This window comes from Tiliqua scincoides, chromosome 8 (genome assembly GCF_035046505.1).
Source record: "Tiliqua scincoides isolate rTilSci1 chromosome 8, rTilSci1.hap2, whole genome shotgun sequence".
Taxonomy (NCBI): Eukaryota; Metazoa; Chordata; class Lepidosauria; order Squamata; family Scincidae; genus Tiliqua; species Tiliqua scincoides.
This window is the reverse complement of record NC_089828.1, coordinates 29,358,686-29,419,633: the sequence shown is the minus strand read 5'-3', so window position 1 is coordinate 29,419,633 and position 60,948 is coordinate 29,358,686. Positions and strand designations below refer to the sequence as shown.

General features: G+C 47.7%; 1 protein-coding gene and 1 pseudogene across 1 annotated transcript; both read right to left on the bottom strand.

The window, feature by feature from the left end:
- Positions 1 to 1,971: 1,971 nt before the first annotated feature.
- LOC136659497 (5S ribosomal RNA) lies at positions 1,972 to 2,090 on the bottom strand (annotated as a pseudogene).
- A 1,860-nt stretch (positions 2,091 to 3,950) lies between these two features.
- On the bottom strand, positions 3,951 to 38,548 carry ONECUT1 (one cut homeobox 1). The gene is made up of 2 exons (XM_066636304.1): positions 37,513 to 38,548; positions 3,951 to 4,249 (listed from the first exon to the last, which is right to left on the bottom strand). The coding sequence occupies exons 1-2, from the start codon at positions 38,546 to 38,548 to the stop codon at positions 3,951 to 3,953; spliced, it is 1,335 nt and encodes a 444-aa protein (XP_066492401.1).
- Positions 38,549 to 60,948: the final 22,400 nt, after the last annotated feature.

Here is a 60,948-nt window from a genome sequence, read left to right as displayed (position 1 = left end):
GTCCACATGAGTGCTGCCTGAAGACAGTCACAATGGCTTGTGTGTTGAGTGACAGCCCAATCCTATTCACACTTTACTGGGAGTAAGCCCCATTGGCACTTATGAGACTTACTTCTGAGTAGATGTGCACAGGATTGGGCTGTAAAGCATTTTGCATGGGCCAAACCGCTGCTTGTGTGATGGAAGATATTTAAATATATATCTAGCAAGACATACTGAAATTGCATATTGGGTAAAAATTCTATGCTGGTATTAAAATCCTCTTTGGTTTTAGCATATTGTCTCAAAAGACATTACAATGAAAATATGAGCTTGTGGTATGGCTGAGTTCTCAAGTTTGAAAAATATCTGTTTGGTTTGGCTGTTTGAAAAATTGCATCATTATAAACTGACCATCAGATAATAGACACAAAAGATATTCAAAAGGAAAAGTGACCTGTTCATTTTTTAAAATGACCCCCAACAGAGGGACAATAGAAAAACTTGGAACTAAATTGGTCTACAAGCTGGTTAAGGTAAACTTAAGTTTATTTATTCTATGCCCTGAATTATGACAAATTGAGGTTAGCTCTGAGGTGATTGCCTCAGGCAGCAAATTCATGGAGAGCGCCTGCTGCCCACCTTCACCTGCCCATCTCTCCTTTGGCTCCAGCTCCTTGGATTTGAAAAGGAAGAGGGGAATAGAGCAGAAGATTAGGTGTGGAGGAGAGGAAGGTTGTGGGCTAGAGCATGGCTCTGACTCTCTAGCTCATCATTCTCTTCTCCACATTTCTTCTCTGTTCCCATCTTCTTTTGAGACTCCATGGAGGAGGAGGAGGATCAATGGAGGCAGCTGGTTCATTGCCAGGCAAAGAAGTAGCATTTGGCATAGCCAGGGGCCACACAAGGTGGGTGGCATCACCTAAGGCACCAGGAGATCTTGTGCCAGCCCTGTCCATAGCTTCTTTGGGCTCTAATAGACATGTGCACCTTCCTTCACAATCGCCTTCACAGTTGATTTGTTCTAGAATCAGCCTAAGCATGCCTGCGCAAGTCTAGCTGTTTATAATGCTGCAATGCCATCACAGCATAACCATCAAAATCATGTGGTATTATACTGTTCATCTCATCCTTCTCACGTGTGTGATGGTGGTTTGGAGTGCTTGTCTCATTCAGAAGAATCAAGGGTTAAATATTCTCATGCTTTCTCAAAACTGGGTAGCAATCGAAGTGACCACTAACCCTGCCATGCTAAAATGACTCTCAACGAGACTGGCTTCCAACAGCAAATGATAGGGTTCCCTCTGGGCTGGCCCATCCAGGAGGCCACTGAAATGGTGGCCTCAGGCAGGTGAGGGGGGGCGCCCATCTCTGCCTGCCTTCTCTTGCCTCCACTGCTCCTCCTTGTCCTTCTAATCCCTGGACTGGAAGAGGAAGATGGGGAAAGAGAGGAAGAGGAAATGTGGAGGGAAGAGAGTGCTGAGCTAGAACACCGAAGACTGGGAGGAGCAGAGGCTGGCACATTATCGGATAAAGGGGGTACTGCCCAGTAGCACAGCTACAGGGAGCACAGCACTAAGTTTTGCAGGGTGCATTAACATGCCCTGTAAGCTGCCCCGCCCCCTTGGAGGCATTGGGGATTGGACAAGTTTCTGGAGGAAAAATCCATTACGGGGTACAAGCCATGATGTGTATGTGCAACCTCCTGATTTTAGAAATGGGTTACGTCAGAATGCCAGATGCAAGGGAGGGCACCAGGATGAGGTCTCTTGTTATCTGGTGTGCTCCCTGGGGCATTTGGTGGGCTGCTGAGAGATACAGGAAGCTGGACTAGATGGGCCTATGGCCTGATCTAGTGGGGCTGTTCTTATGAGCTATTCCAGGTGGCAAGAACAAAGTGGAGATTTGCTCTCACCTGGAATGGCTCTGATGGTGAGGGGCTGCTTACATGTTGATGGTTGGCAACCTTCAGTCTTGAAAGACTATGGTATAAACCTACAGCACCCGGTATTCCCAGGTGGTCTCCCATCCAAGTACTAACCAGGCCTGACCCTGCTTAGCTTCCAAGATCAGACGAGATTGGGCACGTGCAGGGTAACAGCACCCTGCAAAACTTAGTGCTGTTGTGCTCCCCCTGTAGCTGTGCTATTGGGGCTACCTCAGTTGTCAGGAGGTCTTGGGCCAGTCCTGGGTTTCCTCATTTACTGTCAGTAAAACAGAATTGGGTCAGAAACGGCCAATCATCCCCACTTCTACATTTACATCCATGGACCACTGTCCAAATGCAGTGGCAAATGCAAATCATTTCATTTAATGGGAGCACTTAATGTGCACCTTGAAGCACATTTTGGAGGAAGGACTGCGGCTCATGCAGAAGATCCCAGGTTCAATCCCTGGCTGCATAAGCTAGGTAGGACTGGGATTGGGAAAGAGCCCTTTTTGCCTGGAACCTTAGAGCTGCTTGTCAATCAGACCAGGCAATCCTGAGCTCCATGGACCAAAGGATAAAGCAGCTTCCTCTCTTCAACTCTGGGTTGGATTGTGATTCACAGTTAAAAACACCTTCCCCAGTGAAGCATGTTCAAAGTCCATTGAGTTCTGAAGAGCAGGATCAGACCATTTGCTGTTTGACTTTTAAGCAGTTAAGGCTGCAATCCTATACACACTTACCTGGGAGTCGGCCCCACTGTGGGGCTTACTTCTAAGTAGACATGTATAAGATTGCACAGTAAGTTAAATGCCATGAGCACAAATTATTTCTACAAATAAAACACATACCTGGTTTATGTTTGGGCACTTATAAAATGGTTCCTGTGTTGGAAGATAGAATGAGGCAAAATTTCTCCAAAATATAGAGTCAGAGAGAGAAATGAATTACTGGGATGCCATAAGCCATCCTGAATTTCAATGGGATATGCATCTAGTTAAAACAATGGGGCACTATCTAGGATTTATCTTAAAGTTGGGGACTTTCATTTCAACAAATGTAAGATCCTGTTCCAAGAGTCTTAGGCTTATATACGCTTATTAGGAAGCCAGTCTCATGAGTTCAGGTAGCCTGACATCTGAATAAACATGCTCAGGATTGCAATGTGTGGTCATTATAACCGCATGCTATTGTTTCTTATCAGGAATGGGAAAAATAGTATTGTTCACCATTAGAATAACAGTCTTGTTTACAGTTTGTTCTTTTCTATCATAAGATCAGTTTATCCCTCTAGATCTATATAGAACTTTGTGTAAAAATAGCTTTGGAGTATTAAAAACATTGCAACAAAATACCTGCAATAGAAGATTAAATGTGTTCTTTGGTACCGAGATTTTTGCAAAGCAATGGGGTTTGTGTCCTTTAAAAAAAGAAAAGGTGGATAGATTCCTTAACAAACAAAGAGAATGCAACTGGTTCAGGGAACATTCAACCTTTCTTTGCCTTATTCGAACTTGGATCCAGGTATTGCACTGGCAAAGTTCAGACAATTAAAGAGCAAAATCACACTACTGTTAACATGAACTCAGGTGACTCAATGCTATTTATGGTCATACTCTCTGAAGACCAGCCCTGGATCAATTTCTTGTCATAGGTGTACACCAGAATAATATTTACACCATCCACCTCCATGGCATTGCTGGGGGAGTGAAGAGCCAACTCGGAAAACCATGTTCCTTGGTAACAAGTAATTGCAGTGCTCCAAACCACTAACCAGCCAAGTATGGTGGAACAGATCATGGATGAAGGTGTAAAACCAGTGGCCGGTCTCTTTGTTTTGCAAGCCATCATCCTACTAAAGTGTGTTTCGTACAGCAGAGTCACAGTCAGGTGAAAGAAGGTCTTTGGTTTCTTTAGACTTATAAATAACATTTTTTTTAAAAGAGTTTTTTTTTAAAGTATAAACCTGCTTTCTTGAGGCCCTGTTCATTGGTTCATCTATTTTAAAGCTTTTCCACCGAGGTTTCGTTTGTGGCCAGTCCTTTTATGCTTTGGTACAAGTGCTTGATGAAGAGGATGACGATGAGTTGCCTGAATTGGAGCTGCCCTCGTCCTGCCACTTATCCAGACTCCTCCGCCGTGCGTTCATGAAAAAGTTGCTGACCGTGCTGAGCTCCAGACCCAGCTGCTGTGAAATTGTGATTTGCAATTCTTTAGATGGGCGCTTATTTTCCTTGAATATGGCATGTAGAGTTCGACGCTGGACATCCGTAAAGACCAGCCTGGGCTTTTTGGGGGTGTTCCCTCTGTCCTTCCCATGTTCTTGCTCTTTCCTTTTGCAAGCTGCAATAAAACAGAATATGTTACGGGCTTTACTTCTGGACAAAAGAATGGTAGCGTTCTCTCTCTCTCTCTCTCTCTCTCTCTCAGTACATTTGCTATAGGAAAGAACAGACAGAGTATTCTTGATACTTTAGGAGGCCAGTAGTAATTGCTAAAACAAGGGGAAAAAACACTAATGTAGATCTGGCCCAACCATGAGGCCAACTGAGGCAGTGCCCTCAGGTGGCAGATTTGCAGGGAGCAGTCACCTCTGCCTGCCCATCTCCACTGCTTCTTCTCTCCAGGCTGCCACAATGAGAAAAGCCAAAGAGCTGGCTGAACTCTGATGCTGCCCACATGAATTACAAAGAACCTATAACAACTCTTTCTAGTCAGGCTGAGAGTAACACTGATGTCCATTAATTTACTTGGCATTTTGCAGATACGTTTGCTCTGATTTTCTCTGGCTTAGACATGGCTTAAGTCAGGTGTCTTTTATACAAACTTATGAGGCCCATGTCAAACTCTGCATCTACCAATTTGGGGCTGGCCCATCCATGAGGTCCACTGGGATTGTGGATTGGCATGGTGCCTGCTACCCAATTCTGTCCATCCACCTGCCCCTGTCTGTTTCTGCTACTGTTCCGGGATTTTAAAAAAAGGTAGAAGGAAACAGAGCAGAAGTATGGAGGAGAGAAGAGTGGTGGGCTAGAACTTCAGAGACTCTTCCTCTCCTGTTCTAGCCCACTACTCTTCTTTATTATACACTTCTTCTTCCATCCCATTACCATCTTCCTTTTTAAATCCAAAAGGAGGAGTGCCAGTGGTAGCAGCTGGCACACTGTCAGAAAAGAGGGGGCTGGCATTTGATACACTGGCATTTGATACACTGCACGCAGAAATCTTTGGCTTGCCCTGCATCAACTGCCTTTGACTACTGATCTAATGCTGACTTTCCATCTCTGTCCAGTAAATTTCAACAATTATCCGGTTCAGGTGACATGATTGACAGTCCATAAAGACAATCTATAGTTTAGTACGTAATCTGAAAACACAGAATTTAAAAACAATTAGTACAAATGCTCTTGTCCTCCCCTCCCCCCACCCCCGAACAGTTCTGGCAGAACTATTTCATTGCTGACATTGCTGAATGATGCTGCTAATTAGCTCAATAAAGTTAAAGGACTCCATTTCCATTTTCAAATAAATGTAATTTTCATTACCGAGTCCTTAAGCAGTTGCATTAGTCTGATCCTTAATGATAGACATAGGTATATCTATAAGACTTTTAAACATTTCAGCATCTTAATTACACTTCATGACTTCCAATTATGAGAAACGCTTAAATCATTCATTGCAGTTTAATCATTGCCACTGATCTGTCTCAACAAATGATTTTAGTGATGGCATCAATACTTTAATCGCCCTCGCTATTTGCAAGGCACTCCCACAATTTTTGGTGTTTGCTCCCAATGGTAGCCACTAGATGGCACACTTTTGATAGATTCTGATGACACCAAACACATATTCAGCTCAGTCTGTTAAGTCATAAAAACATAAGAATATAAGAACAGCCCCGCTGGATCAGGTCATTGGCCCATCTAGTCCAGCTTCCTGTATCTCACAGTGGCCCACCAAATGCCTCAGGGGGTGCACAAGACAGAAAGACACCTGCATCCGTGCCCTTCCTTGCATCTGGCATTCTGACATAATCCATTTCTAAAATCAGGAGGTTGCACATACACATCATGGCTTGTAACCCGTGATGGATTTTTCCTCCAGAAATTTGTTCAATCCCCTTTTAAAGGCATCTAGGCCAGATGCCATCACCACATCCTGTGGCAAGCAGTTCCACAGACCAACTACAACTACCAAGTCTTCTTCAGACAAGGTATTCATGTTGATTGAATGTTATGAATGTTGATTGATTGCATGTAGAGGTGGGAGCGGGGTTTGGGATCAGGGGCAGCCCAATACTTCCTGGCATTTGAGGTGGGGTGTGAAATGCTGCCTCCCTCTTGCCTGGTGATGTGCCAGCCTCTGCTTGTCCAACTTCCTGGACTGGAAAAGAAAGATGGGAACAGAGCAGAAGATGAATGGAGGAGAAGAGAGTGGTGGGCTAGAGTGTCTCTATACCCTACCACTCTCCTTCACATTTTTTCTTTTGCTCCACCCCCCTCTTCCTCTTCCAGTGCAAAGAATGGGAGGAAGATGAGCAGCAGTGGAGGTGACTGGGGTTGGTGCTCTCCACCAAGCTGTTGTCTGAGACAACTGCCTCAGTCAGCCTCATGGATAGGCTGGCCCTTGTTGTAGGTCCTGATCCTACCATATTCATTAGAACTTCTAAATAGAGCTTATGCATGTACAAGTTTTGTGTGATCAAGGACCCTGCTTTTTGCAAGGTTCCCAGCTGGATGAACAGAGCAGGCTGGGCCCAGCATGGGGCAGACAACTCAAGCACACTGAAGGGGGGGGGGTCCTATTGACACCTGCCCCTGGGAAGGATTGGGCCCAGTTAGGAACTCCAATCCATTCATTGAGTGACCTCCTCCCTGTGACGTGGTGGCAGATGCAAGCATGGGCACTGGTTTCTTTTCTTCCAGAGGCAGCAGTAACAACAGCTTGCCAGCAGCAACCTGCTATGTTTTTTTCCCTCTCTACAATGCCCCGCATAGCACTGAGCAATCAGCAAGACATGAAGACATATGAAACTCCATGGGGGCAACTGAGATGGTTGCCTCAGGTGGCAAATTGGCAAGGATGCCCACCTCTGCCCACTCAGCTACCTCCAATGAGCAGAAGACGTGTGGAGGAAATAAGAGGAGTGGTGGGCTAGAGAGTCTCTGATAAATAAAATATTTATCAGGCAGAGACATGTCCTCTCATTCTTTGTCAAGCACCATGTACAGGTGAGGTGCTACATAAATGAATAAATGAATACTACTACTACTACTACTACTACTACTACTACTACTGATACCTGCTGAATGTAGTTTCTTTATCTGTGCATTGTGCACGATCCATTCCTGTAGTATTTTTGAGTACAATATACTCAAAGTATATCCTATATACTTTTGAGTATATTTGTGTAAAATGCGAATTTTATTCAGGGTTGTTTTTTTTTTAAGCTTATTTACTTAGGATCCTCAGCACACATTGTTAAAATGTATTTGTTGAAAGATATTCATTAGAACAAAATATGTGTTAAAATATATTCATTTCAAGAAAAAACATGCATAAACATATATTTGTGATCTGTTGTCTGAGAACACCATTGAACCTGAAGAAGAGAGCAATGGATGTCATTCCTAACTCTGATCTACAGAAGAGACAAATCTCCAGAGATGCTCTTTACATCTCTCTCCTCTTGGGAATAAACCCAATATTCAAGGGTGTGTGAAAGTATATTCTAGGTTTGTGTACCAGTTACCATGGTCCACTAGATGGCGTGGGATTTCTGATTAAGAGAGCAGGCACACATTGAACCAAGAAGACTACTACCCCATATACAGTACACAAAAGTGGCAGCCCTGGGAGCCCAACTGTTTCAGGCAATGGCATGCTCAAAGTAAGGGTGTCTCTGTTACACCACCAGCACTCCTTACACCACCAGCACTCCTAACTTTTTGTGGGGCACCACTGACTTCCTAAGGAGACTCCCAGGGTGGCCCTTCCATGAAGCGAATTGAGGCAGTCAAGTGGATGATTGGTGGGAGGTGACCACCATTCACCTCTGCCCATCTCTGTGGCTCCCCCCACCCCGGATTCAAAAAGGAAGAGAAGAATGGAGCATAAGTGGATGTGTGGAGCTGAAGAGCGTGATGGGCTAGACTGGGAGGAGGAGGTGGCAGGTGGGGGGGGGGTTGATGGTGGTGGGTGGCCTCTGAATGCATTAGCATAGGGTTGCAACCTAAGAGTATGAGTATGTGAGTCAGGAACTCCCCCAATCAAATCATCCATCAGGCTGGAACTCATTTGGTGACCTTAGGTAAGCTTTATTTCCTTAAAAAAGTGGCATCCAAAAGTGGCATCCATCCTGCCTTTCTCATCTTAAAAGAAGGCACTTAAGGTGGCTAACAAAACAGCACTACGAGGAAACAAAAACAGCAATACAAATAATATTGTAGGAGGTCTGGTCTAGAGGTCTGGTCTAGAGGGTAGAGCCTCCATTTGCCTGAAGATTAACATCCACAAGGTCGCCAGTTCGAGGCCACCTGCACCGTGCGACCTTGAAGCAGCTGGCAAGCTGCAGCTGAGCTGTTCCATCTGCTCGGAGCATGGGAGGATGGAGGCCAGAATGTTAAACCAGATCGGAGTGTAACAGCTTGAATGTGGTGGTTCTTGAAAGAGAGAACCTTCTTTCAATTTGTAAAAATCCCTGCGTGGATTTAATAAGCCTGCCTGTGTAAACCGCCTTGAATAAAGTCTTGAATAAAGACCAAGAAAGGCGGTATATAAATACTGTATATTATTATTATTATATTATTAATAAAATAGCAGCAAATTCAACAATTAAATGCAACCCAACCCAATCAATTTCAAAACAAAACCAAAAATGAAGAGGCCAAAGCAAAGACAGCAGTTACAACAGAAGCCCAGCCAACCAAATGATGCAAGTAGGTGGGGCTGACCCCTGACCTCCCAGGGTCTGAAGCAATACACTCAATGCCATCTCCCCTCACTCAACATGCGCCAGATGTGGCCTCCACTGCTCCTCTTTCTCCCACTCCTTGGATTGAAAAAGAGAGCAGTGGAGGGGAAGAGGATGTGTGGTGGATGTGGACCAGGGCATTGGAGACTCCTGTGCGGCAAAGTAAATGTGTGTCACAATGGGGGTGACACTGGGTAACTTCACCTAAGAGGAACCTCAAGAAAGTCACTGTGCTTCTCATCATTCAAAAAGGCTTCCCTTTCTTTGTTAATATTTTCAGTATAATTAGAAAAGAGAAATGAGAAAGAACAACCATAGCCAGAACTGAGTGACTCAGGAGCAGACGTAGCCAAAGCAGGACAAAGGCACTTACATCTGGGGACCCAAGCGTGTAGCCTGATTCAGGAAATCTCTCTGAAGCTATGAACCAGAACCGGATCCTTCAAGGGAATTGGAACCCTCCCCTCCCCATCTAGCACTGGCTGACAAATTGTAGCCAGGATCACACATTACAGAACACCTCAGTTTGGCCCAGGCTTAATTTCAGTCTCATCCAATCTATCACTGACCCAGACAGGGCAGTGAATCAAGACTTCCATTTGTTTCCCTAGTTTGAGTTGGTGCAGAGCTATAGAGCTGTGTACCATCAACATGCTGGTGACCCTCAGCTTCATACCTCCTGATTACTTCCCCCAGCTATTTCATGTCAATTTCAACAACTCCAGAGATAAAATTGATCCCTGCAGGACACCATAGGGCCAAAGGCCAAAACACAGAGCAGGAGGCCCCAGGGCCACCTCATTAATTCATTCATTCATTTGAGAGATTTCTATTCCTAAGCAAATGACCAAGACCCCAATCCTATCCACTTTTCCAGTGCTGGTGCAGCCATGCCAGTGGGGTGTGCACTGCATCCTGTGGTGGTGGGGCAGTCACAAAGGCCTCCTAAACGTATGGAAACATCTGTTCCCTTACCTCAAGGCTGCATTGCGGCTGCACTGGTGCTGGAAAATTGACTAGGATTGGGCCCAACGGCGGCTTACAGAACTTCATAGTAGAGTACAAATCTACAAAACCTTTGGAAATCTACCTTGCAGAATGGAGTGGAGCTAGTACACTGTGTCTCCAGTCACCACACCTGCAAGGCAATCCTGATGGATACTATGATCAAAGGTATTGAAAGTCACTGAGAGGTCTAACTAAACCAACATACCCCTCTCACACACACCTAATTCCTGGTATAGGTCATAAATGGGGCGACCTCTAAAAAGGGCTGTAGTTCCAATATACTTGGAGGACTCCATAAATATGTAGAATTAGGTCAGTGTGTAAATTGAAAGAAAAATAAAAGGATCCCCCCCCTGCCAACAGCCTGATGCTAACTGAAGGTCCAATCCTATCTGTATTTCCAGCACTGATGTAGCTGTGTCAATGTGGTGTATGCTGCATCCTGTAAGGGGGGGATCACAGATGTTACATGAAAATCCCCTTTTGCCTTTTTAGTTGTGATTTTATATCTGGTTATGTATTATGGACCAAAACTCATGAAGGCCAAACCTCAAAATACAAGCCACACTTCTCCCAGCACACTTTTCCAAAAACCCTGGTAAAAGTCACAAGTTTACACAACCTCCACCTCTCCATGCACACAGCAACAAAGACTTTAGCAACAAAGTCTAAAGAGTAAATTGTTGCTTAAGTGTCTCCTATGGTTGTATTGTTTAAATCAATCACTGCGTATTGTAAGTTTCCCCAGCCAGGGAAGCCAGCCATTAGACCCATTGAATTTTGCTGATATGCTGATAAGGGACATCCTGACCCCAAACACCCTGGTGGGTGGCAGTTTTCCCCCAGCTCAGTGCCCAGCCCCTCTCAAAAAAATCCTTTTAAGAGAGGACTCCGGGCACATGTTCTCTCTCTCTGGCTGCCTCTCCAAGGCAGAGGTCCTCCTCCATAGGACTCTCCACCCCCCATTCAACCTCTCCACAAGACAGGTAACTATATCTGCATCCGGAACCTTTTCCCTTCTCCCCCCCTTTTTTCTCCCCTTCTTTCCCCATCTTTAGTCAGCAACTGGGTTGGCAGATCAGGGACCCCTAAAATCCTTCCCTACAACCTATCCTTTTCTGATTTCTTTGGATGCGCCAAATACACTCCACACGCAACCACCATGAAAGTTAGGTACACTAGATCCAAGTACTAGGATTCAAGTAGACATATACTTACCATTTTCCCATGTGCATTATGTATACCTGTGTGTTTTTGCAATAAAAATATAATCATATTGAAAGTTATCTTTCTCCCAGTCTCCTCCTTAAGCTAAAAGGAAATTTCTCTGCATTACGCTGTTTTGTTATCCAGCCTGCGATCTTGAAGTTCCAAAAAGGGTAGTATACTAATTCCCCTAAACCAAAACAGCCCCTTTTTGTAACACAAGAGGCCTCCTCAAGGTAAAGGAACATTTGTTCCCTTACCTTGGGACTACATTGCAGTTCTATCTGTGCTAGAAAGTTGGGTAGGATTTGGCCCTGAGTATGCTCAGGGGCTGCCAGAATCCATGAAGTGTTGAGATAGAAAAAGCATTAGAAAAACAACAGCAGAACTGGTGGAGAGCACTCAGGGCATGGAGAGAGAATTGGCCTGCTTGAGCCAAGTGGGGCTGGTTGGGCAAGTTAAGGTTTTGGGAGTGGTACATTTCATTGTAGGTCTCATTTGTAAATAAATATTTTTTGACATGTGCATATCTAGTTAGAGGGGGTGAAGGCTGTGAAAACAGAACCCTTTGAAGAAGGAACAGGGAGGAACAAGAAGGGTGAAGAAGGTGGGACAGGACAGATGTTGGAAAAATGTGCCTCTCCCACTCTCCAGGCTGACTTTATTTGGATAGCAAAGAACATATAAATGCAAAAGAATGCAGAGTGAAAGACATAGCAAATAGCAACCTCTCTCCTGCAACCATTGCATTTTCAGAGCTTGCCTAAGCAAATCCCCAAAGCAAAACATTGTCTTCCAAAGATGCAGCAACTATTTTGATATAACATACCTGCTCCAAACACCACAGAAATCATTGTCTTCAGGGAAATATTTTAGGGGACAATCCAGTCACTCTCAGTTTCTGTCCCTTCATGCAAGCAAGAGGATTCCCATCAGGCTAGAAAACTCTCAGAGTTGCACACATGTACATTGTCATGCATACTGGCCAGACTGCATAAGGCTCCTTCTTAACTACAAAAGGGAAAATGTACATATCGAAAACAGTGGTTCTCAAGCATTTAGCACTGGGACCCACTTTTTAGAATGACAATCTCAGTGCCCACCAGAAGTGATGTCATGACCGGAAGTGACATCAGCAAGCAGGAAAATTTTTAATAATCCTAGGCTGCAATCCAGTGGCATCACTAGGATTCACGTCACCAGGTGCGGGAGGCCTGCGCGTCACCCCTTGCAGTGGGTGGGGCAATGCTCCAGGTGGTGGGCGTGGTGATGTACCATCATCCTACCCTCACTGGTTTTTTGGCTGTACCTTTTGTTAGAACACAGATAGTTCAATGTGGTTTGTTCCATTGCATTCTGCATGAAATTATGCATTGATTGATATATAACATGATGGTATTATTCCTCCAGACTCTGATTTAAGTGATTTTGAAAACTTGTAGAGTCACACACACACACACACACACACACACACACCCCATGTCAACTTACTAACACCTTATTGCAGCAGTTCTCAAACTTTCAGCACCGGGACCCACCTTTTAGAATGACAATCTGTCCAGGACCCATTGGATGTCATGGCCAGAAGTGACATCATCAAGCAAATTAAAATAAATAATTATAAATAATTAAATTAAAATAAAAGAAATAATTAAATTAGGGGGAGCCAGTCCTGTTCCACCAAGTGAATTTTCTCTGTAGTCTGCCTGCAATAACACCCCCCCCAAAGAATCAGTGAGATTTCCAGCCCTCCCCAGTGCCCAGTTTAAAGTTCTTCTATTTCAAGCATATCAATATAAAGACCCACCTGGCTTTGCAAGTGCAAAATAGAAAACATTCCCCTTACCAGTTCAAGCCTCTTTTTTTGTCCTTTTTAGTGGGGGGAGGCTGCCTTCTGGAGCATTTGTTGCGCTCCAGTTCCATTGGATCGGGACCATTCTGGTGTCCTCACATTCCCCTTTGCCTGACCACCAGCCAAGGCACGTCTGCCTACTCATGAGTAAACGCAACAGTGAGGCTGCTTCACTTTCCATAGGGCTCAATAGACTCGCAGCTGGGAAGGGGGACCACCTTCTCGGGTGTTTTTGGGGGCTGCATTCATTGGATTGGGACCATTCTGGTGTTGTTGGAGTCCTCTCAGCCTGCCCTTTCCAAGGGACTAAGACAAGTTCGCCTACTCACGAGTAAACGCAGCCACATGGCTTCATTTCAGGCTCAATAGACTCGCAGCTGGGAGGGAGGACCTCCTTCTCAGGTGTTTTTTTGGGGCTGCATTCATTGGATTGGGACCATTCTGGTGTTGTTGGATTTCTCTCAGCCTGCCCTTTACTTTTTTAAATTTTTTAAACTTTTTTCAAAAACAACTATAAACAAATACACATAACTCAAAAACCATAACACACTTCACTACACAAAAAACACAAAGGGTACATGAAATCATATTATCATATACCACTAAAACTAATAAATCATTACATATCTTGATCAATTCCTCTTCTAAAGTTACCTCTTAATATTCTTTTTTCATTCATCATACATGCATCATATCATATCAAAGATAATATATATGTAATACAATCATCTAAATGCCCTATCATATATTTCTAAAACTTCATTTTCAACCAAGCAGGGTTTTTTCCCTTGTTCAATTTGTGTTGGTTTTCGTTGTTAATCCAAAACTTCTAAAAGTCTGTCCATTTCCGTCACATTCATTATTTTCTCTATTAATTCATTTTTCATTAATATTTTAGAATCCTTCCAATATCTAAGATCCTCACTACAGTTACAATCATAATAAGTAGGTATACATAATTTTCTTTATAATGTCTAAAATAATATAAAATTTATTGCTCTAATAAGTTTTTTTTTATACTTCCAGATTTATTTCTGTTGATCTATTGTGATATCATGGCCTATATTTTATGCCCAATTTTATCATGCATTGTTTTATTGTTTCTTCTTACATCTCCAAGTCCAATAGTCCATCTTATAAGGCATATATTAATTTGATCTCAATCTTTCTTTAACATAAATGGCAACATCTTTTTTTTTTCATCTGAAACCACAAAAACTTCTCCTAATTTTTTATTTCCCAACAATGCCCTATTCATTAGTCATCACGTTTCTTTTTACTGGTCTTCCTCTCTTTTTGTCTTTTTCTTGTTGCTATTGGTGAGTGCCTCTTACTCGCTCCTCTATGCTGTTCCCTCTCTGATTCATCTGTTGTTTCTAAATCATCTGATTTATTTTCATCCGACTCCATTTCTGGTCTATATTATTCTAATTCTTTTCTTCTCAATTTCTCTTCCTCCTTTTCTTCCTCTCTTATCTCATCTCTCATCACCGTACTCAAGACGTTTTCTGCTTTCATTGTTGAATTTATATTATATCTCTGTGTCTGATACTGAAAAAACATACCTTCCAGGGAGAGCCATCTGTATGGCATTTGCCTTTCTCTTAAAAATTTTGTCAGGTTTTCATATTCTTTTCTCTTCTTCCTTACTCTCCATGGAACATGTCTCAAAATGTTGACTTTGTTATCATCCACTGTCCATTCCTTTTCCTGTGAGGCCTTCAGTAATTTATCTCTGTAAAAGGTTCTGATAAATTTTCACATGGATTTCTCTTGGTAATTCGTGTTTTCTCAGATAAGAAGTGCTCAGTCTTCTCAGTGAGTCCAATTCTTTAGATATCTCCTCCATTGGTATATCAATCCATTCTGATATTAATCTGACAATCCGTCATGATGTATCTTCTCCTTTCTCCTCTGGTATATTTTGTATCCTCACCACTAGACCTGCACTAGCCATCTGAATTTCCATTAACGTTGTCTCTGTATCGTGTGGATTTTCTTCTATCGCCAATATTTTAGCTTGATCTTTTCTTATCTTATGTCCCAATCTCTCAATCTTTTGTTTATTTTCTTCTGACGTAATTTTCACCTCACCTCACCTGCATCACAATCTCTGCGCATGAACTGGAGGTTGTCCATGACTTTGTGTACTTCGGCTCAACGATCTCCGACACTCTTTCTCTCGATACCAAGCTAAACAAATGCATCGGTAAAGCAGCTACCACATTTTCCAGACTCACAAAGAGAGTCTGGTCCAACAAGAAGCTGACGGAACATACCAAGATCCAGGTCTACAGAGCTTGCATCCTGAGTATACTTCTGTACTGCAGTGAGTCATGGACTCTTCGCTCACAACAGGACTGCACTGCCACATGCACTGCCTCCGACGCATCCTCGGCATCACCTGGCAGGACAAAGTTCCAAACAACACAGTCCTGGAACGAGCTGGAATCCCCAGCATGTATGCACTGCTGAAACAGAGACACCTGCGTTGGCTCGGTCATGTCGTGAGAATGGATGATGGCCGGGTCCCAAAGGATCTCCTCTATGGATAACTCGTGCAAGGAAAGCGCCCTACAGGTAGACCACAGCTGCGATACAAGGACGTCTGCAAGAGGGATCTGAAGGCCTTAGGAGTGGACCTCAACAGGTGGGAAACTCTGGCCTCTGAGCAGCCCGCTTCGAGGCAGGCTGTGCAGCATGGCCTTTCCCAGTTTGAAGAGACATTTGGCCCACAGACTGAGGCAAAGAGGCAAAGAAGGAAGGCCCGTAGCCAGGGAGACAGACCAGGGACAGACTGCACTTGCTCCCAGTGTGGAAGGGATTGTCACTCCCGAATTGGCCTTTTCAGCCACACTAGATGCTGTGCCAGAACCACCATTCAGAGTGCGATACCACAATCTCGTGAGACTGAAGGTTGCCAACTAACTATATATAATTTTCACCTCCATCAGTTGTCCAGTAAGATCATCTAATCATTTCGTTAAAGCATCCAGACTAGCTTGAATTTGTGCAGATTGGTTTGTTAGTTGCTGTACCATCAACAACAGTTTTTCTATGTTGTCTTGCACAGTCTGTTTCCAGTCTTTCCCTTTGGGTTCCTCTTGTACTAATTTTCCAAGTCCTGTCTCCGATGCTGGTGAGCCTCGGACTTTCACTGTTTTGCCCACCATCTTCGTTCTTCCTTCCTTCTGCTCACAATATTCTTTAAGGCCACTAGATGACCTCAGCGTATTATCTTCCTTGCTTCAATTATAAACACAAATCCAGTTCTTGCAATGTCTTTTAAAATCCACTAGATGTCACTAGATGTCACTGGTGCTCTGTTGTTTTATTTATATTTCTCTTATCTTGTTTAGACTTGTAACCTTGGCAACACAGGAATGTCCGACCGCAGGAATGTCCAAAACATCCAGCCGCTCCTTCAGGCACTCCCAAACGATAGTGACAAACCAAGGCAATAAATGCTCCAATACACAAACTTTTCAAGGACAGTTAATTTGTAATCCACCGAAATTCAAAGTTGTAAAGTTGTAATTATATTTTCATATATCCATAGCAAGCTTGGTAAATCTCCTCTATGATTTCTCCTCACACTGATAAACAGCTGGGGGGGGAACCTTCCCCCCTCCTCCTCTTCTCACGCCAAAAAAACAAATCAGGTGATCAATTACTCAATCCACAACAGGCATACACAAACGGAATAAGTCTTTCAACATCTTTCCCTGCAGGGGCCTTCAGCTTGATTCAAAATGAATTCTTCACCACTGCTGCCAAGAGGGCGGAATCTCCTGGGAAAGCCCCCTGGCTGGGCTTTATCTCCTCAGGAATCATGCCATCACATGGAGGAGTTTGACTCTCTTGACAAACAATCCTCAGATCTCCTTGGATCTGCAGTTTTTGGGAAAAAACAGAGTGCCTTTCAAGAGCCCGAGAGAGGCACGTCTGTTCGGCTGCTGCCTGGCCCCTCCCCCCAGCCTGTCCTTTCTGACAGACTAAGGTGAATACACCTACTCGCGAGTAAACGTGCGATATGGCTCACTTTCCATAGGGCTCCATGCATTTTTTTCTTTCCGGTTTTTTGATCATACCTTTTGAAGGAAGGGAGCGATTTCATTCTCGTTTTTTGCATTGCTTTCCGCTGGACATTCCACATCCAACGGTATATGGCATGCTGGGGTAGCTCCTAAAGCCACGATTTTAGTGCATCATCCCCCCAGGGCGTGTCACCCCCCCACGCGTCACCCGGTGCGGCCTGCACCCCCTAGCAACGCCACTGCTGCAATCTTACCCACACTTAACCAGGTGTAAGTGCCATTTATTATCATTGTTAAAACCATATATATAGTAGCCTGTTAAAAATACAGGCCTATGACATTTCCCCAAATGCAGTCCTATACCATGGTAGCATCAAGTCTAATATATTAAAAATAAAATATTGTAAATGAATGGGGACCCATCTGAAATTGGCTCGCGACCCACCTAGTGGCTTCACAGTTTGAGAAACACTGATGTAAAACAGTTAGTTGGCAGGGGCTTCTTCTGTCATTCCATGTACTATATAAATACTATATAGAACAATCATGCTTATATAAATTTTATTAGTGTACTGTAATAATTATGATTTTTTGATTCATTTACTTATACATTTTGAATGCAGTTTTTCAATCCCGTATTGCTCATGGTCCATTCCTATCATTCTTTTGAGGACTCATTTATTACCATTGCAAAATGTGACCTTGTTCTGTCTTTTTGTTCGTAGCTGACATTTTTAGGGCGCTCAGCACAATTTAACATATACCCATTGTACTGTACCTGTCTGTCGCCTGAAAGCACCACCTTGAATCTAACAGAGGAGAGAGCCAAATTCAGACCTACACAGGAGACAAACCTCCGAAGATGCTCTTTACATCCCCCTCCTTTTGCACAAAGTCTCAATAACTGGTGAAATGAAACTACCGGTTCATTCTAGCTTCCTGCACTAGTTACCATAGTCCACTAGATGGTGTAGGATTCCCAACTAAGAGAACAAGCAGACAACTAACAAAGAAGGTTTCTTAGTTGAGTTCTACATATACCAAACCCAAACACACAAACCCCTGGCACTCCACTGTTTTGAGCATTGGTACTATGCAGTAGCATAGCTGGGGGGAGGCAGAACGGTAAGTACTGCAGGCACCACAACGTACCCTCCTACTCACCTTCAGGGTCATTCCTGACAGCAACGGCTTGGCCGAACCAAAGGACATCTCCTGCATATTGCCACTGCTGTCCAGAATGGCTCAGAAGGCAAATGGGAGGGGCCACTTACACTGTATCCTGCAGTACTTACTGTTTTGCCCTCCCCAGCTGCACTAAATAACAGTAGGCACGTAGGGTTGTTGGCCTACAAAGACTCCATCCTCAAGCTTTATTCATCAGAACTCCTACCCAGGGCCAGACCAAGACCTCCCGAGGCATGCCAAATGCTGCCCACCTTCCCCAAGTAAGTGCCAGCCTCTGCCCCACCCACTCCCCAATGTTCTTCAAGCTCAGTACTCTCCCTCTCACATTTTCTCACCCTCTCTGACCCCCTCTTTTCAAATCCAGGAAGTGGAAGGAGCAATGGAGGCAGGTAAGTGGGCAGAGATGGGGCGCCCCTCCCCAATCTGCTACCTGAAGCGATTGCTTCAGTTGGCCTCATAGATGGGTCAACCCTGCTTCTACCTATTGGGATACCATTGACTTCCTAAGGAGATACAATCTATTGACAGAACACCTTTCTGGCAACCATGGATGTAGCGGCCCCCTCTGTACCATCATCCTCCACAAAGATGGACTACAAATTGTGTTATCTCAGGCTATCAAGCTTTGCCACTTTTGTCCTGTCTCACAATTATTTCAGATTTGAGGACAACTTGCATCTCCAAGTCCATGGCACTACCAGAGACTCTACAGTGTTGCAACATGCTAATGTTTTAGCATTAAAACATTGAGCTGAGAAACAATCCTTTCTCAGCTCCCGATGACATCTTTATCATTTGTATCCCCAGGCAGGAGACCCTTGAAAAATTCCACCATTTTCACCTCCATAATTGTCACTTCCCCAACAACCTGAACCTGTGTAACATCACACAGCAGATTCATTCTCTGGACACTACCACCCACCTATATGATGTGCCTGCCTTAATTCTGTTTAGGAATCACGATTCCCTTTCATTTAAAGTTCTTAAAAGCAAAGGTATTCATGCAAATATTATGAGAGACATAAATTGGGAGTTCTATACTGGAGGAAATAAATTTCATATCTGATGGCTTAAAGACCTACTTCAAATAATCCCGGATAACAGAAATATTCCAGCTAGACCTATTCTTTCTAGAGTAGCTGGGGCAAAAATTAAATGCATGGGGACTTGAAGGCCATCTTCATATTCATTAATCAAAGACCATGAATGGTCTCACAAATTATTAAATAGAACCATGGCTTAACAGTATATGATTTCCGTTCTGTTTCTCCTCCTCCGAAATCTTAATTGAATTCTCAATTTATACTAACCATATATTTAATCTTGGCTTGCACATTTTTTACATGGTGATTAGGTAAGGCTTCTCTTGTCATTTTATAGAAGCCCCTGTTCCTTATGCAGTCACCTAAGTTTTTTCTCTTTTTAAATTCATTTTAAAATAATGTCTGTCCCACTTTGCACCTCATAATAGAGGTGCCCCAAGCAGCTAATAACTGGGTTAAAGTACAAAGGAGGACCATTGAACAAAGCAAAAGGAATCCTAGCACTTAAAATACAGCCACAAAAGGAAACCAGCCAAACAGAACTTAAAAAGTAGCACAGTGAACATTAAAGGGATAAAAACATAGTTCAATGACACTAGAACATTGACAAGGGTCAGGAACAGTGGCATAGCTAAGGGGGTGAAGGAGGTATAACTGCACCAGGCAACAAGCTTTAGGGGGAGCAACAAGTTGAGCTTGACACTTGTGGCCCAAATTGTGAAAACTTTGATATGTACGAATAATGCCATCATGTTATATATCATTGGAAAGGCAATTTAAGGCAGAATGCAATGAAACAAACATCACTGAAATATCTGTATTCTATCAAAAGTTATGACCAATTAACTAGAAAATGAAAACAACTGCCTTATGGAACCAAAAGTGGATTTTCTTAACTCAAAACTGACCTATGAGACAGATTGTTCTGCGAGCCAGTGAGATGTTGTTATGATACAGCATGGAACCAATAAGGTGTTAATATAAGTCAGCTCTCATTTCCATATATCATAATACAGTTGCCCCATTAACTGGGTAAAGAGGCATTTTTTCAAGTGGTGCTTCTCTTATAATCTAGTAGGGGGAGAATAACTGTCCCTCTTCACCCTAGCACAGTGTGTCTAACCAATAAGGGGCATACTTTATATTTATTTACTTAATTAAAGTTGATTTTGTCATGGAGGGGGACTACAAAATCTTCTTTGACTCCAAGAGGAGATAGATGCCTTAGCTATGTCACTGGCTGGTGGAGGAGGCAGAGCAAGTAGGTGGTGAGCTGCAGGGGAGAGGAGGCGGTTTTTCCTCTGGTTTTCACTTTTTAAAAAGCCTGGGTGTGACATCACTTCCGGTTGTGACATCACTTCCGGGGCATCATTTTGAGCTTGGCACCAGGCTACATGATCATTAGCTATGCCACTGGTAAGGAATCCCACAGACTGGGTGCCATGACGGAAAAGGCCTTGCTCACATGTCAGCACTGAGCAAAGGCAGCACTAAACTGAAGGCAGCAGAACGCTAAACAGAGTCTCCCCCAGGAAGGGGGGATCTTGTGGATGGATAGAATATGGGAGCAGCAGGCACTTCTAAAGAAACCAAGGACCCAAACCATTTAGGGCTTTAAATGTAATAAATGGCACCTTGAATTATACCCGGTAACGAACCAACAGCCAAAGCAGCTGATGTGGCATAACATGGTTATAAACCTTAGACTGCTGTCCTATTTACCATCACCTGGGAATAAGTCCCATTGAACTAAATGGGGCTTACTTCTAAAGCAAACATGCATACGATTGCACTATTAGCCACTGTGCTGCACCACCTTTGCAATGGACTGTATACTATTTTACATTTGAATTCTTCTGATGTCATTCAGTGCTTTGAGTGTTTATTTTTAATCATCAGAAAGGTGGCCTAGCCAGTGGTGTCATTAGGGTTTGCATCACCTGGTGCAGGAGGCCAGAGCGTCATCCCCATGATGGACCTCCTCCTGTGCAGTGAGCAGGGCAAAGCTCTGGGTGGTGGGCATGGTGATGCACTATCGCCTTGCCCCCACTGGTTTTTTGGCGATAACACTTGCTATAATAGAGATATTTCAACATGGTTTGTTTCATTGCATTCTGCATGAAATTTCGCATCGAATGATATATAACAGTGGTTGTATATTTAGCATCAGGACCCACTTTTTAGAATGAGAATCTGTCAGGACCCACCGGAAGTGATGTCATGATCGGAAGTGACATCATCAAGCAGGAAAATTTTTTAACATTCCTAGGCTGTAATTCTACCCACACTTACCCAGGAATAAGTCCCATTTACTGTCACTGTTAAAAGAATATACATAGTAGCTTGTTAAACGTACAGGTCTGTAACATTTCCCCAAATGCAATCACATACCATGGTAGCATCAAGACGAACATATTAAAAATAAAATATTGAAATGAATGAAGGCCCACCTGAAATTGGGTCGCGACCCACCTAGTGGGTCCTGACCCACAGTTTGAGAAACACGGATATATAACATGATGGAGTTATTCAAAAATGCCAAGATTTTAAAAATTTGGGCCAGTAGTGTCTCACCATCCCTGTGCATGTCACCCAGTGTGGCCTGCACCCCCTGCACTGCCCTAATAATAATAATAATAATAATAATAATATACAGTATTTATATACCGCCTTTCTTGGTCTTTATTCAAGACTTTATTCAAGGCGGTTTACACAGGCAGGCTTATTAAATCCACGCAGGGATTTTTACAAATTGAAAGAAGGTTCTCTCTTTCAAGAACCACCACATTCAAGATGTTACACTCCGATCTGGTTTTAACATTCTGGCCTCCATCCTCCCACGCTCCGAGCAGATGGAACAGCTCAGCTGCAGCTTGCCGGCTGCTTCAAGGTCGCACGGTGCCGGTGGCCTCGAACTGGCGACCTTGTGGATGTTAATCTTCAGGCAAATGGAGGCTCTACCCTCTAGACCAGACCTCCTGCCCTAGCGACACCACTGGGCCTAGAAATGTGTAAACAAACTGTATCCTTGCACTAAGAGTAGAACATAGGCCAGAAATTGAATTTATGCTTGGCCCAGCTATGCCCTTATCCCCTATCCAACTGTTCTCTCCCCAAGAACTACAGACTATAGACCACAGCCACACAGTCTGCAGTATGACCGGCTGCTGGTTTACTCAGGCAAACTGATCAGTTTGGGGATGCCAACTCTGTGATGGCAGTGATCTCGAATTCTTTTTGCGTGCCTCAAAGGGCTCTGAGGCTGGGGCCAGGCACTATGATGGTCTCAAGAAGGGCTGGCCCATCTACAAGGCCAACTGAGGCAGTCGCCTCAGGCAGCAGCTTGGTGAGGAGCACCCATCTCTGTCCACCTATTTGCATCCACCCTGGATTAGAAAAGGGGGGCAGAGAGATAGAGGAAATGCAAAGAGGAGAGTACAGAGCCAGAGCACTGAAGAGTGAGAGCAGCAGAGGCTGGCACATCATTGGATAAGGGGGGCAGCATTAGGCATTGCAGCTTCACATATCAGGAGGTCTTGAGCTAGCCCTGATCTAAAGGCAAAAGGCGGCCAAAGTCTGGGCTCATTTGCAGCTTAGAACAGCTGGGCCAATAGCCCTATGAGAGGGCAAGCAGGCACTTGTTCCTGCTGACTGTGAGGAACCATGGGGCTGCCCAGGCCTGGTGTGCCAAAAGGTTATGTAAAGCACAGCACTGGAAAAAAAAATCCCATGGCTCAGTCTCACCTCTGTCCCAGGTGCAGGAATCCTTGAAAATATGCTTGGAAACTCTCTCTTTGAGGACCTCGATGGAAGAAGATTCTACTTATTGCATTTCGGTGTTTGGGCAGTCCAGGCCTTCAAAGACAAAGGGACGCAATGCAATGCTTGTGCATCAAGTGTGTGCTCCCACATTGTATTGTCCTGTGCTTGCGCCCCACTCCTTCAAGTGGTGAGAAGTTCCAGGGGCATAGCGGTGACCTGGGTCTGGCCTTCCCTTGGATGAAAGAGCAGTGGAGATTTACAGTGTCTGGATAATTTTTGCTTTTTTAATACAAATGTACAAATTTGAGCACTGGATGATGTTAGGTGGTGATTGTGTCTTCTGAGCACAGCTGCAGACACCAAGTTCCAATTCCCTCCCTTCACTTCTACTACAGTCTCTTTCAGATCAAATCCTTTCTACAGTCCATGCTGTTTTGGTCTTTTTTGCTAGTCACGCAAAGGGAGAAGTGAGTCACCTGATGCTCACATTGCAGTCCCTCCACTCAGGTTGATGTACAAGCTCCTGAAGACCTCAGTGGGGAATTCCATTCAGAACCATCAGGGACTGGTTAAAAACCATGACACAACCTTAACAAAAGCACCGGCTGGCCAGCATTCATGGCTACTGTAATATGCTCTGTAGGTTACAGGAGATTCTGAGGGTGTTTTAAGACACCAGCCAGTCATTTCACTTGCAGCGACAAGCAGAATTTCAATGTTCCATTCCCATGGCAGTAGATATTGTGAGGTTGGGGGACATAGTAGACTGACCTTCCCCACCCTTTATCCTTCCTGTTTATCTCATGGTCTGCTGAATCTGGACATGTATCTCGGCCAAAAGATGATGTGATATAGGTTTTATAGGGTCAGCAGACGAAGCCACAGTATTATTTCTAACTAGAAAAGTAATCCATTTTAATTTCAGGAAAATACCTTACACACCAAAATGTGTTTTTGTTTGTTTGTTCTTATCCAAATATTTTAACACCAGAAAGGTTGTGTTTTTGTGTTTTTATGCATTTTTAACAACAACAAAAACACAACACTGTTTATTTCATTGATTTAAAAAAATGTATTGGCTGCTGTTCCATCCCCTCAGTTAAGGAGGTCATCCATTTAAGGCAGTGACTCCCAAACTGTGTCACAGCACCCCAGGGAGCCACACCACACTCACAGGGGTGTGAAGGGTGACTGAGTGTGAAGGGTGCTGCAGCTGCAGTGAGTTTGGGAACTGCTGATTTAAGGGCTTACGATTTCCACAAAACAATTACAATTTAATAGAAAGACAGCAGATGAAGAGACATAAAGCACACTGAGAAATCAAAACAAGGTTTTCATTGCCTACTTCAAAGAGGGCAGTGTATGGACCAGCTGAGTTTCACAATAAAGGGAATTCCACACTCAAGAGACTACCACCAAACAAGCCCTGTTAGATACCCCTACCAACCATACTGCCTTAGGCAGTGGGGCACAAAGCAGGGTCTCAAATGACCAACACTGTTGTGAGCAGTTTCATGTGAGAGATGATGGTGGAGAGATGGACTTTCAGGTACAGTGGTGCCTCGCATAACGAAATTAATCCGTTCCGCGAATCCTTTCGTTAAGCGAAATTTTCGTTGCGCGAATCACGTTTTCCCATAGGAATGCATTGAAATCTAATTAATGCGTTCCTATGGGCAAAAAAGGTCAAAACGAAGTCAAATTTGGTTTACAAAGTGTTTATTATGTGCTCTTTAAAGGCATACATACTGTACAGAGGATTTCTAAAATTTGAAGCATACACGAAATTTTTAATTTTTAAAAAATTCGTTATGCGAAGCACGGACCTAAAAATTTTTTCGTTATGCGAAGCAAGGCCAGAAATTTTTGTTATGCGAGTTACCAAACTAATCGAAAAACTCTTTTGTTATGCAAGTTTTTCGCTGCGCGGGGCATTCGTTATGCGAGGCACCACTGTATTAATAAATGTTATATGAATCAAGCACAAGAAAAATATGGATGGAGAGTGGATGGACAGAAGGTAGGGGCTTACACTGTGCAAGCCCCCTGTAAAGTGTGCATGAGCCATGTGACAATTCCATACCCTATCTGGAAGTGCCCAGAATCCTTATGGGAGTGCTTTGAAACAACATCCACAGAAGAAGAGCTTGTATTCCAATGTCTGGGTAGCCTGAGTCTTGAAAACCAAGGGAGGTCACATCAGTGCATCAAGTGTGTGCCTACAAAATGTACATTTTGTAGGGCAGAACACAGAGTCAGAGTTTGGGTGGAGGGAAGGAGATGAGAAATCGAGAAAAATTGCAGAGGATGATTGCCTGGCATGGTGAAATTCCCGCATTTTTATCCATTCAAGAGAAGTGGTTGCATGCGGCTGCAAGCAACTGAGAGATGGGGTACATTCATGGACACCTGGTCTATCAACAGTTACTAGTCATGATGGTCATGTGCTTCATTCAGGTTCAGCAACAGTGTTCTCAGTGGTTCACAATGGGGGTGTGGCCAGTGCAGGCTGCACCAGGTGATAACCTCAGCACTGGGTGACACCACACAACCTGAGCCACCGTTTGGTTATCTTTGGCCCACTCTGGGCCCAGCCACCTCACATTCTTGTGGACAATTAGCTGTTTACCAGCAGGAACATGAAGTGACTGGGTCCAGAGCGAGCCAATCGCCAAACAGAGGCAGTCTGGAGGCAGACTTAGCGCTTTTAAAGCACAACCGATAGCCTGGAAGGTGGGGGGGGCACACAATTACATAATTACAACACCCCAAACTTCTGGACTGCCAAGTAAGTGCTGCACCAGGTGAAACCTGCCCCTGGGACTCTCTGAGTGTTCCTTCGAATTCCAGCTACATGGAGCAGTGGTGGGTGAGAAGCATGCCGTTCTCTCCTGCTTGCAGGCTTCCCAGAGGCCACTGCGGGAATCAGGATGCTGGACTAGATGGGCCTGTGGCCTGATCCAGCCAGGTTCTTCTTATGTTCTATCACAGACTGCCAGCTTAACAAGTTATACTGAGCATAACAGGCACATGTGGGCCTGAGAGCCTCTGCACCTTCATGTCCACCCCCCATTTTACGGCTGCTCAGGGGAGGAGCTACTAGTGGTTTGCCTTTCTTTTTTACTACAGCTAGACACATTTTTGCCACCAACCCGTCTCTTATCTACGCCCCGTCGGAATACGGTTGTTCGGACTACCAGGCAGCAACCTTTTCATCTGGCTGGTAGAGAAACATTAACAAAGAATAAACGAGGCTGAGGAGAGATGGTTATAAATCAATCGGCCACAAGGACGCTGCCAACACACCATGGCAGATTCTCTTCTGCAGGATTTTCTCAGAACGCTTGCCATGAAAATGTCAAAAGGATTGTGTGGGGATGCTCACCTATGACTTTCCGGAGAGTGGCTGTGTGAGAGAGGCTGGGAATACATGCTCACTTACTACCCATTGCTCTGGGAAGGTCAACCACCCCTTGGGGTGGTCGGTGCAGATGGTGAATTGGTGGAAGGGGGGATGCTCTCCTCTGCCCACCCACCTACCTCCACCTCTCCATCTCTTTGAATTTGAAAAGGAAGTGTGTAGGAGAGGTGGGCTAGTCCATTCCCTTTCTCTCCTCCATACTGTCTCTTCTGCTCCGTCTCCCTCTTCCTTTTTGAATGTAGGAACTGGGAGTAGGAAAGGGAGGAACAGCAGCAGCAGCTGCTGGTGTGCTTCTGGACCATGGGGGGGCGTTTGATGCACACCCTTCTCCTGCATGGGTAGATTTGGGGCCAGCCCTGGCTCCAGAACAAGTAATCAAATCAATGAAAATGGCCATGTTTCAACCTTATCTGCACACTAGTGGGGCAAAAGAATCCCAGGGGAATGAACAGTGATGGAAAACTGGCAATCTCTGAAGGTACTTTGTCTAACCTAGAACCTGGAATATTTCCCCTTTGTTTCAGATACTGGTGGTATCAGATTGTAGATTCAGTTGTAGATCCTGTGCTACCTTTGCCATGACACTGCTGTCTCCGTAATGGCATGGATGGTAATTTGCCAAATGGGGTCATTTGCATACACAATGGATTCAATATTTTGTGCTGGCCTAGAAGTAGTCTGGTTTACTGGAGTGTCTAGACACACCAGGGTCAAACTCAAATCCTTATCTTTATTTAATGAGGAGATATGATGGAACAATCAGGTTTATTCACCTTTCAGGACTCAGAGCTGTCCTAGCTACCAAGCTCCCAGAAATGGTTACTTCAGGGGCTGGATTGGCATGGATATCTGGCCCTATCCACCTTCCTACCTGGTTACTCCACTCCTGCCACTCTAGCCTACCCCTCTCTTCTCCTCCACATTTGCTTTTCTACTGCATCCCCCTCTTCCTTTTCAAATCCAAGGAGTAGGCAGACCTCCTGCCTCTGGTACTCCATTCCTCACCCATCTGCCCCTGAACCAGATCTCTCCTTCTGCAACCTGTCTCAGTGCTTGACCAAGCTCTGACCCACAGAGACTGAGAGGAGTAAACTGCCCAAAGTGGGAATGACACTTGAACTCCACCAGAGTGACTCATTTTGTGTTCCAGAGAAGACCTTGGGCACTCGTTGCAATTTATTTGCCAGGTACTTTGTGGATAAAATTACTCATATCTGCTCTTGCTCAGACATGTTATCTGCAGAATGTGAGGAGGAAGTATCCTTGACCTCCTTTGGGAGCTTTACTTTGGATGAATTCCAATTATTGCCACCTAAGGAGAGGGACAATGTTCTTGGAAGGAGGAGCCTTCCCTTATGTCTTTGGCCCCTGCCCATCCTGGTTATTTACCTCTTACTGGGAGATACTGGAGAGTCTTGTTCTCAATACCTCTCTTTGGCATGGAGTAGTTTCTGCCCTCTTGGAGAAGGTACCTGGAAACCTTGAAGAATCAGCATTAGATTCTTTCTACCTATGAAATGGCAATTCTTGGACAAGGTGATTGAATGTGTGTGGGCTGTGAAACTCCAGAACTTTGTGGATGAAAAGGATTATCTTGACCCATCTTAGTTTGGCATTGTCTGTGGTTTGGGGACTGGACCCACCTTGGTCACTCTTGGGCATGTTCTGTGTTGGCTAGTATAGACATGGCTAGTATAAGCTTGTGGACCTTGTCAGAGGTTTCTGAGCTTACTACAGCAGACATATTTTACCACTGCTTCAAAGTTGCATTTATCCCTCCCCCCCCCCCAAAAGAACCAAATTTGCTACAGCTAGGATTATAAGCTATATTATAATTATATAATTATATATACAGCTATATTATAAGCTAGGATGGGTATCTGTGGCACACAGCCTGCCTCCATATCTCTTGCTCCCTGAATGTGGAAAGGAGGAGGGAAAGGGAGCAAAAGAGGAAGTGTGAAGAAGAGAGTAGTGGTGAGCAAAGATGAGGCTCATTAGACCTGATCAGAGCTTTCTGTGAGCTGGCACTCTAGAACATGCCACAGAATCACAGAAAGCAACATCCAAGCTTTCTGTAGTAGACAGGTGATGGATAAAGTGATGCATGTGGTCATCCCTCATAAAGCCTTCTAAGGCCTCCAGAATGCCTTAAAATGTCACTTCTGGTTATTTGGAGAAAACTGGAAGTGATGTTTTAAGGCCCTCTGGGCTGGGCTGGGCAGGCCATGTGTGGCCTCTCTGGTCCTCAGAACATCACCGGACAGGGAGGCAGCAGGAGTGGGCGGCCCTCAGGATAGCATAGCTGGGGGGCGGCAGTGCCCCCCAGCCATGCCACTCAGGTGCACTTGCACTCATAGACCCCCCCCCAGGTATGCTACTGTGTGGGAAGCATCTTCTGTAAGCAGAAAATCTGAAGTTCACTTTCATAGAAAAAATGATGCTGAAACAAAGTCCTCATTAACCAATAAAAATGAAGGGCCATTTTCCCCTTGTAATTTGGGCCTTTAAATAGTCACTCATCTGGTCCATTATAGCAATAAGTGCTTGGCAACTGCAAGAACAGGAGTTCTTTTCCCTTTCCTATTTTCCTGAACGACTGAGATGAGATATGAGTGGACAAACAAGCCAGTAATTGTTTTGTGGTCTAACAGTTGTGCGGGGGTGGATGGATTTGTGAGGTACATTAATTCAATCAGCAAAATGGTTGTTAATGATATGTTAGGAATATAAAGAATGGCGATTCCTTACTACTAGTGATATGATGGAGCTGTGAACAAGTTAAGACCATTAATATTGTGAAAGATCTGGAATTTAAAAAACCTCACCCCACTATCAAACTAGGGCAGTGTTTCTAAAACTGTGAGTCATGAGCCAATTTCAGGTGGGTCCCCATTCATTTCAATATTTTATTTTTAATATATTAGACTTGATGTGACCATGGTATGTGACTGCGTTTGGGGAAATGTTACAGACCTGTATTTTTAACAAGCTACTATGTATATTCTTTTATCAATGATAGTTAATGGGACTTACTCCTGGGCAAGTGCGGGTAGGATTACAGCCTGGGATAGTTAAAAATGTTCCTGCTTGATGATGTTGCTTCTGGACATGACATCACTTCCGGTGGGTCCTGACAGATTTTCATTCTAAAAAGTGGGTTCTGGGGCTAAATGTATGAGAACCACTGAACTAGGGCCACTGGGCAAAACCTCACTATAATCAGGACTTAACAGACTCATCACAGCCATCATGGAAAAAAATCTACTGATTTCACAAAGCCAATCATCATTCTTTCAGAGTCGACTCTAAGGAGAAAATGCTGTAACTGACTGAAATCATTTGAGAGCTCTCAAATTAATTATGTAATAATAGCAGGATCCATTGGAGCAGGAACAACTATACCGGCTCATAAAAGATATTCATAATACACAATGGACGTTCAGTGATTCCATCCAGTGTCCCCAAGCTTTGAACATAGTCCTTTATTTTCCTGGGCTAATGCGAAATAACTACGGGTGAAAACAGAAGGAATTGGGTACGTGGCAAGGAAGAAGTAAAGAAATAGCAAGGTAAGAAGTGTGTGTGCATGTGTCCAGGGTTAACCCATCCATCCTCAGATCGGTGTGTGTGTGTGTGTGTGTGTGCGCGTGTGCAAAATTCTATCTGCCTCCACTCCTTCTCCTTCCACTCCCTAGATCTGAAAAGGAAAAGGGAAATAGAGCAAAAGAGGAAATGTGCAGGAGAGGAGAATTTTCTCTCCTTTATACTTCAATTCTCCTTTTCCTTCTCGAATTACAAGTGGTTGGTCCACCACCAGTTAAGAGGTCTTGGGTGCTCTGTGTGTGTGTGTGTGTGTGTGTGTGTGTGTGTGTGTGTGTGTGTGTGTGTGTGTGTGTAAAAGGAGAGAAGACGGAAACTTGCCCCAACCCAGTCTTCACGTAGATGGAACATCCCTTCTTGGTCTTAACTTCTACCCTCCTTAAAGTGTTGACATTAGCCAAGCACTTTGAACTACATTCAGACTAACCACTCTATAATTATGGAATTCATTTGCTTTTGAAAGCTGTACAGGGCTGGTTTTGGAAGCGAGGATAAATTCTGCCATCATTGTTTTGAACAGCTATCGATTGCTGCTTTTATTAGACGGCTTTAATGATCATTTCCAGATTGGGAGTACTTCAGGAGGCCTCTGGAAGCCTTTCTCAGCTCATGAGCAAAAGACACAAGTGTCAAGCACAAACATTTTCAAAGCTCAGCAACACAACAGGATGTCGACACCACATTGTGGAAGACACAGGCCTGCTGGGAGAAACCTGCTCCTCTGATCCCTTTTCCCTTCCTTACAAATCTACATAAGCCTGTGATGCATTTCAAACTGATTTAATCCTACTCCAAAAGGTTGCCTTACACAACTATTGGTGTCACCCCAGAAATGAATGAAGATGAAAATACATTTAACACAATCTCTTCTTGCACAAACCTCTTTAACTTTAGCATTTAGTCCAACAAAGGGAACTTGACATGGAAGGAAAAATTATCTGCTACCACCTGAAAATGGATTTTTACTTGGGCTGTTGTTGTTGTTCTCAAATGCCCTCCACCTACTAGGCAATACTACCAGTTTCCAGAGACTCTCTACCTAGTGCATCACTGGAATTTCAATGTCAGCATTTCTAACATTAAAGCGACCAAGGGTCTCTTTCACTTCCATGCTCTGTCTGACTGCAAGGGATTGAGAGCCCAATCCTGTGCATGTCTACTTAGAAGCAATTCCCATTATAGTCAATGGGGCTTACTTGCAGGTAAGTGGGGGTAGGATTGCAGCCTGTATGCCTCAGTTAGCACCTGTGGACAGAGCAGAGTAGCTGTGGAACTTTCTATATTTCTTATAACTCGAGATCAGCCATTATCCCTTCTTCATCCCAGCAACTGTGCTTGCAAACTGAGATCCTGCCTGGTACCTGGTAAGCCTGTTCCACAGGAAGTCTGCATAATTGCTCAGTATTAAAACTCTGGGGCCCTATGACTCCATGCCCAAGCATCCTTCTCTCCCCCCTTCCTTTGCTTAACATCTATACTGAGCAAGAGTTGAACACTTCCCTAAAATGCTGTGTGCCTTGGTCTTAATAAAAGTAGTATGAATAGATGTTGGCCTTGTTGGGACATTTTCCAAATGGACTAAAACCAATACAGCTACCTATGGTTTTTTAAATTTTTTTTTTCTCTGTGTAACAACCCAAGCCTATGCATGTCTACTCAGAGATAAGTCTCATTATAGTCGGTAGGACTTACTCCCACGTAAGTGTGGATAGGATTGCAGCCTAAGGAGGGCCTAAAAAGGCTTATTATGGGAATACCCAGAGGGAGGCCAGCATTTAGAAATGGGCTTCTGAACAGAGCCTGGTGTGGCAGAAACAAAAGAAGAATTGTTGCCCGATGATAGCACAAAATCACGGTTTTTAAATTCAGTGGTGTTTTCCGTTTTTATTGTGGTGCTGTTATTTGTGCCCTCTGCTACCCCCAGCCCAGGCAAGGAAGATGAGAGAAGCAAATCAATAAATGGTGCAAGGATCAAACTGCTCATGCTGGATCAGGACTAATGGGGGAAGGAGGAGGAGGGAGGGATGCATGTGTGTCACTCACTCTATTCCACAGTTCTAATTGCACGAGGTTTAAGTGTTGTGTGTGAAAATACCGTATCAGCCCTTCTTGTGGAAATCCCCAGCGACAGCCCTGTCACTGTTGTGAGTCCATTGCACCACACACACACACACACACACACACACACACACACACACACACACACACCCCAAAGAGCCAAGTGGCTGGCATCTTAAAGACAAATACATCTATTGTGGTTGTAAGTTCCATGGTTCAAAGCTCATTTCCTCGGCTGCATGAACCATCCACGGCAGGCAACACTTTTGCAACATGGAAGTACAACTGCAGCGGGAAATAGCCAGGAAGAGATTTTTAGCTTCACATGTGAAAACAACTGGAGGTCTTGCCTGCAGGCACGTGAAAGTCTGGAAAGAACAAAAGGAGGAGCCATATCTAAGAAAAATATACAAAAAAGTAGTATTTTCTTCTGAAGTCATTTCTGCCTTTTTTCTTAACCGAGCACAATATTCACACCCACAGCTCCCTGGGGCATTTGGTGGGCCTCTGTGAGATACAGGAAGCTGGACTAGATGGGCCTATGGCCTGATCCAGTGGGGCTGTTCTTATATTCTTATGAAGCTCTTTTGGCAAAGGGGGCTTTTAAAGTGGCTTTTAAAAAAGAATTTTGTGCAAAAAATTGTTTGGTTGACTATTTTAAAAGTTTACTGCTTTTTAAATTTAATTTAGCAGACTTTTGCCCTTCAAAGCTGCTGCCAAATTGCTGCTTCTTTTTAATTTAATCTTAATTTAATTGAGTCTTAATTTAGCAGACTTTTCCCTCCAAATTGCTGCCAAAAAAGCGCTAATTTTTTTTTAACCTGGACCTTAAAAGAAAAAAAATTAAAAACCTTAACAAAATCTGTAGATTTAACAACAACAACAATATTAAAAAAATCCACCCAGGCCCTTCCTAGGACGCTTGACAGGCAGGAGGAGGCAGAAGGGGTAGGCGAAGAACAGCCTCGGCAAGAAAAGGAGGAGGGGGCTTTCCGGGTCTGTGCAAACGGGGTGGCTCGAAGGGCGATTTGGATAGGGGGGTCCTTCTCGACCAGCCACGCTGGTTTCCCGCAAGAGCGCAAACGCCGCATCAGAGGGGCATCCTCCCCCCCCACAGCCCCCGAGGCTGCAGCCCTACGGACGCCTTCCTGGGAGGAGTACCACCGAACACAGCGGGCCTTACTTCCGAGTAGACCTGCGAAGGCTTGCGCTCTGGTTTCTGTCCAGCTTGGGAGGCTGGCAGGCGATCCACTCACCCCCAGGCAGGTTGCCGCACCTGAGGGGAGAGATCTCCAGGTGGAGAACGATTCCGGAATAGAGGGGGGGCGCGGGGGGGCGCTCCCCCCCATCTCTTCATTCTCTCCCTGCCGGAGAGTGAGTTGTAATTGGGACGCGGGATTTGATTTGCGCGCCAGCAGGAATGGCTGAGATGGGAGTGAGGACCCTCCATCCAGATGCGGGCGGCGGCGGCGGGGGGGGGATTCCTACCACTTGGGAAGATCGCTGCAAATCAGATCGATACTGGATGCATTTGCAGTAGCAGCAGGAGGCGGAGAGCGCAGCATGTCCTGCCCCGGTCCCGGTCCCGATCCCGACCCTCGACGGGAGGGCGGAGGTGCCGCTCGGGGCGGAGAGGCTTCGCGACGAAATCCTGGCAGTGCGGCTTCCCGGGGGTGGGGAGGGGAGGGAGGCCGGGGTCCCAGAGGACACGGGAAGAAGCGGAAGCACGAGCCAGCTAAGCGAGGCACACCGCTTGCCCCCGTCAGAGGCCCCCCGCCCGCCCCGCTTGACCTGGCCCCCCGGTCAGAGGTGGCACCATGGGGGGGGGGGGGTGAGGCAGGCCTCCCATGAGTAGCTGGCGCCCCCATCGCCCGATCAGAATTATGTCAGAATGCCAGATGCAAGGGAGGGCACCAGGACGAGGTCTCTTGTTATCTGGTGTGCTCCCTGGGGCATTTGGTGGGCCGCTGTGAGATACAGGAAGCTGGACTAGATGGGCCTGTGGCCTGATCCAGTGGGGCTTTTCTTATGTTCTTATGATCTCTGTCGTTCCTTGAAGGCACTTTTCACATTCTTCATGTGCTTTTCTTCCTTTATCATCATCATCATCATCATCATCATCATCATCATCAGTCTGACGGGCGGGGCCCGGAGAGGTGGGGGGGGGAATCCAAATTTTCCTGGGAGGACGGCATGTTGTGGTTCTAGCCCCGGGCTGCAGCAGTGTTTTCAAATCCAGATAAAGAGCATCATTTTTATCCACTGGTCTGTTGTTCGAACGAAGAAACCGCCCGCCCCCAGTCCTGCCCTGGGACAGCTCAGCCACGAAGTGGGCCAGAGAAGAAGGCCGCCTCGGAAAGCAGCAGCCAGCCCAGCCCGCGGGGTTGAGCAGCCCTGCAAAGTGGACCCTCTTGCTCCTTAAGGAACCCCCATGTGGGACTTCGCTCGAATACAAATCTATCTATCTATCTATCTATCTATCTATCTATCTATCTATCTAGCTAGCTAGCTAGCTATACATAAAGTATATAATGTACAATTATATATCGTATATGTATATACCATATATATTATATATTATATACACACACATATACGCAGATATACCGTGTATACACAAACATACTGTACGTATGTGTACATATATATACATATATACACACAAACATATATATATATATATATACACACATACATACATACATACACGCACATATATATATACATACATACACACATATACACACATATGTGTATATATATGTGTATATATATGTACACAAACATACAGTATAGAACATATACGGCATATATGTACAGTATATATAAGACAGATAGAATGCATATATAATATAGCTACTCTCTGTCTATTTCTCGCCTCCTGTCCTCCCGATTCCCCGCGGAGAAGTCCCGTCCGCTCCCGCTCTGGCTGGTTTCCCAGCCGGCTGCTGAGCTACAAATGACTGCGGCGGGGCGAGCGCGAGGTGGTGCTATTAATGCTAATTATTAAGTAGCAATAATTAATTAGTCGTTATTAATTGGCTAATTGCTTCGGGCCAGGTCGGGGGCGCGGTTCCAGCTTCCCAGAACCGACACGGAGACCGGGGGGCGGGGGCAGCCTGGGGGGGCGGCATCGTGGCGCGGAGGGGGTCCCTCCGGAGGGCGCGCTGAGCGCCCCGGAGGGGGCGGTGGGCAGAAAGAAGGAGCCAGGAAGCGAGGGGCGGAGCGGGGCGGGCGGGCGGGCGGGGGTGGAGGGGGCCGGCGGAGCTCTTGGCCTCCCTCCCGTCCCCTCCGTCGCAGCCCCTTCAGGATTGGCCTGGCGCCGTTGCCCGGCGGAGGAAGGGCGTGTCGGCAGAGCCGGAGTCCAGTGCAGATGGATGCAAACCCGAGGGCCCGACCATTGTGCAGACCCTCCCGGCCCGGCGGGGAAGCTCCCCTCCCGCCCTATCCCCGAAATCGAGGCACACACCGGGCTACTTCGCGGAGGCTCAAGAGGCCAGAAGCCGGGGGGGGGGGCTGCCTGCCCTGGACCAGCCGGGCTGCCACCCACTGCCGCCCCCTTCCCCGGCTGCCCAGAGAAACCGGCAGCCGGACCACGGCGGGAGACTGTCCCGGCCAGCCAGCCAGCCGGCGGGCGAGCGAGCGAGCGAGCACCTCTGGAGCCCTGCGCTGCCCAGCCTCGAGGCCTCGGAAGGCGGCTACCGCAGCTGGGCCGAACCCTGTGCACACTTTCCCGGGAGTAGGCCCCATTGAAGACAACAGGCCTTACCTCTGAGTAGCTCTCGGATACTGGCAGAGCCGCTTCGCCCGCCTCGCCCGGGAGCAGAGCTGCCGCCAAGCCCAAACGGGTCCGTGGCTTCGACTCTCCCAACCCCGGGGAGCTCGGCCGCCTTCAGGCTCCGCGGACACCCGTTCCCAAAGCCCCCGCCATCCAATGTCACCAACTCCTCATGCGGAGGGAGGGCGCCATCTGCCCCCGGGTCGATCACGCAGAGGGGGTGCGTGTGTGTGAACGAGGGGACACGGGTTTCAATCGGAGTCCAGAAAGTAAAAGATGCCTGGTGGATCTCCTTCCAGGAGCCCCCCACGCCCCAATCCTTCCAGGCTGGCATTCTTATTTTTCTCACACAATTTTTACACACACACACCGCACCCGAAAAACCTGCGCCAGGGACATCTTTTTCTTCCCTCCTAGTCCAATCCTATGCAGGTCTACTCAGAGGTAAAACTCACTGTGTTTAATGGGGCCTACTCCATTAAACACAATGGAACTTACTTCTGAGTAGACATGCATAGGATTGGGCTGGCACACGCACACACACGGCTTCATGTTGGGGTAGACACACACACACACAATATATACACACGGATCCACTTTAGTACGACGCCCCCTTTGTGTGCAGCCCTACCAACACACCCCGTTTGTTGGGGGGGGGGACGGGACACGAGCCCGCCCGGCCTGGCTGGGGGTCTCCACTGCACAAAAGCCCAGCAAGAGCCTCCAAGTCACCGCAGCGCCCAGGTTCGTTGCTGCCACCCAGGAACCCACAACCGACGCTCGAGCCACCAAAGCCCCCATTTCAAACTTAGGGGGCGACTCTGCCCCCAGCCCCACTCCGCCCCCCCCAACCCGCCGTCAAAGGGCACCAGCAGCCCCGCCGCCCACAGTCCGGCAGGCTGGCCGCGCACATGTGGCAAAGGAGGAGGAACCGGGCCAGGCGACCCCGGAGAGCGGCCAGCCGCGGAGCCCACTCCTCTTGTGCGGCTCTCCCTTCCTCTGCCGAACCCCGGCCGGCCAAGACCCCGGAAGACCCCACGGGAGCCGCGGCTGTGAGGCCGGCGGCCCCGATTCTGAGCCCGTTGCTCCCAACAAGTCTAAGAGCCCAAGCCTAGGCATGTCTATTCAGAAGTAAGTCCCATTATAATCAATGGGGCTTACTCCCAGGTCAGCGTGGACAGAACTGCAGACTCAGGTCCCAATCCCAGGCATCCTTTCCTGAGAGGAAGCCCCATTGAACCCAATGGAACTTACTTCTGAGTAGACCTGCCTAGGCTTGAGCTGTAAACAGGCTGCGACTGCGTCGCGCTCCGGGGGTCCGCCGTGCTGGCGAGCGCCCTCCGCCTCCCTTCCCGGTCCCCTTTTGTCCGCCGGGCCCGATCCCCCGCTGTCCCAACTGCCTGGCTGCCATTGTTCGGACCTCGGGGAGGACAAAGGCTGCAATCCTATCCACGCTTTCCTGGGAGTAAGCCCCATTGATATTAATGGGATTTACTTCTGAGTGAAGACGCATCGGATCGGGCTCGGAAGCTGCAATCCTATCCACAGTTCCCTGGGAGTAAACCCCCTCGATTACAACGGGACTCACTTCTCCGTAGCCACGCAGAGACTGCAGTCCCACCCGCAGTTCCCCGGGAGTAAGCCCCACCGACGGAGCCCGGAGAGGGGCGCGCTCACCTGCCAGGCGGAGGGCGGACATGCGCTGGAACTCGGGCTCCTGCAGCCACTTCCACATCCTGCGGAAGGTCTCGCGGCCGGACTTGAGCTTGCTCCAGGGCTTGGGGTTGCGCAGCAGGTCGGAGAGGGTGCCCTGCGAGCGGCAGAGGACGCGCTGGGCGAAGATGGCCTGCGGGATGCTGTAGCGCTTCAGCTCGGTGGTGATGCGCTGCGCCACCTCCCGCGTGTTGATCTCCTCGGCCGGCCCGGGGGGCGCCTGCTGCGGGGCGGGAGTGGCGACGGGGTGGGGCGGCTGCTGCGGGGCGCCCAGCGGGTGCGCGAGGGCCAGGCCGGCGCCGGAGGAGCCGGGGGGCAGGTGCTGCTCCCCGGGGCGCGCCAGCAGGGCCGGGTGGGGCGCGTCGAAGCCGTGCGGGGGCAGCATCTTGTCGGGCGCGTAGTGCTGCTGCGGGGGCGGCTGCTGCGCGCCGGGCAGCGGGGACAGGCTCTGCCCCAGGCCGGCCACCTCCTTGTGGTAGGGCGGGTACAGGTGGCCCACGCCGGCGTCGCGCATCAGGGTGAAGCTGCCGCTGACGCCGCCGGCCAGGCGCGGGTGCGGGTGCGGGGGGTGGTGCGGGTGGTGGTGCGGGAACTTGTCGGCCACGGTGGAGATGGGCGGCAGCGGCTGCAGGGGCGTCAGCGTGGTGTAGGTGCCCATGCCCGGGGGGGCGTCGCAGGCCAGGCTCATGCCCGGGTGCAGCGCCCCCGGGCCGCCCAGGGGGTGCTCTGCGGCCGGGCTGCGGTGCGCGTGGTGCGGGTGGTGGTGGTGGTGGTGGTGCGGGTGGTGGTGGGCATGGTGCGGGTGCGGGGGGTACTCGCCCGCCGCGTCCAGGAGCGCTGCCATGCCCAGGGAGCGGGCGCGGTGCTGGGCGGCCGCCGAGCCCCGGGCGTGCGGGCTGCCGCCGCCCCCAGCCCCGCCGGCGCTCAGCAGCTCCGGCCCCGGCTCATGGCTCACCCCGTGCAGCTCGGCCAGGCTCTCCAGGGCCAGCTGCGCGTCCATGCTGAGCCGGCGGGCGGGCGCGTGGAGCGCACATCGAGGTGGCCGGCGGTGCTCCTCTCCGCCCGGGAGGCTCCGGCTCACGTGGAGGGGGGAGGCTCGGTCGCCCGCCCCCTCCCCCGCTCCCCCCTTCCTCCCCCCGGGCTGCCTGCGAAGCGGGGCTCCTGGGGGTGCTGGCGGGGGGCAGAAGGCTGGAAGCCCCGCGGCTCAGAACAGCCCCCGCTGCTGCTGCTGCTGCTGCTGCCTCCGCCGCCGCCCCGGCCGCTGCCTGCCGCGCGCCTCCCTGGCCATCTCCGTCCAGCCCTGCCTCCGCTCGCTCTTTCCGTGGCTGTGGCTCCGGCCCCCGCGCTGGCAGCTGCTGGTGTTGGGCGCAGGCGGGCATGCGCGCTGGGGACCGGCCGGCACCTCCCCCTCCCTCCCCTCCCCAGCCCGGTCCTCCCCCCCGCACCTGCCTCTGACATCAGCGCGCACATCAGGGCAGCTGCCTGGCTGGCTGCAGGGGCTCCGGCAAGCAGGTGGTCCCCAAGCTGTGGTTGCTGCTGCTGCTGCTGGTTCCGATCCTCCGAGTTGGGGGGTTGGAAGGAGGGCAGCCGGCCAGGAGCCGGCTCCACCACATCTCCGGGCAAGGAAGGTCCCCCCTGGGTGGGCGAGGACGACACCCAGGACCAGATCCCCCCTTGAGCCCCCCGTTGCTGCCCCCACCGTTCCTCCGCCCCATGCTGTTGTCGAGGGGGGGGGGGGGAACAAGCAAGCCCGGTGGGTCAGGCCCGGAGACGACGATCGAGGCAGCCTCTGCCTCCTTCGGGCTCCGGGAGGGTCTCTCCCTCCCTCCCCCCTCCCTCCCGGGCTGTGACTTCGCGCGTGGAGTCCTTCTGGGCAGCTCTGGGAGCAGTTTCCTATTAACTTCCGGGTGTCACAAGGCAGGGAGGGGGGGTTGAAATCCCAGCATCGCCTTCCCCCGGTCAGGCAACAAAGCCGAGCAAGCCGGAGCGGGGGGATCGCAGAAGCGGGGAGGGCTTTTCTTAGCCTGCTCCCACTTTCCCCAGGAGAGACACTGAGAAGCAGAAAAAATACGCTTGGGAATAATGTGGGGGGGGGGGGGGCCTGATAGAGGGAATCTATATGCAGAATATTCCGGTTTTTGGAAAGCAACCAAATTCAGTGGCATAGCTAGAGGGGGGCAAGGCACTAAGTTTTGCAGGGAGCCTCACCGCAACGTGCAAGCGGCCCTCCTCCCTCCCCTTCAGAGCCATTCCAGGTTGGGGGAGCCAATGGCTCCGAAGGGGTTGGGGAGGGGCCGCTTGCTCGCCGCGGTGAGGCTCCCTGCAAAACTAGTGCTTTGCCCCCCTCTAGCTACGCCACTGACCAAGTCCCAGACGTATTCCATAAGAAGAAATGTCTTTGGCCTCCTTGGGTTCGGGCGCTGGACTAAGCCCACCTCCTCCTGTCTCCTCGATATCCCGCCCTTTCTCCAAGGTGTTCGAGGATTGCAGGTTCTCCGCCCCCCCATCCAGTCTAGCTTCACAACAACCCCGCGAGGTAGGCTCAGTGAAGCACCTGTGCCTGACCCGATTGCTGCAAGGCAAAGCGGGGATTTGGGTTCCTCATTCTCGCCCTCACGGGGACGACGACGACACACGAGCAGTTGAGTCCTGCCTGTTTCTGACTTGTCGAAGAAAGGGAATGGACCTAAAGGTGGCGCAGGTTGCAATCCTATTCACACTTTCCTGGGAGTAAGGCCCATTGACTCAATGGGACTTACTTCTGAGTAGACCAGCATAGGATTAGGCTCTAAGGCAGCGCATGGCCCGAGACGCCCCCTCCCTCCACTGGAAGGCTCGTGTCTTTGTCCGTCCCCCCCCATTCCATCGTCCTCTCTCCGACCAGCCTCTGACCCCCACGCCAGGAGCGACTCACTGGCCCTGGCGAAGGACTCCCCATGGCTCTCCAGGTCTCCCTCTCTTGCCCCCCCTTGTCGCCCCAGCATCTGACGCTCGGGAGGGGCGGGCTGGGAGGGCGAGGAGCCGCAGAAGGGAGGGAGGGACGCGCCTACCCACCAGATGCTGCGGAGAGCGCTCCGCCACCCCCCCCCCAAACAGAGGGGGCCGGGAAGGGCAGATGGACGCATTGTTCCTGCACCAACCAGGCCCCCCCCAGAACGCCCACAACTTGACCGAGCAGGAGCAAGGTCAGAGCAGGCAGGACCCCCCACGCCAGCGGGGCAGGCAGAGGAGGGTCCAAAGGGGGGGGAGGTGGGATTCTTGCAAGCCTTGCCCCCCCCCCAGCCTTGCCAGCATTCAGATACCTCCGAGGTTTTCCAGGGCTCCATTTCCATCCAGCCCCTGCGACGGTGCGGCAGCCTTGGGGGAGGGGGGGGGGCGAGAGGCACTTACCCCGCAGGTGACCCTAGCCGCCCCACGGAACAGACCTGGCACTCCCCACCCCGCAGCCTCGGCATCTCCCACCTTCCACCCCCTTGTCCGACAAATAGTTGGCTCTGAGGGGCAAACTGGTTACCAGGAGGTTGTCTGCTGTTTTTACTCAAGTATCAATCGGGGGCGATTCCTCCCCCCCTCCATTAGATGCCTCTGCCAGAAACACACACAGGCCCCCCCCCCTATTTTTGCACAAGGGTTATGGGGGCATAGAGGGCTCGTGAGGCTACAACCACTGCAGAAGTATCATTTAGGGTGATGCAGTATTTATTTATTGAATGGATTGACATTCCATTTGCCTTTTGGCTGATATGAACAGGCACCCCTCAAAGCCTAACCTTACTCCTGCAGCAGGTTATCCCCTCCCCTGCCCCAGCGGCGCTTATGCTATGCTCAGAGACACCGCTGTATTGGGAGAAGGCACTGCCAGAACACAACTGTGAACGTTTTCCCTGCCAGTCCCAGCGTGGGCACCCAGGTATGTCTATTGGTGGCTAGTGGCAGCAACTGTTACCCTGCACATGCCTGATCTTGTTTGATCTTGGAAGCTAAGCAGGGTCAGGCCTGGTTAGTACTTGGAAGGGAGACCACCTGGGAATACCGGGTGCTGTAGGCTTATACCATAGTCTTTCGAGACTGAAGGTTGCCAACCAAAGGCTAGTTAGTGTGGTCAGTGGCAATGGAAGAAGGCATCGAGCATGGCCAGCCCAGCGGAGACAATGGGAAGAGAAGGGAGACTTGAAGGAAGGGCAGGGGTACCTTTGACACCATGCGCCCCCTCTGCATCATCATGTTATGGGTGAAATGGGCACTGTGCAGGGTACCAAAAGGTGCTCCTCCTTCCTCCCTCTTCCTCTTCTAGTGCACCTGCCATCCAAACTTGAGCAATTCCCCCTTGCAAAATACATTTTAGCCCCCCCCAACTGTGGAATTTCAAGAGCATCTCCCCCCCCCCCACATTACACTGCTAGAAGGCCAGCTTGATTTCAAAAGGGCTCTTTCTCTTTTGATTCTGCAGTAACAATGCAGATGAACCCAGCTCCCACAGAAGAAGCAGGAGAAAGGCTTAGCTAAAGTCACACAGACACCTGTTCAGGTCACACAGACACCAGGCAGGTCCAATCACTCTTGAGACAGACACCATTTTCTCAGCAGCCACCATTTTCCCTGCAGCAGTCTCACTCCTCATCCTTGGATTTGAACAGGAAGCAATGAAGAGAGAGGAAGAGGAAGTATGGAGGGGTGGTGGGCCAGAGCATCTCCAGTTGTGGCCTGGTGAGATGTTGGGGCCATGCAAGCCCAGAACCACTGATTAAGAAAAATATTTCTTTACCCAATGTGTAATTAATCTGTGGAACTCCTTGCCACGGGATGTGGTGATGGCACCTGGCCTAGATTCCCCTTTAAAGGGGAATTGGACAGATTCATGGAGGAAAAGCCCATCACAGGTTACAAGCCACAATGAGTATATGCATCATCCAGGTTTTAGAAGTAGGGTATTGCTGAATGCCAGATGCAAGGGAGTAGCAACAGGATGCAGGTATCTTGTTGTCTTGTGTGCTTCCTGAGGCATCTGCTGGATCACTGTGAAATGCAGGAAGCTGGACTAGGTGGGCCTTTGGCCTGATTCAGCAGGGTTCTTCTTATGTTCTTATAAATCCAACTTTAGGCTAGCCCTGGCTCTGTGACCTGGCACTGGTGCCAAGCAGGCAGCATTGGTGTAATCCAGGATCTACTCCTTCAACTAATGGATTCGGGTGTTAATGATTAAGCTGTTAATGATGGGGGCACCCAGGGAATCACACTTCCTCCCGTGTGGTCGGTCTGTGGAACTCCTTGCCACAGGATGTGGTGCTGGCGTCTAGCCTAGACGCCTTTAAAAGGGGATTGGACAAGTTTCTGGAGGAAAAATCCATTATGGGGTACAAGCCATGATGTGTATGCGCAACCTCCTGATTTTAGAAATGGGTTATGTCAGAATGCCAGATGCAAGGGAGGGCACCAGGATGAGGTCTCTTGTTATCTGGTGTGCTCCCTGGGGCATTTGATGGGCCGCTGTGAGATACAGGAAGCTGGACTAGATGGGCCTATGGCCTGATCCAGTGGGGCTGTTCTTATGTTCTCCCCCCCCCGGGGGGGCATTTTAGAGAAGTGAAGGCCTCCTTGCTGTTCCCCACCAAACTCTCCTAAAAATTCTCCTTTGGAATTTCATCTCCAAGTATTCTGGACACACAGTCAGCAAGGCCTCAGACGAGTTTTATCAGGGGGTACAAAGTTTCTTTAGGGCCCCTTCCCTTCTCCATTGGATCATAATTTCATAGAATCATTGGATCATAATTTCTACAAAATTATAATATATAAAACTATGTACACTTAAGCAAAATGTGAATGCTAGTCTTCCCACAATATATGCAATCATTTTCTGAGATACAAGGAAATTTTTGCCCCCTTTTTTGACCCCAGGCCTAGGTATGATGTACCCCCTGTACCCCCTGTCCTATGGGCTCTGGTGAGATTGGAAAATGTAAGAGACAAGGAAAAGTTTTGGGGGGGTGGCGGCCCTTTTTGACCCTGGCCCCTAATACAATTTACTCCCTGAACCTTCCTCTCATGAACCCTGCCCCTTGCACCCGTCATCTCATGGGCCCTAAACATCAGTACCTGACATCCAATGTGATTATAATATTCAATATTTGACTGTGTTCATTCACATTCAGGGGTGTTTTAGTTTTGGAGAGCCATGCAACTTCATATGTTTGTAAGCAAACCACTCAAATTCCAGAAACATTTCAACTTTCAAGAGCAAACTTTTCTTTAAGGTCCATTCCTGCTTCAATACACTTTTCTACACTACTCTGCTGGAGTCACTCCTCACGGTCAGAGAAGACTAGAGTTGGAAAACCAGCTGGATTCAGTAACACCTTCCTGAATCAGACCAAAGCAGGTCCAAGTAGTCCAGCATTCTAACAGCAATCAGTCAAGGGCTTCCAGAAAGCAGGACAGGAAAGAAATGACCTTCACTTATGATTTTTTTCTAAGCATCTAGAAGTCAGAGGTGTCTTGCCTCTATCCCATCTAGCTGTCACCCTCCATGTTTACTTAGCTGCTGTCATGTCCTCCCTGAATATCCTCCTAGTAGGATTTTCTGCTATCGTCACATTTCAAGTGGATACATTCAATGAGGTTCTCACCATGAAAGCAAGGCCCCATTCCTGGGTAGTCTTCCAGCCTATTCACACTTCTGGATTTTTGTCCCAATGTGCTTTATTTTGCCCTGATTAGATGCCATCTTCCAGTTTGTGGCTCGCTGACCCAGCCTGGAGAGTAGCTTCTCTTTCCTTTTCACAGCCTGCTTTGGATTCTACCACCTGAATTTAGATTTAACATCACATGCAAATTTGGTTACTTTGCTACACACCCTGGCACTAGATCATTTTTTAATAAGTTAAATGACACCAGTCACAAGTTATATATCCTTGCGGATAATCCTTGTGTACTTCTAAAAACACTTGTGCTTGACATCTGTGTCTCTGAAGCTCCAGCCCACCACCCTTCTCTCCTTCACATTTCCTCTTCTGCTCCATTCCTCTTTTTCTTTACAAATCCAGGCAGTCAGAGGAACAGCAGCCATTAGTGCTGGTGCTGAATAAAAGGATTGGTGGCATTTATCTTGAACTCTCCTCGAGAAATGGTGGCTTTCTCAGGTTTGAACTCCTAAGTTCTCAAACTGCATCATGCTCCTTCAGTGGAGGTTGATATAGACAAGACACATTCAGTGGGGAGGAAAGGAGAGTGTTGGAGGGGAGATTGAAAGCCAATTATCCAGGCCAGCAGACAGTCTAACTTCTAACCTCTCCTCTCACCCTGTGAAAGTTGTGGTCCAGGAAAAGTTGCAGCCCTTGATCTCTCTTTTGCTGGACTTGGTAGATATGTGAACACCAATGGAATTGGCTGTGTGAGTGTGGAAAATAGGGGAGGGCTATAACTGCTAGAACAAAGTGCCCCTTGTCCTGCCTCTATTAGGTCTATCAAATGACACAGGGCCCAATCCTATCCAACTTTCCAGCGCGGACGCAGCTGCATCAGTGGGGTTTATGCTGCATCCTGAGGTGGGGGAGACAGTCATAGAGGCCTCTTGAAGGTAAGGGAGTATTTGTTGCCTTACCTTGGGGCTCTATTATGGTTGCATCAGCACTGAAAAGTTGGATAGGATTGGGCCCACAGTCATGGAGGTGATGTAGTCACGTGTCCTATTCCCATGTTTAGAGGAAGGAAAAATGGATTTGGTGGGATTAAGCACTAATTCCCAAGCCACCCATGAGGATAAACTTCCAGTCATATGATATAACAAAACCTTTAAGAGGGCAGTGGACTCTCTATGACTACTTGGTGCAATAAGGCAGGGTATAAATGAAGTAAATAAATAAAAATAAATTTGGAACCCACTCGCTCTGCACTGATGTAGGTGCAACCCCAGCTGCTGCAGGGAAGACTGAAAAAGCCATCCAGGCTGTAGGTGGGTGGGTTGGGGCATTCAAGGGTCTTTCAAGGTTGTGTAGAGCACTCAAGGAAGCAGAGATGGGAGCATGTGGAGATGACTCCTCAGTCAGAAAGTTCATTTCATGCCACATAATGGTTCCATCATACGGACTCAATGGTTCAATTGTATTTTTTAAGGGCTGCCAAAGTCCTGGATCTGTAAATCTTATTTGATGCTCAGAGAACAAGTGGCTTGGAGATGCCGCGGGGTGTCGATTCAGTGGTATGGTATCCATGGAATGTGGTGGAACTGGACGCTTCTTGGGAAGGCAGGTGAGGAGGAGGACCTCCATGATCCCTTTTGAGGAAAATGCATTGGGTGGTAGAAAGTTGCTGCAGGATTCTTGGCTATAGCACACTGGGCAGAAATGGTGCACTTTATGACCTTGGGAATATCTCCATCTTGGTTTGACCCATTGCTGGCCTGGTTCAGGAGCCCCAGCTCATCATCGCTTGGTTGCCTGAATCAATTCCAGCTTATGTGAACAGGCTAGCCTTACTCTGCCCAAGTGGCTCTTTTCTTATACATTTAGAGGGGAAGCGAGGTCAGAATAGGCCTCTCGCTTCCCTGCCACCACCAGCACTGCCAAATCGAGCAGCAGGGATTAGCTAAAACCCGCACTTCAAATTAGTAGATGCTGCTGGGTGAATTGCTGTCGGGTGTCAGGCTGAAATGAACAGGAAGGCTGTGAAACGTTCAGATAGTTATTAATATTGTTACAACCTCTACAGGGGACTCTGTGTGTATGTGTGTGTAGAATAAAGCTGAGATGAAGGAGGGGCAAACAGTGTGCAGACAAAGGGAAAAGTGGATTGGGGCAAATCAGTTCAATGGAGGTGAAGCCTGGGCATTGTGTAGCTCTCCGAAATCAGCTGGCCTTCCTTGGCCTCTGGGCTTTGCAAGGGCTGTTTATTCACAGCTGATAAAAGACTCCTTTACTGCTCTCTGGCTGGTGACAGCTTGCAATGGTCAGTGGATGGAGGCTGCTTCCCTTTGCAAAGGAGAATGTGTCAAAGGTGAGGCTTGAAGACTCCAAAAGCCAACAGCTGCTAGAAGGAGATTAGCCCTGGCGACACACGTCCCCCTGTCCAGCTTCTTGGAAACTGGCCTGGTGACAAAAAAAAAAAAAAAAAAAAATCTGTCAGGGGTAAAAGTGGGAGCTTTATAAGGCTGGAACAAATGGGGAAGAGCAGGCGAGGGGCATCAGCACAGGATGAGAGAGAGAGAGAGAGAGAGAGAGAGAGAGAGAGAGAGAGAGAGAGAGAGAGCGCAGACAGCCAACCTGCCAGCAATCAAGGCTGCAAACTATTGTGAGCCTAACAGGAAGCCACTGGGAGATATTTTTCAGCCAGCCATGGTAGATCGCTTATAATCCATTGCAAGGCCATTTTGGGGGAGCTCTATACCAAGACCTTGGCCAGACCTGAAACCAACTCATCTCTTGCTGAGAAGAAAGAATGACTTAAAGCAGCATGGAGACTGTGACAGCTTCTAGGTCTTCCATGCAGTCATTCTTTTGCACACTGAAGAGCCCTTTGTTGTACCCTGCACACATACACATCTCTCCATCCCTCATGCATGTGCGTGCATGCACACAGAATGCCCCGCTCCATCGCATGTGGGCACTTCCACATGGCTGGAAGCCAGGTACTTGCAATCCCTTGTGGAATTTCAGCGCTCCTTCCATGGCAGCAGATATATAGTTTTGGGAACCTAGAGACTGACCCTCTCCCCTTTGCCCTTCCTGGTTCTTTTGCAGTCTATTGAATCTAAACATCTTAAAGAAGACAGAACAGTAATGGTAACAATCACCATCACCTTCATCTGCAGTGTTGCTGTCCCTCTTTTCCTATTACAAATTTCCCATTTATAAATGTGATGACCTTTGAAAAGGTCAACAGGAATGTAGATGTGGGAAAACCCGTGGACATTATATATCTGGACTTTCAGAAGGCATTTGACACGGTCCCTCACCAAAGGCTACTGAAAAAACTCCACAGTCAGGGAATTAGAGGACAGGTCCTCTCATGGATTGAGAACTGGTTGGAGGCCAGGAAGCAGAGAGTGGGTGTCAATGGGCAATTTTCACAATGGAGAGAGGTGAAAAGCAGTGTGCCCCAAGGATCTGTCCTGGGACCGGTGCTTTTCAACCTCTTCATAAATGACCTGGAGACAGGGTTGAGCAGTGAAGTGGCTAAGTTTGCAGATGACACCAAACTTTTCTGAGTGGTGAAGAGCAGAAGTGATTGTGAGGAGCTCCAGAAGGATCTCTCCAGACTGGCAGAATGGGCAGCAAAATGGCAGATGCGCTTCAATGTCAGTAAGTGTAAAGTCATGCACATTGGGGCAAAAAATCAAAACTTTAGATATAGGCTGATGGGTTCTGAGCTGTCTGTGACAGATCAGGAGAGAGATCTTGGGGTGGTGGTGGACAGGTCGATGAAAGTGTCGATCCAATGTGCAGCGGCAGTGAAGAAGGCCAATTCTATGCTTGGGATCATTAGGAAGGGTATTGAGAACAAAACGGCTAGTATTATAATGCCGTTGTACAAATTTATGGTAAGGCCACACCTGGAGTATTGTTTCCAGTTCTGGTTACTGCATCTCAAAAAAGACATAGTGGAAATGGAAAAGGTGCAAAAGAGAGCGACTAAGATGATTACGGGGCTGGGGCACCTTCCTTATGAGGAAAAGTGTTTGGGCTTACGGCGTTTGGGCCTCTTCAGCCTAGAAAAGAGACGCTTGAGGGGGGACATGATTGAGACATACAAAATTATTCAGGGGATGGACAGAGTGGATAGGGAGATGCTCTTTACACTCTCACATAATACCAGAACCAGGGGACATCCACTAAAATTGAGCGTTGGGCGGGTTAGGACAGACAAAAGAAAATATTTCTTTACTCAGCGTGTGGTCGGTCTGTGGAACTCCTTGCCACAGGATGTGGTGCTGGCGTCTAGCCTAGATGCCTTTAAAAAGGGATTGGACAAGTTTCTGGAGGAAAAATCCATTATGGGGTACAAGCCATAATGTGTATGCGCAACCTCCTGATTTTAGAAATGGGTTATGTCAGAATGCCAGATGCAAGGGAGGGCACCAGGATGAGGTCTCTTGTTATGTGGTGTGCTCCCTGGGGCATTTGGTGGGCCGCTGTGAGATACAGGAAGCTGGACTAGATGGGCCTATGGCCTGATCCAGTGGGGCTGTTCTTATGTTCTTATGACCTAACCACAGGGAAAGTTTGGGTGGACCATTGATGATGACATATGGGGACAATGCCTAAGAATACTAGACTACGTAACACATTCTGTGTTACAAACCACAACTAACTTGGCTAAGAGGTACTGTATCTTTTAAATGCTCGCTCCTATCTTTAGCAGGGAGAGAGTAACTGTCCTTCTTAATCCCAGCATAGCATCCCTCCCAGTGACTTTTGCTCATGTTTCCCTTGTGTCTTTTGTTTTTAGTTTGCTAGCAGCTTTGGTACAGTGAGCCATCTTTCCATTGCTTTTGCTATGCAAACAGTTTTGAAAACCATTATATAGATACTTAGTCATCATCATGATTGCCCAGTACCTGCCATGAAAACATACCAAGCTAAAGACATACATTGTTATAAATTGCCACAAAAAGGTAGAGGTTAGGATGTTGAGATTTTGTCTGATCTTGGAAGCTAAGCAGGATCAGGCCTGGTTAGTACTTGGATGGGAGACCGCCTGGGAATACCAGGTGCTGTAGGCTTATACAATAGTCTTTTGAGACTGAAGGTTGCCAACCAGCCCCTACACCTGGGTAACTCAGCTGTTACCAGCTTTTAGTTTTGAAACAATCTGGAGGGGATCACAACTAGTGCTACAAGCAAAGTGATAACTGGATTAAGAGATTTCCAGGTTTACAGTATCAAAAAACAAACAAACAAAAAACAACAAACCAGAATTAATCTGGGAAACCCCCCACCTCCTCAGAGACTGTACAGCCAGCCAGTTTGTAGTGTGCTGGTAGTGGTGTTTCAGGATTAAAAGCCAGAGGGCATAATTAGGAAGCACCCTGGACAGATATTCAGATACAATTTAGAAATGGTAATTAAAAAAAAAATCACAGAAGTACAGACACAGCAAATAAAAGCTAGCTAGATCTTCAGTTTTGGCTTGATATTGTTTGCTAATATCAAGTCCTAAATACAAATGAGTGTACAGTATTTGTATTTAGTGTATGGGTCCAAAGTTCAGAAATTATGAGCAGAAACAGCCTTGCAACTGAGCAAGTGGGATGGGCAAGAGTGAAAACATAGATTCAACTGATCAGAGTCTCTTTCCCAGCCATAGACTGGATCAAAAGAAGGAAGGACAGTTTTAAGGCCTAAGAATCCCAGGATGAGAGCTCTAAGCCTGCCCTCTCCAGGTTTAAAGAACATCATGAGCCAAGATGAAGAACTGAGCCAATTTCTAGCCAATGCAATATTTTCTTGTTTGAGGTCCTTAGTATAAATTTGATATTTAGGTATAAGCCAATTTCTTGCCGAAAAACCCCCATACGTCAAATGTATCAAATGTATTAAAAGACAACTGAGCTTGGTAGGTAATACTGTACCTTGACAGCAACAGGGGTGGGGGTGGGAAGGAAGTTTCCATTTATGAAGTTGACTGGACCCTGATCTCACCCCATCTCACCTGTCCCAGCTTAACTGTGGCCTCTAGTAGTTCCCTCTAGTCCTGTCTACCTTTGCACCTGCCAACCTTTACATCTTTCCTGTCTACCTTTGGAGCAGCAAAATCACACTGCCCCAGGGGCCTTTGGGAAGAGAACACTGATATTATGGAGCAAAAATGTTGAGTCTCATAGCAAGTTGTCCCAATAAGTTAAAAGACTTGGGCAAAGAAGGGAAATGATTTAGAAACACCAAAGTCAGAAAACTAGACAGTACACCAGTAACCATAATTCTGCAAGCTGCCATGAGACAAACTGAAGAATGAGACAAACTGAAATCACAATCCTTACCTGGACTTCAGCTGGTGCAAGTACCTTGTGCCTAACCACAAGCATCACAAATGTGCCGTAAAGCACGTTTGCACCTCCTTATGAGCAGGCTGGGCTACTGCAAGGATGCATGCTGACCTCCGTGCACTGGATCCAGGTTGGGAGAGGATGAATTTGTGCTGGCTGAGACAGGCCAGAACAGGGAACAGGAGAGGGTGGCAGGAGGGCATTCAAGGGGTGGGAAGGGAGAATTTTTGGGCTGAGGGAGGGTGGACCAGAAGGTGGATTGGACCCATGGGGTGGAATCAGCTGCAGCAGCACAGGCCAAATCCTAAACCCCCTCCTGGCCTGATTGGCCTTACATGGGCCACTCACATTTCCATCAGTGAATTCACTGGTGCAGATCCAAGTAGCCCTATGGGGTGGCTGGCGCACAACATGGGGTAAGGGAAAAATATCCCTTACCCCAAGTTGTGCTCCAGCCAGCACCCACCTTGCACTGGATACAGCACAGGACAGTCAGCCTTCCTGCTCCAGCACAAGTTTAGATTGGACTGTCTGTTTCCTAATAGCATATGTGACCAATATGAGCTTCTGTTTATGACATCATGAATAATTTGTTTCTATTGGAGCCAAAACCAAGAGAAACAAACAAACGTCACCCTTCCTGGCAACTTACTGATCTTCCTATAGGCAGCCATCATTGCTTCTTAGAGGGGCCACCAGAGAGTAATTTGGTTTCCTTCCACATTCAGGTTGAGTGTTCCTGGTCAGCAAAATGGCAGGCATGAGAATCAGTGTGGAGAATCAGTATATGAGAATAGACTCACAGGCCAATCCTAACTAACTTGCCAGCACTGAAGCAGCTGCAATGCAGCCTCAAGGTAAGGGAACATATATTCCCTTACCTTGAGGAGGCCTCCATGACTCAGAACACAGCACGGCTGCATCAGTGCTGGAAAGCTGGTTAAGATTTGGCTGTCAGGTTCATCTCTGGTCTCAGCCATGCAGCTCATGGGAAGATCTTGGGCCATTCAACAACACTTGGCCTAACACATTTCACAGGGTTGGTTTGAGGATAAAATGGGAGTGGATGGGAAGAGTGTGGCTCCCTAGAAAACTGGAAGGGAAGGATATCAGTATTCTACTCTAGGGATTTATAGCCCCTCCTTAAGAACAAAAAGTCTAATAAATAGTTATAACAATAATGTAGATCTCTTTTCCTCTCCCTGTTGAGAAGTTGCTGGTATGGTTGCTAATGAGATTCTATCACTGGTCTTTGGCATGGATAACCCACTCCTGAGTTTATTATATCTCCAAGAGCCATAGAGGCTTTTCTCCCTGGACATGCAGTACCTTTGCCTTCTAAAAGAAGGCCCCTTTGATATTGGATCCCTCTGACCCCTTTACCTCCTCTCCTTGATATGCTACTGGTTAGCTGGAGAAGATGCAGGAATGACTGCCACATGTCCTTTGGCTCATGGAAGGTCTTAGCCAGTGTGCTTGCTGTCCATCTGGTGACATTAACTAATCAGGTTTGAACAAGATAGCTATAGATTTGAGAAGATACAAACAACTGGAACGAAAGTACAGTAAATAAATCAAGGGAAAAGTTATTTTTTTAAAATATTCTCTTTTTTCTTCTGTCCAGCCCTCTATCCTGTTCCGACTCCTTTAATGAAGCTTCTTTTAAATCTATAGTGTTCTGACTTTGAGTATTCTGAAACAGCTGGCCAGTCCATACCAATTTCCCATCTAACTGTATGCAGTTCATTCAAAGAGAGTAACCCAGAGTGGGGAGGCAAGAGAGAAAAAGGATAAGAAAGTGACTGAGTTCTCTAGCTTCCATAACTATCCCCCCTTTGTGCCTCTGGGCCTCTGACATGTAATTTATGTATTCTGCACATTAAAAAGATCTGCAGCAAATTTGGAGCCCAGAAAATCTGAATTCTGCACAAATTGTGTCAGTGTGTCTATGTTGGCTTATTTGGTATACATTAATTTTGCTTCTGCTGGGGGTTGGAGGGGCAAGAGCCTCGCAGGACACTGCAGCCTTGTTAAAAGGAACCAAGACTTCTCCTCTTCCCCATTTAGAAATGGAATCACAGATTTCCAATATGCTTCTAACTAAGTCTTTACTTACAATCAGGATTGAAAACCAGTCAAGAAAGCAATTCTCGGATTGCTGGTCTCTGTGCTCCAAATCCCTATTCTGCTCTTCCCACATTTGTGCAGAATTGTGGGAGATACACAGCCCTTCCTCCAAGCCACTGGAATAACAAAGAAGTGGACCCAGCTGGCAACCAGATCCCAGATTTTTGAACTGACTGAGTTTAATCCCTGGCCTTACTATTGAAACTGGCTTCCCCCAAGGCTCAGTCTCTCTGGAGCAGGGTAGAACTTCCCCCATCCATTTGGTTGATTTCTTGCATGTATTTATTTATTAGCTGCACTTCAGCATCAGCTCCCCTGGTGGTGTACAGTGCAAAGAATAAAGCAATGCAATGAAATTCACCAACAAAACAATACAAACTCAGGGAAGCAGCAACCAAAATCAATTAAACAAACAAACAGACCCAGAGCTATAAAATAGCAATTAAAACCAGATGTATGAGATGATGGAATGTCTGGGCAAATAACACGTCTTTGCTTGGCACCAGAAATGGATCACAACTGGCACAAGGCAAGCTTTGGGGAGGGCATTCAATTTATGGGGCACCGCAACGGAGAAAATGCTCTCTCTGGTCTCCAGTCACCGAATCTCAGATAGCGGTGTTCAGGCAGACTTGTTGTAGCTTCAGGTGTTTTTTCAGGCAGCATGGCCCACAAGCAATTTAGGGCTTTTTAGTGAACAGTCGACACTTTGAATGATGTCCAGAAATGGACGGTAATCAATGTAGCTGCTGAAGAACTGGTGAGATATGTTCTCTGTAGCTGCCCTTACTAGTCAACTAGCAGCTGCATTTTGTACTAGCTGAAATTTCCAAAAATTCTTCTAAGGCTATGTGCAACACATTACCAGAATCTAGTCTACAGGTCAACAGGGCATAGATGAATGTGGGAAGATTGTCTCTGTCTGGGAGAGGCCAACTGGAGACAGGTACTACATGCCACGGTACTACCCTAGCCCCCAGTGAGTGCTTGCTACACCTGCAGACTGTGCCTGATCCTTGAAAAGAGTACAAATCCAGGATAGGCTGAACATCACTTCACCCAACAGACAGACCACCTTATCTGCACTGAGCTTCAGTTTATTGACCTTCATCCATCCATAATATGCCAAATACCAATCCACTACCTCCACTGGTGGCACCTTACTTCAAATTCTTAGGTGACTCACAGTGGTTCTGTGTAGATGCTAAAAAACATACTGGCAGGTGAACAACAGAACCTCATGGAAAGCCACAGTAGAAGTGCCATGGAGCCTAGGAGATGTCTCCTAGCAACACTTCAAATTTGATTACCTAGTTAAGTCTAGAAGCACTGAAATATAGTGCCTCTAACTCTTAAGTCCTGACAATCTATCCAGCAGAGTGATAGCATGGTATCAAAAGATCCTGAGAGGTCCAAGAGAAACAACAGGGTCACCGTACTCTTGTTCTTCTCCTAGCACAGGACATCCATCACAACAGACAAAGCGCTTCTAATGCCAATCCAGACTCAAAACCAAGTTAAAATGCATCCAAATAATAATTTTCGTCAAAGACGGACTGGACTTGTGCAATCGAGCCCTACTTGAGCATATCACCCAAGAAACTAGCCAATAGTTATTACACTCCTCTGTTTCTGAGGGTTTCTGTAATCGAACAGAGACCTTCTTCAGGATGCCTGGGCCCACCCTCTCTTTCTCTCAGAGACATGGGTCACCCCCTTGACCAACGCCATCACCCATTTCCTTCCGTTAGGTGTTATTAACCATGAAGCGCAAGGGTTCAACCAATGAACAAGCACACCCTCCACCTCTTTGGGACACAAAAACTGAAATTAAAAAGCACACCCCAAAATGAGGATTCACTAATAACGGTAAAGAACTTGGTTAAGAATAAGACAGCATCCTTTAAATCATTGGTTCCCAACCTGTGGTCTGGGGACCACAGGTGGTCCATGAGACCCTGAGAAGTGGTCCACAAGATCTCAGGAAAAAAGATCACCTTTGATCACTTTAAGCATCTTGCCGAGTGAGCGTTCCCCTACAGACCATCAGAGGGGATGGAGAACAGACTGCCTGTAGACCTCAATAAAGAGTCCGTAGTGGCTGTGGGCAGTCCCACCATCTCTGGGAGTCCATAGGGTTACTTGGGAGATGCTTCCCCATGGACCACCAGAGAGAGCAGAGAACAGACCACCTGCAACCATGGCTGGCAACAAAAGCAGCAACCCAGAAATCTTCTCTATGAATGGTTGGCAACCTTCAGTCTCGAAAGACTATGGTATAAGCCTACAGCACCAGGTATTCCCAGGTGGAATAATAAATTTCTAATAAACATTCTCTAATTATTACAAATTTAATTGTGTTTTTTGTGCTGGGGGAGGTAGTGTGTGTTGGAGTTTGGAGCAACTCCATCTGCTGTCCAGAGGTGGCAGGATACTGTCCTGAAAGGGTTAAGCCATGGCCCAGCGACCCTACACTTTACCTGTCCCCTTTGGATGACCTTTGTGGGGCTGTGGCCCAGACACTATAACCTTAGCAGTCAGCCTGGTGTGGGAGCTTCCCTGGGGTTGATTCCCAGCAAGAGGGGGGGTCTGCTGCTGAAGCTACTCTGCTTCCCCCCTAAAGAGGAAACCATTTTTTTTAAAGATTCCTCCATCAGTGTGGCCCACAGGAATTCCAATTTTTGCCTCAGTGGTCTGTGAGCTCCTCAAGGCTGCGAATCACTGCTTTAGAGGAATTAAAATATTGGCAGGGAGGGGGATGTTTTCTTTGGATCAGACATTGCTTTGAGCATTGGAAGAGTGGTCTTAAACACGTCCATAAAGTGGTAATTGATTAGAGATTAATGGAATCAATGAGAAAGATGTGCTGTTTAATTGGATGATGGTGGTGGTGATGATGATTGTTTACAATAAGTTTTTTTTTTTACTTAAAAAGATAATCATTATTCCATGTGCATCTAAACAGGGCAGATGGCAAGCACTCTCTGAAATGGGGCATTGCCCATTCTCCAGCACCCAGGAGGGCACCCCTCTTTTGACGCCTGCCACAGCAAACTCATGCACGATCTTAAAGGGAAATTCCGATTTTTAAACTAGTTTTTTCCCCCCTGTGCATACCAATGCAGTTGATTAATCACTGGTCGATCCACAAAAACCCAGGCGATTAATCGACTGGAGGCTTCTCTGTTTCGTCCGGTGACAGCCCTGGTTTGGGAGCTTCGGGATCCCCCTCCGCCCACGCATTGATTTCAGCTGAACCGATGAATGGGGCTGGTTGTCTCGCTTCTCTGGAGCTCCCCTCGGGCGGAGGGCTCCGTTCGTTGGACCACTCCGGACATCGCCCCGCTCTCAGAGGGAGGAGGAGGGCGCACAGAGGCTTCGCCCCGTCCTGCATTTGTCTTGGAGGGGGGGCTGACATCTCTACCCACCCCCCATCTCCCAGTTGGATCTTGCTGGAGACCCGACGACTTGCAGGAAGCGGTCCCCGGGACCTTCCCTTGCTCCTGTGCAGTGGCGTAGCTAGAGGGGGCAAGCACTAAGTTTTGCAGGCAGCCTCCCCGCAGCAGCGTACAGGCGGCCCCTCCTCCTTCCCCTTCCCAGGCTGCGAGGGCAGAATCGGAGGAGACACCCGAGTGGCTCTGGAGGGGAGTGGCCGCTTGCACGGCCACCAACTCCCAGTTCCCCCCCCTTTGTACCCACTTTCTCTTCCCCCTCCCTCTCTCTACCCAGTCGTTGTGCCCCTTATTGGAATCTGCCAACTGCACTAAGTGGGCCCTGTCGGTGGAAGCCACGATCCAGCCAAGAGTCCTGAGGGTGACACGAGGCTCCTCGTTCTCTTGGAAACAGGACCCTAAGCAGGCTGCAAAAGACACGGAGTCACTGGCTGCAAGCCTGTGCGTGGGAAGAAGTGCCATTGAACTCAATGGGGCTCACTTCCGAGCAGACACGCACAGGCATGTACAGCACCGTTGGAAACAAAAACGAACCCAGTTTCCAGCTGTGCTGGAGCAAGAGAAGGACCTGGGAACATTCAGCATCTCCTCCTCCCCGACTGTCTTCTAAATTCGGTTTCTTTCAACCGAGGTTTCTTCCTCCACCCCCCACCCCATCCCAAGGTGCAGAGAAAACACTAAGATCCATGATGTCTGTTGAGATGCTGCTGGAAGGAGAAGACACTGAAGACTGCTCGGGCACCAGCATCCAAGAGGCCCTCCTGTTCCATCCTCCGTTCCCCTATCGCACAATTAAGGCTGTTCAGAAAGCGCTGGGCTCCGTATGGAAGGTCTTTGCTCTTTTTAATGGGACTACTTCGCAGTAAGTGGTCTCCAGCCTGGGAAGTGTCACCTGGAGAGGCTTTCTGGACAGGGCTCAAGACAAGAGGGCACATTTCCAGGGGTGGGTTACGCCAGTAGCGTAGCTAGAGGGGGTGCAAAGCACTAAGTTCTGAAGGCACCTGAACGCACTGTGCAAGCGGCCCCACCCTGCTTGCACGGCACTTTGAGGCGCCTGCAAAACTTAGTGCTTTGCACCTCCCTCTAGCTACGCCACTGGGTTATGCAGCACCCTGGGAGAGCTCAAAAGCTTGATCCTCAGCCCGGACCCAGGTCCAAGGAGTCGCGATATCCCTCAATCTTCTCGTACACGTGTTTGGGAGGGGGAGGGGGGGAGACAGACCCCAACATCTCTCATACAGCCTGTGGAGGTCGACGACCATCTCGGGTCCATCACCATGTCAGGAACTTTCTGCTGTCTCTGCCGCTTCCTCGAGTGGTGGGCGTGCAGGGGGTGGTGTGGGTCTACCTGCACTCACTCTCTCGATCCCCCCCTTTCCCACCGCGCCTCGCCCCCCGACATGGGCCAAGTGCAGCGCTTGATAATGAAGGAACTTCTATGGAAGCCTGCAAAAACACTGTAAATAATTCAGCACCGTATTTCAGGGGTAAATCGCTATCTTAAATCACCCCCCCACTCCCCCCCCCACACAAATTGCAGACTTACAGTAGGAGCTGGTGGGCCCCCAGTTTGAAAGTAGCCCCATTCGAAGAGACATCGATGATGCCCCCATCAATTATTCATGGGCTGCTGCCTTCCTTCGTTTCTAACTTATTATTAATTAGGCGCCTCCAGTCTTCTCGCAGGAGGCTCGGCAGAGCCAGTTGCAGCTTTAAATATGAATTAAAAGCAAATCCGAGTGACTGTAATGCGCAAATTATTCCGTGTCTTCCTTGGCGGAGAGGCCGAGGCGGGCGGATCAATACGGTGGGACTGGGCTCCCAACGACAGGGGGGTTATTGATAGCTGATTGTAATGAGGTTAATGACTGAAAAAGGAAAACAAAAAAAGCCCACCAACTTATGAACTTCTTATCTGCTGGAGCCCCAGCCCATCAAGCATGAATTAAAGGAGCGGTGGGTGGGTGGGGGGTAATCATCAGGGCCATTAGTTATGGAACCGGATAAATTCCTCTGGACCCTCCGATGCCCTGGGACACCGGGGTCTCCTGCACGCCAGGCTAATGGGGCCGCTCAGACGCAGCCAGCCAAACCGGATCCTAAGCCCAAAAGCCTGAGAAGCGAGGGGGGAAGCGCAGGATGGGGGGGGGAGGGATATTCCGCCTGCCACCCCTCAGAAAACGGGGAGAGCGAGGAACTGAAATGGACACCCCCCTCAGAATCGTGGGGTTCGTTGTCTGAGAGTTCTGGTGCATTCCGTCGAGTCCTGAGCAAACGGGAAGGACGCGCAGCTACCAGCCAGAGACGGCAAAAGTTCGGGTTCGATATAGAAATTGCAGCCCCGTCTGCGGAGATATATATATATCTCCTTTATATATAAAGACATCTCTTGCTCTCCATCATCTATCTATCTATCTATCTATCTATCTATCTATCTATCTATCTATCTATCTATCTATCTATCTATCTATCTATCTACACACACACACACCCTATTCCGCCTGTCTTTCAATAGCCGACTCAATTGAACAGCTAAAACACAAAAACTTCAATGTTTGTGAGAGATCAACAAGTTTAGAAACTCTCTTAAATTACAAGGGGGTGGGGGGAAATCCACCATCCATCTAAGACACTGGGGTTTGGGGTTGCCTAAATTACAACCCAGTAAAACCAGAAGAGCCTGGATTTAAACCCAGACAGCCCCACTGAATTTAAGGACCACATCTTACTGTCCTTACAACGAGAGTAAAGAGACAAACGAATTAGATCCAGTAGGGAACGATGGGGGATATGTGTGTGTGGAAGACATGGAGATGCACATTTTTAACACCTGCAGCGAAGCCAGCATTGGTGATGGGCGTAAATGAACGAGGGCTATTAAAGAAAAAGGCCCGATCCGAAAAAATAGAATGAGACATTCACATCTAGTTGATTTCAACGAAACTTTCAGCGTGACTGACTTCTTTTGACTTGGGCTCCAGTGTCGAGGTTTACCCAGTGCCAAGGGAAACGCATTCCTTTCTGCTGGCAAACGTGGAGACTGCGAAGGGTCCCCCTGGCCTGTGTTCAGGCTTTTGTCTTCAAAGTTCTCCCAATGTCCAAGAAAGAACGGGCCTAAAAAAAAACTTGTGTCATTGGTTTCCCAGGCTTTCGTTTTGGTATAGTTCCCCCCCCCCCCAAGAAATTATGACGACGACGACGACGACGATGACAATAATGATAATGATAGAGATATTATTATAATATATTAATATTATATTAAATATATTATTAAAATATTAATATGTGCATTAATAATTATATAAGTATATAATAAGCATATTAATAAGTAGATGATGATGATGATGATGATGATGATGATGATGATGATAATAATAATAATAATAATAATAATAATAATAATAATAATAATAATAATAATAATAATAATAATAATGGATAGTACTGTCCCTATAAACCTCTGTCTAGATTTCCTGTTCGCCACCTCTTTTTGATTTCTTAAGACATGATTCGTGTCCACGTAATTGGTGTGTCTAGATCCGTCTTCTTGAGATCAAATGCCTTTTTAATTTTCTTTCGGAAAAGTTACATCCCTTATTAAGCTGCCGCCACCCCAACACGGCCCACTGATTAATGGTGAGAGGAGGACAGGGTCCACCCCCAACGTCTTGGCAGAAACAACGCTCAGGAGAAGAGCCACAGAGGCAAGCACTTGCCCCACTACCAGCCAAGTCCCCCTGGCAAGATGCTCCCTTGGAAAACAAGATTGGTTCTCAGATCTTGGTTCTACTGAATATTTTGGAGGCGCCTAGACTTCCTCTGGCCCCTGCATTTGGGCCTCTCTTGCATTCTTTACCCAGCCGGAGGCTTTTGAAGGGGAGGGAAAGGAGAGGGTCTAAGAGGAGTATGGGAAAAGTCCTCGGGAGATCTGAGATCACCCCGACTTTCGTTGACCCGCTTCTCAAAGGGGACCCAGATTCTCGGGCCAAGGCGAAGGAAGGAGCTCTCTTTTGCTGTTGCTATCTAGGAGCAGGTTCTGCAGGGCTTGGTCGAGGCAGTGGAGTAGCTAGAGAGGGTCCCTCACCGCAGCATGCAAGGGGCCCCTCCCTCTCCTCCTCCCCCTTTGGTGTACGCCTCCGTTTTGCTCCCCTCCCCGCCTGGAATGGCTCCGAAGGGGAGGAGGCCCTTGCACGCTGCGGTAAGGCTCCCTGCAAAACTTAGTGCTCTGACCCCCTGTAGCTACGCCACTGGGCCGAGGGACTATTCTAGGCTTGTTAACCAGACGGGCGCGCGCACTCCCAAGACCATCAAACGCTTGCGAGACCCCCAGCTACATAAGAAGCTTTTCTCTACTCCACTTTTAAACACGTGGGAAGCGAAACAGTCTCGCTTCTTTCAGTGGCCCTTCCCAGTCCCTTCTCGCTTTCTGATCTGCGATGGGTGCCAGTGCGGGTGGATCCCTTCTCAGAACAAAAGCAAAGGCTCCCCTCTCCATTGAGAATAATACATCCTTTTCTTAAAAGGCGTTAACAGGGAAATGCACCCCCCCAGCGTCCCTCGGCATTCTCCCTCTCTTCCTCCCTGGGCACTTTTTCAAGGCCAGGAACCTGATTCACAGCCCATGTCTAGCCATGTCTACTCAGAAGTAAGTTCCATTATAGTCAGTGGGGCTTACTCCCATTAAGTGTGGCTAGGACTGCAGCCTGAGTGCCCAATCTTATGGGTGTCTACTCAGAAGTAAGTCCCATTATAATCAATGGGGCTTACTCCTAGGTAAGTGTGGATAGGATTGCAGCCTTAGCAGCTGAGGAAGTAGCCCTCAATTTATTAAAGTCCACTTGGACG

Coding starts and splice junctions, on each gene's coding strand:
- ONECUT1 (XM_066636304.1), bottom strand. CDS start 38,548: ATGGACGCGCAGCTGGCCCTGGAGAGCCTGGCCGAGCTGCACGGGGTG. Junction 4,250..37,512: donor GTCCGCCCTCCGCCTGGCAG/GTGAGCGCGCCC, acceptor GTTTTATTGCAG/CTTGCAAAAGGAAAGAGCAA.